Source organism: Papaver somniferum, chromosome 9, assembly GCF_003573695.1.
Source record: "Papaver somniferum cultivar HN1 chromosome 9, ASM357369v1, whole genome shotgun sequence".
NCBI classification, from domain to species: domain Eukaryota; kingdom Viridiplantae; phylum Streptophyta; class Magnoliopsida; order Ranunculales; family Papaveraceae; genus Papaver; species Papaver somniferum.
This window is the reverse complement of record NC_039366.1, coordinates 100,707,157-100,778,676: the sequence shown is the minus strand read 5'-3', so window position 1 is coordinate 100,778,676 and position 71,520 is coordinate 100,707,157. Positions and strand designations below refer to the sequence as shown.

At 36.9% G+C, this 71,520-nt stretch overlaps 4 protein-coding genes across 16 annotated transcripts; 3 read left to right on the top strand and 1 right to left on the bottom strand.

Annotated features, from left to right (window-relative positions):
- Positions 1-38,045: 38,045 nt before the first annotated feature.
- LOC113314108 lies at positions 38,046-40,938 on the top strand. 3 transcript variants are annotated; one of them, XM_026562872.1, is made up of 9 exons: positions 38,046-38,274; positions 38,394-38,503; positions 38,577-38,685; positions 38,786-38,825; positions 38,939-39,028; positions 39,130-39,229; positions 39,548-39,687; positions 39,841-39,943; positions 40,159-40,936. In XM_026562872.1, the coding sequence occupies exons 1-7, from the start codon at positions 38,124-38,126 to the stop codon at positions 39,626-39,628; spliced, it is 681 nt and encodes a 226-aa protein (XP_026418657.1). In that variant the 5' UTR covers positions 38,046-38,123; the 3' UTR covers positions 39,629-39,687; positions 39,841-39,943; positions 40,159-40,936. The 3 variants fall into 3 exon arrangements, with proteins under 3 accessions (XP_026418657.1, XP_026418658.1, XP_026418656.1); XM_026562873.1 differs by having other exon boundaries at positions 40,312-40,934; XM_026562871.1 differs by having other exon boundaries at positions 39,841-40,938.
- A 3,776-nt stretch (positions 40,939-44,714) lies between these two features.
- On the bottom strand, positions 44,715-50,971 carry LOC113308459 (protein Simiate-like). 5 transcript variants are annotated; one of them, XM_026556924.1, is made up of 4 exons: positions 50,813-50,971; positions 49,252-49,314; positions 48,085-48,219; positions 46,422-47,291 (listed from the first exon to the last, which is right to left on the bottom strand). In XM_026556924.1, exons 3-4 carry the CDS (start codon positions 48,085-48,087, stop codon positions 46,623-46,625), a joined length of 672 nt encoding a protein of 223 aa, XP_026412709.1. In that variant the 5' UTR covers positions 48,088-48,219; positions 49,252-49,314; positions 50,813-50,971; the 3' UTR covers positions 46,422-46,622. The 5 variants fall into 5 exon arrangements, with proteins under 5 accessions (XP_026412707.1, XP_026412708.1, XP_026412706.1 ...); XM_026556922.1 differs by lacking the exons at positions 48,085-48,219; positions 49,252-49,314 and adding an exon at positions 44,715-45,004 and having other exon boundaries at positions 46,601-47,291; XM_026556923.1 differs by lacking the exons at positions 48,085-48,219; positions 49,252-49,314 and adding an exon at positions 45,589-45,899 and having other exon boundaries at positions 46,601-47,291.
- LOC113308457 lies at positions 45,000-49,716 on the top strand. Its single transcript, XM_026556916.1, has 10 exons — positions 45,000-45,155; positions 45,242-45,351; positions 45,575-45,683; positions 45,798-45,837; positions 46,064-46,153; positions 46,254-46,353; positions 47,622-47,761; positions 47,917-48,019; positions 48,384-49,072; positions 49,236-49,716. The coding sequence occupies exons 1-10, from the start codon at positions 45,095-45,097 to the stop codon at positions 49,480-49,482; spliced, it is 1,689 nt and encodes a 562-aa protein (XP_026412701.1). The 5' UTR covers positions 45,000-45,094; the 3' UTR covers positions 49,483-49,716.
- A 119-nt stretch (positions 50,972-51,090) lies between the features above and the next one.
- Positions 51,091-57,228, top strand: LOC113308458 (iron-sulfur cluster co-chaperone protein HscB, mitochondrial-like). 7 transcript variants are annotated; one of them, XR_003339804.1, is made up of 9 exons: positions 51,091-51,471; positions 51,555-51,654; positions 51,735-51,824; positions 52,116-52,181; positions 52,394-52,462; positions 52,870-53,012; positions 53,319-53,411; positions 55,535-55,624; positions 55,794-56,085. XR_003339804.1 is itself a non-coding variant. In XM_026556917.1 (7 exons), the coding sequence occupies exons 1-6, from the start codon at positions 51,134-51,136 to the stop codon at positions 53,005-53,007; spliced, it is 801 nt and encodes a 266-aa protein (XP_026412702.1). In that variant the 5' UTR covers positions 51,091-51,133; the 3' UTR covers positions 53,008-53,012; positions 55,794-56,085. The 7 variants fall into 7 exon arrangements, 2 of the variants coding, with proteins under 2 accessions (XP_026412702.1, XP_026412704.1); XR_003339805.1 differs by having other exon boundaries at positions 53,315-53,411; XR_003339802.1 differs by lacking the exons at positions 53,319-53,411; positions 55,535-55,624 and adding an exon at positions 56,670-57,228 and having other exon boundaries at positions 55,794-55,926.
- Positions 57,229-71,520: the final 14,292 nt, after the last annotated feature.

The window sequence follows — 71,520 nt, the reverse complement described above, 5'->3', positions numbered from 1 at the left end:
CATTATATTTTGTTATATAATTGAAATATCACAGGTTGTGCATTAAGATCAATCAATTAGAATATCCAACCTTTGGTTGTTGATTTACATTGATTGACACTTGAACATTGGTCTTTGGTACCGTTCAAATAATTCATCTTATATTCAATCAGGATCGCAGATTTCTATTTGCTGATTGCGGATTGAATTAAGAGTTACAGATATTAAACTCTTTGATATACTTTAATCTAGATTGAGTCTGACTGTCTAGTTGATTCTCTAGAAAGTGTATTGGAGTAAGTCCTCTCAAATTTCCAAACGAGTTGTTAGGTGTGGTTGTTAGACCCTCGCATTTTCAATTGGTATTAGAGAAGGCAAACACATTAAAGACCTCATAAGTCTGTGTTCGTAGCGATCTGAGGATGGACGATATAGTCTCTGATAAACGCATCGCCAGAAATAAAAGTTTTGTTTCCTTAAAGTTTATTAAAGAGAAAGATTTGTCAATCTCGAATATAGAAGAACCTTGTGTTCAAAAGAAACAGACAAACATTGACAAGTGTTTTCCTGACTACCTTATAGATGAGTCTATCTCTGGAGATGAAAGGAATACAGCCAAAGAGAGTGGTGTGATTCTAAAACTTGTTAGAATCCAGGCTGATAAAGTCAACCGGTCGAAACACAAAGTCAATGCTCTAGTTGGTATAATAAGTGAGCGCGACTCTCGTTTAAAGATCCTTCAAGAAGTAAATCTCAAAAATGATGCTTTGAAAATTGAACATCTCTTAAGTAAACTCTCAATTCAAGAGTGTTCAAAAGAGTCCGCCATACCAACTGCTTCTGGTTTAACTGTAAGAAAATCAGGTTCAGCAGCAAAACCGAAAATCCCTTCTGTTGAAAAAGATGTGTCTGTATCTTCTCCTAATCAAGGAAATCCCAAATCACACAGAAGGAAGAATTCTCCCAACAATGGTGTTAAGAATGTTTTATCTAATCACTCAGGTGACCAGAAAGTGTGTCTCTTTTGTGATTCAAAAGGACCAAGTAAACAAAAGAGGAATTCTAGGTTGAATGACAATTCTATTATTCGTCTTCAACACACCTTAGACTTAATTCTCAAAGGTGTAACTGAAATTCGTATGTCTAAACCAATTGGTTTTAGTACTCACCATGTGTACTTCACCAGGAAAGTCAGTTTAATGTGTTTCTCAAATGTTCAAACACATAACAGTCTTCCTAAGATATTTCGACGAAGAAGAACTCATGGATATTCTTCGGTCAAGAGGGGAGATTATGTTATTCCAGAAGAAGAAAGCAAAATTGGAGGAATGAAAGACAACTCAAAAACGATACTTGAAGGATATAAAGAAATTATCAATAGGTTGTCAATTCCCTCTGGCCTAAATTCTTCAGGTAAGAACCAAAATTGTTTGTCATATTTTGATGATAGTAAGTTTTATGATAATTTTTCACGTCATAATGGTTTTCCTCCAAAGATCAGGAAAAAAAGGCTTAACCATAAGCAACAATCATTTAATGAGCTCAAGGCTCATACTTGTGCCAATTAATCACAAGGTTGAAACCTCCTCACTCTTAATAAAATCCTGACTGAGTGAGATGTATTCAGGTATACTTATGGTAAAGTATTTGTTTCTTGATTATCTATGCTGATTTCTTATCGTTCTTAGCTGGATTATCATTCATAAACAAGTCTTGCATAAGTATTTGTTTGTTTCAATAAGTGTTAGGTTCTACAAATTTCTTCTTGAGATTTCTTTTGTGTAAAAATTGCTACACTTTTATGCTCTGAATTTTTCTCATATGAGAATATAAGATTTATTGAGCCTATTTTTGTGAATCGTTTCACGTAGCAAAAATATGTGTGAATAAACGACTTTCTTGGTTGTTTGATCACTTCTCGGGACCTTTTTGGTAAACGGGCAAGTCTGTGTACGTGCGTGTACTTCCTTTCACATTGGCCCTGACCAAACTTGAAAACCCTAATTTCTAGTTTTTGTAAAAACTATAAATACCAAACCTTCTATAGAGTATGCGTACTCTCGTTGTGCTCTTTTAAGGATGGGGTCCACTTCAAGTTCTTGGAATTTACCAGCCGATTCAATTGATGATTCAGTCTATTTGGATTTTGTTTTGAAGAAAAAAGAACCATTGTTAATTCAGACGAACTCGAATCCTGTGCCTCATGATATTATGCGTTTTCTCATCAAGATCGAGAGAATGCTGAGATGGTGTCTCTGCTGAAGTGGTTCATGGTTTTCTCACTGATATTGGGAAGACCCAACTTAAGCTCGAGAACTCTGTAAAAGATCTTAACCTGTTACGAACTGAATTGAAAAAGATTGATACTGATCTTGTTCTCATGAAGTCACAGGTTAAGGATATACTTAATGAGGATATCTTCTCCGAAGATGCAGTTGATACGATTAGTCACAAGTTTGAAGGTCTTGGTACCAGTGAAGCTTCCGTACCAGAACTCTAATTATCACTTGTGATTACTCTTAGAGTTTGTTTTGGTTTGATTTTGTCTAGTAAATCTTCTTTTTTTCTTTTTAGAAGAATAACTAGGGTTTGGAATAGCCATTATTGTGAGTGCACATAGCTATGTCCAACGATTTTCAGCTTCATTGTTTTTAGATTTATTTATTTAAATTCTAAAGTATTTTTTGGAAGATCATTTTTGCAATTTTAATCTTTATGATTTTATATATTGCAAATTGTTATGGGATATGTTGTTTACGTCCGTGAACCTGTGACTGTCTCATACTTGTTCAAAAGTTATCTCTATTATGTCGATATGAATATATTGATGGAAGATAGAATGAAATTTTGTAATGAAGCCCTTTATGTCATGTTTTTGATAAAAAGAAAGGATAAAACTTTTGTTTGCAAGGATTAAGTCTATTATATGTCATTGTGAAAATAGTGATGAAAAATAGAATGAATCCTTGCTTATTCCGCAGTATTTGGTCGACCTCCGATCCACAATCTTTGTGCATATACTGTGTTGTTCCATAAGGTTTCTTATGTTGAGCACAATCGATTGAGTTGATTATTCTCTTATGATTAACTTAGTTGTTGCTCCGTGAGGTTCCCTATGTCGAACATGTTCAACTAAATTAATCATCCTTTTTTGGTTATTTTAGTTGTTGCTCCATAAGTTCGCTTATGTCGAGCATGACCAATTAAATTGATCACTTTTTGTGGTTAATTTGGTTGTGTATTCCAATTGAATTAATCATGGGTTCTCTTGTGATTAATTTGGTTGTTATCTTTCGATTGAACTAACTATGGGTTCTCTTGTGGTTATTTCAATTGAATTTTGTGGATACAAATTCATGTTTTCATGTGATTTGTTTGTCCAAAAGAAATCCTTCTTTTCTTGTGAAAGTAAGGTCACCTTTGTTGTTCCTTCGGGGATGACATTTTATGGGGGAGAGTTCATTTTGAACTTGTGCCTAATTGCCAAATCTTTGTGGGGAGTGCGGCTGTGGAATGTTTAGGGGTTATCTTGTATCTTCATTATCTCCTTGATGAATGCATTTAGCTTCAGCTTTATGATTGCATCTAAATTTGTTGGTATGTTAATACACCTTTGGTCATAATGTATCTCTGTGGAAATTTCATTAGGATCCCACTAATTTTCGTACCTTTGCCAATTTTGTTGAGAAAAAAGGGGAGAATTAGTGTGTAGTTCACACTACAAATACATATGGTTTACGGATCATTATGTAAGGGGGAGTGGTTTTCATGTTGAGATATGTATTGACTAAGGGAGAGTGATGCATATCACCATAGTGTTATTGTCAAAGTTGTGATACAATTGAACTTTGATGTTGTGTAATAATACTATGACACTGTATAACAATGATTGAAAGCATTTGTTTTCTCATTGTTATAGATATGGATCTTCAACAACTGTGATGCTGAACTTACAACCTTTAGGATCATGGAGTACTTGGAAACGACGAAGATTTCGAGTCGCGTTGAAGATGCCAAGGAGATCAAGCATGTGGATAAGAAGCTTTTTTTTATCTTTTTTGTAATCCATATGTATTGATAGTTTTGTCACTAAAATTGACAAAGGGGGAGATTGTTAGAGCATTGCTCGGTCAAACTCGCATGCGTTGCTATCTCAAGCATGTTTGTCAATGTTAGTGATAAAAACTATAAGTCTTGATTTCTAGCCTATTTGTAGATGTCTCAGACTAGGACATAGATAGTGTAGTTGAGCTCAAATCTCTCGACGTTCATCTCTTGAAGACAAAGAACTACTAATGGGAGCTTGTGGAACTTCTTCGACAAAAGGTATGTGGATACTTGAACTTATCTATCACTTGGAAAGTCTATTTCTACTATCTCCTATATTGAGACATAAGTCGTGTTACGATATAATTTTCTCTATACACATTTAAGATTTCGAGCTAAGTATATCTCGCTTACATATTTATCGAAATATGTGTTGGTAAGCTTTCTCTTCAACCAAGTTCATCTTATATCATGAGAAAATTGTCGAGTAACATCTTACATGGTTTGTGTGATACAATCATTTGGTGTAAGACTTGGAAGGTTTCAATAATGATTATTTCAATATCTTGAAAATTGCTTTGATGCTAATAGTGTGTGAACAGGGCTATTGACATTATAGAAGAATGTTTCAATGATTGAAATAAAGAGTTGATGACGTAACCATCTTGGGATATAAGCATATATAGTGTGTTCTCACATTAGTGTATAAGTCCATAAACCGGAAGCCAAGAGTATGCATATGTGTGTATACGGAATTGGTGAAGGAGACAGGTTAAGTATGCGTACCCGTACGCATACTGGCGGAAGTTCTCGAACCGAGAATTTCTGCTGAGTTTGATTTTGGCCAAACTCTTAACTAGTCACCTTAAGTATGCGTACCTGTACGCATACTGGCGGAAGTTTTTGAACCGAATATTTCTGCTGAGTTTGGAAACTTTACAAACTCAAAAACCGGTTGCTTAAGTACGCATACCCGTACGTATACTTAAGCTGGTTACTTTATCAAATCGGTCAAGTCCATGAACTTAAACATTTAAATCATAAGGAATGCAATCTTTGCAACGCGTGGCTATAATGTTCATGATTGATTCAAGTGAATCAAACCGATTTGATTTCAATTGTGTTTTCTAAACAATTGAACAAATCTTTAACTAGTTTCATTTGAGTCATTTGAACTAGTTATCATTGAGATGAATAAGGTTGATATGAGAGTAATCATATGGCTAACCTCGGTTAACTATTTGTGAACCAACATGGTGTACAGTTTAGGTACGGCTACATAAACCTAAATGAGGGTACATTTCATTTGTGTGTAACAAGCTAAGTTCGATCTAACGGTTGAAAGATATTAGCTTGGTTGAATCATGTTTTTCATCTAACGGTGAATATTGAATGCTTTGTTACCAAGGTAACTTGGATTGCAAACCCTGATTTGAAAACTATATAAGGGAGAACTCTAGCAACTAGGAAAACTAATCCCCACACATCGTGTGTGTTACTAGTTGCATAACTAGAGTTGATTCTCCATTAACCTTAGGTTTCTTCTTGAGACCCTATAGGTTAACGACTTGAAGACTTCATTAGGATTGTGAAGCCAGACCCAACTATTATCTTTGTAGTTGCGTGATCTGATCTTGCTGTTTCTATCGTGTTGAGTGCAATTGAAATAATTGGCTCGAGATTTATATCTCCGATAGGCAAGATAGAAAAGTAATCACAAACAAACTTCGTCTCATCGTTTGTGATTCCACAATAACTTGTTTCGCTAGTCGATTAAGTTTATTGTGAGGTGATTGATAATACTAGGTTGTTCTTCGGGAATATAAGTCTGGTTTATCAATTGGTTCATGTTCACCTTGATTTATCAAAAGACGGAACAAAAACTCTTGGGTATTTCTGTGGGAGACAGATTTATTCAATCCTATAGACTTTTCTGTCTGAAACATATTTGTTTATCAAGTCATCGACTTTGGGTCGTAGCAACTCTTAGTTGAGGGTGAGATCATCTAAGGGAATCAAGTGCGTAGTATCCTGCTGGGATCAGATACGTAAGGAGCGCAACTCTACCTTGAATCAGTGTGAGATTGATTAGGGTTCAACTACAGTCCAGTCTGAAGTTAATTAGTAGTAGGCTAGTGTCTGTAGCGGCTTAATACAGTGTGGTGTTCAATCTGGACTAGGTCCCGGGGTTTTTTCTACATTTGCGGTTTCCTCGTTAACAAAATTCTAGTGTATGTGTTATTTCTTTTCCGCATTCTATTTTATTATATAATTGAAATATCACAGGTTGTGTGTTAAGATCAATCAATTAGAATATCCAACCTTGGGGTGTTGATTTACATTGATTGACACTTGAACATTAGTCTTTGGTACCGTTCAAGTACTTCATCTTATGTTCAATCGGGCTAGCAGATTTCTATTTGCTGATTGCGGATTGAATTAAGAGTTAGAGATATTGAACTCTTTGATATACTTTAATCTAGATTGAGTCTGACTGTCTAGTTGATTCTCTAGAAAGTGTATTGGAGTAAGTCCTCTCAGATTTCCAAACGAATTGTTGGGTGTGGTTGTTAGACCACTGCATTTTCACAATGCTTTCGTGAGAAATTTTCCAGTTGATGAAGTCTTCTTTTGTGTTAGTCTTCTAATGTAAGTGTTCTCGAGTCTTCACGCTTCTTTAAGTATATTGAGGACTTGGTTCTTGGATTCCTAGCTTCTCGGAGATGATTTGCAAAAGTAGTTGATGTAGTTTCTTCAACAAAGTGTCAATATGCATTTATAATACCATGGGTGAGTAAAGTTTGTGATCATACCGTATATGGATCAGAATGATATCCAAATTCCTAATGGTTCTTATGTTGATGTGGTCTAACAAAGAAAAATGACCTAGTTAATGGTGGGAATCCACCAAATAACCGTAATTCATACAACTCCCCCTTGGATGACCACCATGTTGAATTAAATTGTCTCAGTAAAACCTTTCCAGGAAAAACTCAACGGGAAAAAAATATGGACGAAGGAAAATGAACACAATATCAACAATTTGAATAAAATTCATCGTCGGCTAGATGTTGCCTCGTTAAAACCTTGTCAAGAAAACCACATGGGACAAAACCTGAAACAAAGGGAAAAGAGTGCAACTTTTGACGTAAATATGGATGCTAATTAACTCAAGTATATGAGTGTTATAGAAAACAAGCACCAAAATCATAACTATAGTCTATCATAGACAAATTCTAAGCAAGCATAATATTTTAACTGCAGAATTAAGAAAAATAATATTTATGCTGCTAAAGTATGGATTTTTGTGTTTTTAAGGACTCCTTTAGAGACCTGTAACGTTGATATCATCAACCAATTAACCCGGATTTTTCGGTTTTGTACCAAATTTCTAAAAACACATAAATGATTGTTAAACCTGACATAGTCGAGTCAAGTGGCTGCCTGAATATAATTTGAATTCTCCGAGGATCACCAATTCGAAAATTTTCTCCGACCACATATGAGTCCTTCAAGGACTACCATGCCAAATGTGTCTAATAAGAAGAACAATTATTGAGCCAATTCTAGGGTCTGAGCAAAAAGAAAAACCCTCAAATCGTTTTTACAACGAATATATTTCTCGTTTAACGCATTATGACTACACCAACCTGTAATTAATAGGCTTGAAAAATTTAAAGGTGTTAGTCTTGGATCCAAAATTGCGTCAATCAATCGAGATTAATCCTACCTAATTTGGATTGTATTCCAACCAATCACATATGTCGATATTCCTCTGCAGAGGGGTTAACAACCACCATCTTTATTATTTCAGTAGATACCATAAATGACTATTCGACAATAGTTTAGCTTACTATAAGCCAACACAATTCTCAAGTGTATGCATATATTGAAAAATTCAATCAATTACTGGTACCAGCGCCCGCAGGCATTATATTCTTCCCATATTCAAGTGAGAAGATATTATAATTGATAATGTGAATTCGGTACACTCAATTGGAGCACTACCTGTAGCCTCTTATAGAACGCTACTTATCTGCTAGATGTGACTGGATTTTCTCTTAAGAGGCAAAAGCTTATATAAAAGCAAAATGAGATATTTTCGCGCCTTATTTGAGATGACAGCCTTTTTCGATTTGATCATGATGGAAGAAAAACGTCTGGTAGCGTATAGTCTCCCCCTGATTATGGAAGAAATATTATCATCCAATATACGAAAACAAGTTTCGTAAAGTATTATCCGAATTATTCGAGGACATACACTTATAGTAATTTATGGGTCTTAATGTACCACTGATACTGACTTTTCAAGAGTCATTATAAATATTTGTCATTAACCATGGATTTGTAAAACCAAAATTTAAACGGTTAAATCCATAAACATTTAAAAATACAATTAATCTCCAATAACTTTCGCCCTATAGGACCGAAAAAAATTCATTTAACTTGGAATGAAAATATAGACACTTTCTTTATCAAAAGAAAATTAAATCAGGATCAATTCAGCCATTACAAGGACTAGTGATATTGGCTAACAAGCCGGGTGCGCACCCATTGATCTTGAGTGTCCAATTATATTCTAATTCCAATTGGAACAATCCCAAAATTTGGAGATAATTATCACGAGGAAAAATAAAATTGCAAAAATATCCAATAAGAATGCAGTATTTCCTCGTTTTATTGATATTTGGTTGATGAAGATTTCTCTGGAGGATTAGAAATCAAAAACCAAAATTGGCTAAAAATACTTAGAATGCCAATTTTACATCTCATTATAGAGAATTTATGAAGAAAATTAATAACGAACGATATACCGAAATTGTATCGACGACTGGAAAAAAAATCATTTGCTATGGTAAAAGAATGGGTTTCTGTAAAGAATAGAAACCAAATACGAATCACATGATCATTGTCCAATGGACAAAGATACCAATATTAACCGGCCGGAGGTTTTTCAACCATGCACGTGATTGGTTACCGTAAAAGTAATTAGATTGGGGTAACACCAATTTTTGGTGATTACAGTTACAGTAAAGGAATAGAAACCGGTGGATTTTTTATTTTCCTTTTTCCATAAAAAGAATATGAGAAAAAAGGTAAATCAATTTATTTAAAAATATAAATAAAATTTGATCACCCGTATCAGTCCCATAAGGAACCACCTAAAAGACCTAATAAGATCAAATAATCCTGATATTATTTTCCTCATTGAGCCAAAAATACCACCAGAAAAATGAAACAATATACCTCCGGTCTTCCTTATCCTAACATGTTCTTTTATGAACCATTTGGCTCATATGGAGGACTTTGCCTCCTTTGGAAAGATGAAATCAATATAAATTTGGTAGAGTCCAAACTTAATATGATACATTGTACTGTTGAAATTGATGCCAGAACCAAAAGTTCCTTAGTGATCTTTCTTTACAGTGCCCTTGATCCCCTCGTCAGGAAAGATCGGTGGTCCTACATGGAGAGCATTTCCAACCAACTTAAGTTACCTTGGATTATAGTTGGTGATTTTAACTTTGTTCTTTCTCAAGATGAAAAAGAAGGTGGAAATCAAATAAGTCAAAATAGTCTAGATGAGAATAAAGATTTGCTTGATAGAAATTGTTTGCATAGTCTTAATTTTATAGGTAATCCTTTTACTGGGACAAATAGAAGAAAATGGCATGTTCTTGTTCTTGAAAGACTAGATAGGTTTTTATCCAATGACTCTTGGTTAAACTATTACCCTACTAGTGTTTTGTACCATTTAATCCCAAATGCTAGTGACCACTGTCCAGTCATGTTGTCTACTTCTAGGATCCAGAATGATACCTATAAACCTTTCAGGCTAAACAAAGCCTGATTTAGAGACAATGGCTGTAAAGCCATTATAGAAAAAAGCTGGAAAATTCACACCAATGGCTCTCATGCTTTTAGAGTTACTAAGTCTCAGTTTAATACAAAGCAGGAACTTAGAAAATGGAATTATGTTAGTTTTGGTAACATTAATACCCAGATTCATAAAATTAAGTGCCAAATAGAAGAGCTAAACAGAGCCAATAATGTAGCTAACATTCCTTTGATTGAAGAACTTAAATGTAAGTTGTGTGGTATGATATAGAGGAAGATTTTTGGAAGAAGGGAAATAAAAATGAGGATCTAAAAAATGGGGAAAGAAATACTGCATATTACCATCAGAAAGTGAACTTTAGAAAGAAAAAAACCAATATAGACACCCTTCAAAATTCAAAAGATGACTGGCTTACTGATAGAACTGAGATTGCAAATACCCTTAAAGAGCATTTCTTCAATATGAACAGGTCTACTTTTCCTTCTAATGCTAATGAGTATTTTAACAATGTTGCTCCATGCATCTCAGATGAAGAGAATGATCTTTTAACTGATATCCTTACTCATGATGAAATAAAAAATGTAGTTTTTAGTATGCAGCCTTGGACAACTTCTGGTCCAAATGGCTTTTCACCAAAAAAATGTGGCAAACTATAGGAGAAGACATAATAAATATGGTTCAGGATTTCTTTCACTCTAAACATCTGTTAAAACAACTTAATCATAATTTCACTGCTTTAATACCAAAAAAGAATTGCCCTGTTTTTGTTGTGGATTTTAGACCTATAAGTCTTTGTTGTGTGAGCTACAAAATCATCTCTAAGCTCCTAGTTACTAGGTTGAAATATATGTTAAACAAATTCATTTCTCCCTTCCAATCTACATTTGTCCCTGGTAGATTGATTTAGGATAACATTGTTATGGCACATGAGTTAATTGATACCATGAAAAAAACTAAGAGTGTGAAGGGGTGGATGGCCCTTAAACTTAATATGACTAAGGCTTTTGATAGATTGAATGGAGCTTTGTCCTAAACAGTCTAAAGAGTTTAGGATTTTCTCAGGGATGGTGTGATCTTATTAGTCAATGTATTACAACTTGAAAATGTGTGGGTCTAACAACCACACTCAACAATTCGTTTGGCAATCTGAGAGGACTTACTCCAATACACTTTCTATAGAATCAACTAGACAGTCAGACTCAATCTAAAATAAAGTATATCAAAGATTTTAATATCTCTAACTCTTAATTCAATCCGCAATCAACAAATAGAAATCTGCTAGCCCGATTGAACATAAGATGAATTACTTGAACGGTACCAAAGACCAATGTACAGGTGTTAATCAATGTAAATCAACACCCCAAGGTTGGATATTCTAATTGATTGATCTTAACGCACAACATATGATATTTCAATTATATAACAAAATATAATGCGTAAAATAAATAAAACAGATACTAGAATTTTGTTAACGAGGAAACCGCAAATGCAGAAAAACCCCGGGACCTAGTCCAGATTGACACCACACTGCATTAAGCCGCTACAGACACTAGCATGCTACTAATTAACTTCGGACTGGACTGTAGTTGAACCCTAATCAATCTCACACTGATTCAAGGTAGAGTTACGCTCCTTACGTCTCTGATCCCAGCAGGATACTACGCACTTGATTCCCTTAGCTGATCTCACCCTCAACTAAGAGTTGCTACGACCCAAAGTCGAAGACTTGATAAACAAATATGTCTCAGACAGAAAAGTCTATAAGATTGAATAAATCTGTCTCCCACAAAAATACCCAAGAGTTTTTGTTCTGTCTTTTGATAAATCAAGGTGAACAAGAACCAATTGATAAACTAAACTTATATTCCCGAAGAACAACCTAGTATTATCAATCACCTCACAATAGACTTAATCGACTAGCGAAACAAGTTATTGTGGAATCACAAACGATGAGACGAAGGTGTTTGTGGTTACTTTTCTATCTTGCCTATCGGAGATATAAATCTCAAGCCAATTTTACAATGCACTCAATCACGATAGAAACATCAAGATCAGATCACGCAACTATAAAGAGAATAGTTGGGTCTGGCTTCACAATCCCAATGAAGTCTTCAAGTCGTTAACCTACAGGGTCTCGAGAAGAAACCTAAGGTTAAAGGAGAATCGACTCTAGTTATGCAACTAGTAACATACATGAGGTGTGGGGATTAGGTTTCCCAGTTGCTAGAGTTCTCCTTTATATAGTTTTCAAATCAGGGTCTGCAATCCAAGTTACCTTGGTAACAAAGCATTCAATATTCACCGTCATATGAAAAACCTGATTCAACCAAGCTAATATCTTTCAACCGTTAGATCGAACTTAACTTGTTACGCACAAATGAAATGTACCCTCATTTAGATTTATGTAACCATACCCAAACGTGTACACCATGTTGGTTCACAAATAGTTAACCGAGGTTAGCCATATGATTACTCTCATATAAACCTTATTCATCTTAACCATAACTAGTTCAAATGACTCAAATGAAACGAGCTAAAGAGTTGTTCAATTGCTATATTATCATGGATTTATACAAGAATACAATTGAAGCAAAATCGGTTTGATTCACTCGAATCGATATATGAACATTATAGCCACGATTTGCATAGATTGCATTCCTTATTGATAAATGTTTTAGGTTCATGTACAACCGATTTTATAAAGTAACCTACTTAAGTAACCAGATTTGAGTTTGTTTTAGTTTTCAAATTCAGCAGAAATTCACGGACGTGAACTTTCCACCAGTATGCTTACGGGTACGCGTACTTTAGGTAACCAGATGAGTTTGGTTTTGGTTTTCAAACTCAGCAGAAATTCACGGACGTGAACTTCCGCCAGTATGCATACGGGTACGCATACTTACCCAGTCTCCTACAACCTTTTTTTATACATACAAGTATGCATACTTTAGGTTCCCGGTTTTGGACTTATACACTAATGTGCGAACACACTATGCTTATATCCAAAGATGGTTACAGGATTCTAACTCTTTGTTTCAATCATTGAAACATTCTTCCATAATGATAATAGTCGTTTTCACACACTATTAGCATCAAAGCAATTTTCAAGATATTGAAATAATCATTATCGAAACATTCCAAGTCTTACACCAAATGATTGTATCACACAAACCATGTAAGATGTTACTCGGCAATTTTCTCATGATATAAGATGTACTTGGTCGAAGCAAAAGCTTACCAACACATATTTCAAGAAATATGTAAGCGAGATATACTCAGCTCGAAATCTCAAATGTGTATAAAGAAAACTATATCGTAACACGACTTATGTCTCAATATAGGAGATAGAGTAGAAATAGACTTTCCAAGTGATTGATGAGTTTAAGTCTCCACATACATTTTTTCGATGAAGTTCCATAAGATCTGATTAGCAGTTCTTCGTCTTCAAGTGATAAACGCCGTGAAGTCTAAGCTCAACTACACAAACATGTCCTAGTCCGAGACATCTATAAATAGGCTAGAAATCAACACTTACAGTTTTTCTCACTAACATTGACAAACATGCTTGAGATAGCAACGCATGCGAGTTCGACCGAGCAGTGCTCTAACACAACTATGTCTACCTCTATCTTACTGAATGGCTCCACAGGAGAGATGTACAATCCTCAAAGAGGCTTGAGACAAGGAGACCCCTTGTCTCCTTACCTCTTTATTTTGTGCATGGAGTCATTTTATAGAAGTCTTTTTACTGCTGAGAAAAATAATCTTATCCATGGATGCACTGTTACTAAATCTTGTCCTTTTGTGAGCCATTTATTTTTTGCATATAATTGCATTCTCTTTGCTAGAGCTAACCCTGAAGAAGCTACTAATATTGCTGCTATCATTGAGCAATTTAGTAAATACTCAGATCAATCTATGAACTTTGAAAAATCTAGCCTAGCTTTCAGTCCTAAGGTGCCAAATAATATAAAGTGTGAAATTTCTAACATATTACATAATCAGAAATTGGCTTTGCAGGATAAGTACTTAGGAGTTCATTTACTGCTTCAGAAGAACAAGGTAGAATCCTTTAACCCTCTTATGGATAGATTCAGCAACAAACTAGCTCCATGGAAATCCAAGTACATTGCTCAACTAGGTAAGACCACCCTCATTTTTTTCCACAAGATAAACAATAGATCAATAAATTGAACTCGGTCCTAGTCGTGCTCTGCAACTCGGCGATTGAAACAGAGACTTTTTTCTCAATTTCTTTTCGTTTTCTTTGATTCATCGTCATCAATTCAGGTGAAAATCTTGATTCAGTTCTTAGTTAGAGTAATGTTTAAACGTTTGTTTCAGGTGTTTATCATTAAATATGTCTAAAAACTGAAATCGATGGAGGAATCTTCAAATTCTCGATCGGAATCTGAGATTTCAAATTTTTTTAGATCAGATAATACTTGTGTTCCTCTAAATCTTAGTCCATTAGTTTTCATACCTGATGAGATTATTGATGAGAGTGTTAATGAATGAAGTTTAGTTTGATTGGAAGACTTGATTTCGTGAAATTGAAGATATCAGTTGCAGAAACTATTTTAAGGAAACAATGGACTCTTACTGGTAAATGTCAATTTATTCCTAATGGTAAAGGATTCTTTATTATTGTGGATGGGGAAAAACGATTTGCTGGTTTTTAAGGAATTGAGGAGACAACCGTACGGAGGAGACTCCTCGAACCGAGCGAAATGTTAAACCTCACACAGATGCACCGCTGCAAAGGGGGTGCTTTAGATTCGAGAGATCAATCTGTAGTACTCCGGCCTAAATCAAGACAATGACCGTTCCAGAGTAAATTCGGTCACAAGAGAGGATGGGTTGATCTGTAGGAGGGAAGCTGAGAAATGTGTGGAATCAATGGTAATCAAAGATTGTGGGTGTGTGAATTCTGAATACGATAAGCTCTGAGTGATTGAAATTGCTCAATTCAGAGTAGTTGCTCAATTGATGAGTTGATGATCTCGTGTTGTCAGTTTGACGTGAGATTGATGATACTGATGATGCCGATAATTCAATCATGATTCAGAGACTTATTTATATTGCTGGAATTTTAGACACCATGATTCCATGAAGTGTGACAGTTGATGGAATCAAGGAGTGGGGAAGTGGAGATCGTGTTTGAAACCAGTTGCTCAACGTGTGGAGACTTGGTCGATTTTCCACCCACTACCTCGTGAATTCCTTCAAATGATTGCACGACTTGCTCACATTCCATCGTGTATTTGAACACACGTGCCGTAGACCGCCATACCAAAACCCTAAGTGATATCCCCCCCAAGTGGCATGATTGACGTCTCGTGGTTTGTTAGTCAATTGATGACTTCGTGGTTTGATGGGACGATGAGTCCATGTAGTTGCTGAGTTGAACATGATGTTCTGAAAATCATAAATTGAACATGTCATGAGACAGAGGTATAATTCTTACGATGAAGTGAGCAAGTATTGCTCATTCGATGGACCGTTGAACCAATATCCCTTGGTTTGAGAAAATATTTATCATCTGAGAAAGTGTTGCTCATGTGATGAATTGTTGAATATTTGATCGTCTGAGCATGTGTTGCTCATCTGATGGATTATTGGCAGCGTACCAAAAATATTAATTAGAAGACTGGTCGTTGAACCGAGCATAATTAATAAAATTAATGACCATGAGGTCGTCGTAAAATTATTAAGGTTGGAATCTGGAATGGTGATCCTTGGATTCACAAACCCTAATTTGATCAATTGATGATCAATTCATGGTTCGTCAGAATTTCAACCATGGGACGAAGGAGGGAGCGACTACATGGGACCGTGGATAAACCATGTAGTTTCCATATGCTCACGTGAGCAAATACGAAGAACTCCTTAAAAGTTGACGATTTGTTGGTAGAAGAATGATTAAATGCTGGCTTAATCATTTATTCAAAATGCTCGTCTGAGCATTAGGCGAGAAAATCTAATTAATTATGATGAGGCGAGGGACCGACCATGGAGTCATGAAACCGGCCCTGGGTTGTCACGTGACCGCCTGACGATCACTTCATGAAAATCCAAAGTGTTTGGAAGAGTTTTGGACCTAATACGAGCAATTGTGCAAATTAGGTCAAAACTGTGAAAATTGATGGGACCGGCTTCCGTGATCCAAAGAGCCAATATTGGTCGATCAAGATAGCGTGCTCATGTCCCCAAGGCGTCCGCGTCTCAGTCCTGAGAATTTTGATATTTCCTGGCGTGCAATTGAGCATCCATTCGAGAAAATATGCCAAAATTAGAGTTTCGACGAAACTGAGGAAAACACCATGAGATGATGAAAAATAATTATAAAATAAGGAATGAGGAGGCGTGGGACCGCCATGGTCAAGGAATGGTCGTCCGGTCGTGACCACGGTCCCGTGGTGCCTTTTCCTTAATTTTATAATATTTTGATGATTTTATGAAAAATTCATGAATTTTGAGAATTTTGATGAATTTAGGGAGTTTCCATGAATTGAAGGAGTTTTCATGAGTTCAGGGAAGCAAAAAATATTAAAATAATAAAAACAATGGCGTGTGGGACCGTGGAGGCATGGCCGGCCGTCTATGGACCGGTCCCACGAGTTTTCATAATTTTTTAATATTTTTTTAGGTATTTTTGATTATTTGAGGGAATTTTTCCTAATTTGAGAGAAATACCATGAAATCAAGGAATTTGATGAATTCAAGGAAAACTAATAATAAAATAATAAGACAAAAGGGCGTGTGGGACCGGCTAGGGCATGGACGGCCAGTCAAGGCCCGGTCCCACAAGTTTTCATAATTTGTTTTATTTTATTATTATTTGATGATTTGTGCAAAATACCACGAAATCAAGGAGTTTTTTCATGAAATTAGAGAAATAATAATAATAATAAAATAATAAGAAACCGTGAGGTGTGGGGCTAGTTGGGACCAAGGCATGGACGGTTGTCCAATGGTCATGCCCCACACTCCTTTTCTTAATTTTATATTATTTTTTATGGATTTATGGAAGTACCATGAAACCGAGGAGTTTCCTCGAGACGAAGGAGATTTGATAAAATGAGAGAATTTTCATCAAATCATGGAAAATAATAAAAATGCATTAAAAATATAAAACTGGCGTGGGATTGACCACGACACGGTCGGTCGGTCGTGTGTCCGTGCTCCCAGCACCCTGGTCAATATTTTTAATTATTTATTATTTTCTTCTCTATTTTGCATAGGCTCATCGTTTCGTTGTATTTTTGAAATACTCGTTCGTGTGGTGACTGTTAGTGTATCGTCGTTGAATACACCTTCACCATTTGAATCGGGGCTTACTTAGAGGTAGCTCAGACGCCCGGTTGTTGATTATTTATTACTAATTGTGGAATTCGGTAGAGAATAATTCACAAAACTGAGCAATAAGATGTTTATTATGAATTGTAAGATTAACTGAGGATTCGACTACGAATTCAGAATAATAAAGTGAGAATTACCATTCCATGGGATCGTATATCCGACCATAGAATTGGAGTAATTAAGATTTATCTATTACCATTTATGAGACCAGTTGTGGATTCGATCATGAAATCAGAGTAATGAGATAATATAATTATTGTTATTCTATGAGATCAAGCCGTGGATTCGATCATAGAATCAGAACAATTGTTATTGGCATTCCATGGGACCAGTCGTGGATTCGACCATGGAATATGAGCAATTGTAGATTATTCTGGGAATTTAGTAGTGAATGTCACGGCAGAATTAATCTTAATTAGGAATAATTAACTTTGTGGCTTTACACTAGCAGAGCAAGCTGTCTAGGAGCATTAATTATCCCGATATGAGCTTTTCGGTAAGTCATATCCTTTATATAGTCAGGGTAAACTTGTTTTTTGTTCCTGAAGACGTTATCGCTCTATACTAGCAGAGCAAGCTGTCTAGGATCCGTCCATCTCGTGATACTATATAGAAATAATCACTGAAAGTATTCAGTATTCATGAGATATGCCGTTGTCCAGTCGTGAGACTACATATCTACATGTACTCTGAGAGAAGGTACTCTCCGTTGGGAATTCGATGAGAGACCCGTGTCTCGATACTCACGTCTGATTGCTGAATCAGAGCTTCGTATAATTATGAGTTTACGATTTTAGCCTTTGTCGAAAATCCTTCATCTACATTAAGTCCCCTGCTTACTGAGGAAAGCTGTGTTCCTCAGTCAGCATTAAATGGTGATTTTCCGGCCATAAATAATAATACCAGTAATTGAACTTAGTCGTAGGTTGAGACGTTACCGGATTTAGAGAGTATGAGTAAACCACGACTTGATGAAGGATTCAATGTCATGATTGGATCGTCGTTTGATGAGCATAAATTGGTGTTGAACCGCTGGTTTGGACGACGAGTCCGTGGTCGGTTAGGATTCGAGGGTCGGGCCCAATAAGGAAATCCTTAGAAAATTAGGTTTTGGAAATAAAATTGATATAAAAGGGATTAATCCTTTTTTTTTTTATTTTTTCTCACACACGACCAGCACCTTCATCACCTTAGGTAAATTTTTTTTTGTTTGCTGATGTTTATGATCCTCATGAGTTGTCCATGCTTTGATCATGATGAAGTTATATACATGTGTGTATATTAGTGTGAGTTTTATGAAAAACCCTCGTTTTTGAAAACGTATGTTCTTTCGATCGTTAGTTTTGCAAACTAACTATAATCCCTGATTTAGGAGAGATTTTTTTTTAGTATATGAACCTAGGTTCAGTGATAAAACTTAGTTTATGAGCTTTCATGTGTACCAAGGTTCTATCATAAAAGAAGTGAATTTTCATGAAATCGGAATAATCTTTCGTTTTAAAGACAAATAACGATAACACGAAGGAGAATATGTATGATGAACTTGTGTCCAGTGATAAAAATTTGCTTATGAGCTTTCATGTAAATACAAAACTTTATCATATGTATGAGATGTGAGCTTTCACAATATTTTTTGAAATAAACCTTCGTTTTAAAGACAAATAATGACGATACGAAGGAAAAATAGTTATATATATATATATATATATATGCAGCCGTGACATATATTGTGCAAAATATGATGATATATTTTATTTGCATGAGTTTGTTTTCGTTAGATAAAATCCTTGAGAATTTATGTATGCAAGTTGCATTAATTGTTGTTATTTTCGAAAAATCAAAACGTGGGTTTTGAGGATTCTTCAAAGATAGACAATATATTTATGATAGAATGTTGTATTGTTATGAACTTCATAGGTCAGTTGTGTGAATGTTCACATTATGAAAATTGTATCCGTGATTTCATGAAAATCAGTTTCGGAAATTAAATAAAGTTTCGTTCGTTTTTTGCAGTTTTCGAAGAGACGAACGATTTTGAGGTGTTAACTCTAGCATTACTATCACTATTGTTAGTGGAAGTACAAAAGGTAAGAGTTCAGAGATACCATTTTTTCCGTATTTCCTTGATTCGTGTATGGACATCATACTGAAGTAGAATGTAATGTGGACTTTGCAGTTGTTTTTAGCAAAATGACCAATTCCCCAGCCAACGATACTTCAAGGGACGAATCGCATACTGATGATGACATCTCCAGGGATGATGCATGCATGGACGAGACCTCCATTGGTGAAGAGGAGGAGGATGCCACTGGCGTGAAGAACATTCCGAATATAGACGACGCATTCTTTGAGGAGGATCCGAAAGGAGCAGAAGCATATCTCAAATCCCCAGTATATCGTCTTCTGATCAACCCTAGGACTGTGACTCAGAATAAATTGGTGACCCCGAAGACGGTAATACGGCTTTGTCTCGAACAAGGGCTTTTCCTTGCATCGACCATAGAGTTTAAGCTTTCTCTACGCCCTTCGGAAAAAAATTCTGGATGGGCAAGGCATATGTTGGACTTCCCTCATGTCAGGGCTATGCTCAACCAGGCACAAGTGACGAGAGCTATTCAAGCTTCTGGAGACTTTTCTATTAATCATGATGTGAAAAGTATCGTGGCTTTGCTGGCTCGTTGGTGTGTTCCCACTCACACCTTCATATGTAGATTTACTGTTACCTTAGAAGATGTGGCTGCTTTGATTCACCTCCCGATTACAGGTAATTTCTCTGGAGGTATTTCGGATGAGGAAAAAGTGGTTTCTGACACTCTGACATCTGCGATGGAAGAAGTGAACAAGGCGTCTGGTAGTAAAGGTTGTTATGCCCATTAGTTGACACGTTGGTGGCCAAGAGATGAAGTTTCTGATAGTCCCATCACCGATATGTTACCTATTGCCGCTTTCTTATGCTTATGGTTATCCAGAGACATATTCGAAGACAGTGGACATTTGTTGAAGCCTTTCGTAACCCTTTTGCTATTAAGATGGCTCAAGGTGAGCGACTCCCAATAGGTAGCTTATTCCTGGGTTCCTTGTATTCTAACTTAGACTCCTTGGTGTTAGATTCGAGCTTGTCGAATGGCTTCATGAAGATTGAGTGTTATGTTAACACGATGTTTATTCAAGCTTTGATGTGGGAGCACTTCAAGAATTATGCGCCCATCCCACGTAATATCTTGCAAGGACCAAATACTGATGCCCGTCACATCTTCACCGAGAAAGATAATCCCTGAATCATGCGTTGGTCTACAAAGCAGCCTCGGTCTAAAGCACGCCTCATTGATGTGTTGGATGAAGAATCGGAGTTCGACTTTCGTCCGTGGGTGTCGGTTCCTGATTATGTTTCTCAACCAACGACTTTCAATACTGGAGAGAGCACGGCTCTGAAATCTGGTGCTAACCCGAATGATGGTGAGAGATCATTCATGTTGAGTTGTACTCCTGGTCACTTGTTATCCGTTATGCATGGAGAGTGGGCCGTAGAAGAATATAACATTGATAGGGCGGCTTGACAAATGGGTATGGATCAATGTGTTCCAACTACCCGGAGAAGGAAACCATCAGTTGATCAGCTTGCGTCTCGTTTAGATCACACTCACGTGGAAGGGAGTAATTACTGGTTTCTTGGTTCTGATAGATTTGCATATGTAACCCCAGGTTATATAGAATTCTGCCATCAACAATTTGAGAGGTTGCATGAATTCGTGACAGTTAGTCAGCCTCCAGTGAATATTCCTCCGTCTGCTGAGATGATCTCTGGTCGACCAAGACTGAAGTACCTTTCTGGTGATAAACGAAAATTATATCTAGGATGTTCTCAAGTAAGATTCTCCACATGTCTTTTATGAAACCATGGTAACTGTATTCTGATCATGTTATTGAATTCTTTACAGGACGGTCGTAGCGTAAGACCTCGAATCCATGCAGATTTTTCAGATATTGGAGAAGTTGTTCACGGTGGAGAAGGAAGGAACAAAAGTTATAAGTTGTTACCTAATACCGTGAAGTCCCCAGTTCGTTCTTTGGTGAGTTCCCAATATTTCTCACCGTGACTTTCATTGATATTAACATTAGAATCATGAAGCCAATGTTGTTAATTTTGTTGCAGAATTTTACTCCATCAAGTCTTGAAGGTCTTCAATTTTCTGCTATTGAACAAGCAATCGCTTATTTGAGTGACGAAGAGACTGTAAGTATTTCTTCACATGTTCAAATGTGGTGCTTCATAGATGAAAATATTGATTGTAAAGGACGTGTACAGGAGGATGTCGTCATGGAGATGGAGAATTCTGGAACTCAATCATCCTCTGGGAATGGGAATGGAGGTAATTCCCAAGATTCGGAGCCGGATGGAAGTGATGTTCCTCTTGTCGTTGATGTGGACGATTCCAACCCCTTAGACACTTTGGAGACTCCTCAAGTAAGTATATATCCTGTATATTATTCATAGAAGTATAAAAGTGTTGACTTATGAATGAATGAATGAGAACCCATGTGAATATATGAAAACTTAGTCGAATTTCGTCGTCAGAAAATTCAGAACCCAGCTTTTAGTAAAAACGCTGTAGAATCTTCGTCCGGAGTCGGATTTTGATCATCTGCATGTGCAAATTCAAGCCCGGAAAATTTCCAAGCTTTAGCACAGAATATTTTTAAGTTTTGAGCACGTTCAGAGCCTGAAAAAGGCGAAATAGTAAACTTCCAGGAGACTTCAGAACTTTTTCAGATTGCGCATCACTTGATATTTTGGCCACATCTACTCGCTCGTTCATCGGATTGTCATGAAATTTTGAAATGTCATAGAGGACATCCATACGAAGAGAATGGCATATGACCCATCCTAGGATTCCTTGTAGATTGCTCCCAGTTCGTCTCTTAGTACGGGGCAAAGTTCAGTTTCTTCAGACGGACTCATCGTAAAATGTATTTTTCATGGATTTCATGTTATTTGCTCATGCCTTGAATGTAGTATGATGAACTTTGATGATATTGCCTTGCGGGTAAACTGTATTGCATAATCTCCTTTGGCTTCGTGACTCTAACCTCATGTAATCTTCGTGTTAGGTGCTAAATACCGAAGTTGAGGATACTGGAGCCAATGATGATAACTCTAACCCTTCCGAAGTTATTGATGAAGAGGCATCCATCCCTGCACTACTAGGCCATGAGAAGGTCGCTGCTGATGTTATGGAAAACCATATGGTTGTTGCCTCAGTGATAGAAGAAACCGAGATAGCAGCGGAGAATACCGAAGGAACTGTTGATTTGGTCGTGGAAGCCGCTCTAGTGACTGAGAACCGTATAATAGTGTATGAATATCCAACTGCAGGGGTTGCTTTCGATCCTCCCTTTAACACTTCACTCCCGTATCATGAACTGGTCGGTGGATTCCGCGTTCCCATTGGATATGCACGCTTATACGAGGAGATATGGAAGAAGTTTGGCCACATGATCGTTGACAGGAACCCTGGGCGTGCTTATGCTTTAACCATGCAAGTAGGCGTTATCTTGCGTGTCGTGAGTGATATGCATACGAGACCCAGGAATACCGTGACTCCAGATATACTCTTTGATTGGGAGTTTAACTTGGAGAATTCAGAAAGACTTGGCCTCAACGCGAAATGGCTTCGTAAGCAAATAAACGTTATTAAGGATTCATGTGAGAAGAACATACCATTTCCCAATGATGCTGTGAAGGAGAAGGAGGACAAGATTGCCAAGCTGACCGAGGAGTTGAACAAGGAGAGGGCGGATTTGTAAATCTTGGAGGATGCTGATGAGCGAAAGCCTTTTCTTGCTGATCTCTTGAACTTCTGAACTTCTGAGAGATGTGAGGTTTATACTTGGGTTTTGATATTTAGATGGTTTTGGATTGACTGGTGGTTAAGGATTTTCTTGTAGATTTGATAGAGATTTTCTTTTACGAAATATGAACTGAATTTTGATAAATTGCTGAACTCAAATACTGATTGCAAGTATTGCAAATGTTTTGGAGGAATTGAAATACAAATAAAAGAAAATCCTAAACATTAAATCCAAACGTCATGAATGATTCGAACGTCCAATACCTTAAATGTCCAATAATTTCAGATAAACGCCTTGAGCCAATTTTCGTGAATTACTGGTAGGGTTTTTCCATCTGTGTTGATCAATTTGTAGTATCCTCCGGCCACGGACTTAGCGACCATGAGTGGTCTTTCCCAATTGGAGTTCCTTGTAAAATGAAGACCGCGCTGAACTGCTTTAGAACCAGGTCCCCTTCATGAAACTTGTTAGGCTTGGTCGATCGTGCCTTGAATATCTTCCGTTGATTCGGAATTCCCTGTTTGACGGAATTCCACGACCGTGGCACATATGGACACTCGAGCGGAAGAGAGTATCCAGCATAGTGTTGATCATGCTTAGCCAGGTCTTCAGCAATAAACCTCTCGATGGAGTGACCGATTTGAAGAAGTTCTGAACCCAACCATTGAGTGTAATATTGCTGAGGTGGAGTTACCCACTCATAGCTTTTGATGACTGTTAAATTGTTCATAGGGAGAAGTCCCTGGACCATAGTAACGTATTTGAACATTGGTAATATTGGAGCAAGAGGAGGAATAAGACTTGCCTGAGCTCGAAACCTTCTGACAAAGGTGTGCGGATTTTCTCCAAGTTCCTGCGTAAGCCCCATCAGAGTTTTTACTTCTTACAGATGCTCAAATAGTGGTGTGTCCTCTGCTTCGTCTTCCGACTCGGAATCCTTGTCGATGACAGGATGTGTTGAAGGCATCGTTATCCTTCCGGCATGAATCCAAGTTCTTCCAAGGATCATGTCGTACCCAGGGTCTTCCCGGATTATGAAAAACTTGGCCTCAGTGCAGATCAATCTTTCCGTAACTTTGAGAGTGATGAAGCCGTATGCGTCTCTGGAGATTCCTTCGTGGTCCCTAATTGCTATGGGAGCGTGGGTGGCTTCCTGTCGAGTAATACCGGCAGCTCTGAGAGTTTTCAAAGGGATGATGTTGACAGCGGTACCAACATCGACGAACGCCCTTTTGAACTCATTTCCTTTAATGTGCACTGTGGTGAGCAGTCCCCAGTCATACATTTCTTTGTCGGTGGCTGAAGGTTCGGTGGTGGTTTCTTGGATCAGCAGACGTTTTCCGGACACGATGTGGTTCAGTGCAGCAAACATGTCTTTCCTTTGAGCTTTCGAAAGATACAACAACTCGCAGACATGTTCGATCAGAGATTGGACCGCTTCCTTGACAGGAGGTTCAGAGATGGTAAAAGTTCTGACTGGGAGGGGTTTTTTGTGCACTCCCTCAGTCCCCAGGTTGAGCTCTCCTGATTCGACCTTTTCTTGAATATGCGCTTCAAAATTTTGCAATCACTTGTGGGATGGCTGACGTATCTATGGAAGGCAATACCGAGGATTTTCCATGGCCTCTTCAGTTGGTTCCTTCTTGACATAAGGTAATTTGATTGCACCATCTTGAATCCAGGCATCGAGTAGTTCATTAACTTCTTCATTGAACAGGAAAATCAGGTGCTTCTGGATCTTCCGTATGCTGAGGAGGGATTTTCGAATTCTCCTTCTTGTGTGCCTTTGAAGGGGTGGAGGAAGTCTGCTTGTGTGTGGTTCTGCTTTTCGCTTACTCCCTTCCGCGACAGCATTTTTGAAGGTTGCAGGTTGTACTGCTTGTTGATCAAACGCCTGCTTCCTCGAGTGTCTTTTGAATCCTCAGTCTTTGTAGACTTTTCTCTTTCCAAAAGAGCGGGTGCAGTGGTTGCCGACCTCTTCGCAGCTTCGTGAAGCTCTGAGAAACTGGAATCGAAGGTTTTCTAGCAAGGCCCTGTAGACCGGGAGCATGCCATTGATGCACAAGACCACCAGTTGTTGCTCCGTGACGTTTGGGTCATGACAATACAGGGCTTGGACTCTGAACCTTTTCACATAATCATTGGGATTTTCACTGACCCTCTGAAACATCCTTCTAAGGTCGGAGAGGGTGACCTGTTCTGACACGAAGAAGTATTTCCTGTAGAATGCGTTGACCATTTCTCCCCAATTGTTGATAGTCCTTGGTGCGATGTTGTTATACCAGGTGTATGCTCTGTCTTTCAGAGATTTCGAGAATTCCTTGAGACGAACGACATGATTATGTTCATGTTCTCCCAGGGATTCGAGAAAACGAGAGACATGTTCCCTAGCATTGCCAGTTCCATCATATAAGGTGAAGGTTGGAGAAACATAACCTTTGGGGAGTGGAATCCTCTGCATAGCGGCAAGATAAGGAGGTTGATGACGATGGACATGCGATGTTTTGTTTTTTCCATGGTTCTCCAAAAGGTGTTTCAGATCCTCGCGAGTGATGAAATTCGATGATCCCTTCGCTGATGAGTTGTCTGCAACAGTTTTATGGACTTCGTCGTCCTCTACTGTATGGATTGGAATTACTTCAGGATCGTCGTCTGAGGATTTCTCCTTCTCCTTTCCCTTCTCTCGAGTCTTCTCTGACATCTTGTCAGTAAGAGTTTTGAGATAATTACACAGTTCCTTCTGTGTAGCAGCTATGTCAGTATGATTTTTTGCAAGAGTCTCCTGCGCCTTGATAAGATCAGCAATGGTAGGTGGTGGATCTCCTCTGACTTCTTCAGGGTATCGTCCAGACAGTGGATGACCTTCGGCGTGAGGAGGAGTAATGTCACCACCATCAGTGTTGGAGGTCGGAATTGTCTCCGGGATATTCTGGTTGTTGTTGTTGCTAGTGCTAACACGGTTTGTGTTAGGATTCATAAATGAACCTGACCTGAGATCAACCATCTTGTGAAATTGTGAGATTGCAACCGAGAGAATGATCTCCCACTGTGGTCGCCAATCTGTGGATGGGGAAAAACGATTTGCTGGTTTTTAAGGAATTGAGGAGACGACCGTACGAAGGAGACTCCTCGAACCGAGCGAAATGTTAAACCTCTCACATATGCACCGCTCCAAAGGGGGTGCTTTAGATTCGAGAGATAAATCTGTAGTACTCCGGCCTAAATCAAGACAATTACCGTTCCAGAGTAAATTCGGTCACAAGAGAGGATGGGTTGATCTGTAGGAGGGAAGCTGAGAAATGTGTGGAACCAATGGTAATCAAAGATTGTGGGTGTGTGAATTCTGAATACGATAAGCTCTAAGTGATTGAAATTGCTCAATTCAGAGTAGTTGCTCAATTGATGAGTTGATGATCTCGTGTTGTCAGTTTGACGTGAGATTGATGATACTGATGATGCCGATAATTCAATCATGATTTAGAGACTTATTTATATTGCTGGAATTTTAGACACCATGATTCCATGAAGTGTGACAGTTGATGGAATCAAGGAGTGGGGAAGTGGAGATCGTGTTTGAAACTAGTTGCTCAACGTGTGGAGACTTGGTCGATTTTCCACCCACTACCTCGTGAATTCCTTCAACTGATTGCATGACTTGCTCACATTCCATCGTGTGTTTGAACACACGTGCCGTAGACCGCCAGACCAAAACCCTAAGTGATATCCCCCCAAGTGACACGATTGACGTCTCGTGGTTTGTTAGTCAATTGATGACTTCGTGGTTTGATGGGACGATGAGTCCATGTAGTTGCTGAGTTGAACATGATGTTCTGAAACTCATTAATTGAACATGTCATGAGACAGAGGTATAGTTCTTACGATGAAGTGATCAAGTATTGCTCATTCGATGGATCGTTGAATATTGATTGTTGAACCAATATCCCTTGGTTTGAGAAAATATTTATCATCTGAGCAAGTGTTGCTCATGTGATGAATTGTTGAATATTTGATCGTCTGAGCATGTGTTGCTCATCTGATGGATTATTGGCAGCGTACCAAAAATATTAATTAGAAGGTCGTTGAACCGAGGATAATTAATAAAATTAATGACCATGAGGTCGTCGTAAAATTATTAAGGTTGGAATCTGGAATGGTGATCCTTGGATTCACAAACCCTAATTTGATCAATTGATGATCAATTCATGGTTCGTCAGAATTTCAACCATGGGACGAAGGAGGGAGCGACTACATGGGACCGTGGATCAACTATGTAGTGTCCATATGCTCACGTGAGAAAATACGAAGAACTCCTGAAGAGTTGACGATTTGTTGGTGGAAGAATGATTAAATGCTGGCTTAATCATTTATTCAAAATGCTCGTCTGAGCATTAGGCGAGAAAATCTAATTAATTATGATGAGGCGAGGGACCGACCATGGAGTCATGAAACCGGCCCTGGGTTGTCACGTGACCTCCTGACGATCACTTCATGAAAATCCAAAGTGTTTGGAAGAGTTTTGGACCTAATACGAGCAATTGTGCAAATTAGGTCAAAACTGTGAAAATTGATAGGACCGGATTCCGTGAGCCAAAGAGCCAATCTTGGTTGGTCAAGATAGCGTGCTCATGTCCCCAAGGCATCCGCATCTCAGTCCTGAGAATTTTGATATTTTCTGGCGTGCAATTGAGCATCCATTCGAGAAAATATGCCAAAATTAGGGTTTCGACGAAACTGAGGAAAACACCATGAGATGAAGAAAAAAAATTATAAAATAAGGAATGAGGAGGCGTGGGACCTCCGTGGTCAAGGCATGGTCGTCTGGTCGTGACCAAGGTCCCGTGGTGCCTTTTCTTTAATTTTATAATATTTTGATGATTTTATGAAAAATTCATGAATTTTGAGAAATTTGATGAATTTAGGGAGTTTCCATGAATTGAAGGAGTTTTCATGAGTTCAGGGAAGCAAAAAATATTAAAATAATAAAAACAAGGGTGTGTGGGACCTTGGAGGCATGTTCGGCCGGCTATGGACCGGTCCCACGAGTTTTCATAATTTTTTTAATATTTTTTTAGGTATTTTTGATGATTTGAGGGAATTTTTCCTAATTTGAGAGAAATATCATGAAATCAAGGAATTTGATGAATTCAAGGAAAACTAATAATAAAATAATAAAACAAAGGGGCGTGTGGGACCGGCTAGGGCATGGCCGGGCGGCCAAGGCCCGGTCCCACAAGTTTTCATAATTTATTTTATTTTATTATTATTTGATGATTTGTGCAAAATACCATGAAATCAAGGAGTTTTTTCATGAAATTAGAGAAATAATAATAATAATAAGAAACCGTGAAGTGTGGGGCCGGTTGGGACCAAGGCATGGCCGGTTGGCCAATGGTCACGCCCCACACTCCTTTTCTTAATTTTATATTATTTTTTATGGATTTATGGAAGTACCATGAAACCGAGGAGTTTCCTCGAGACGAAGGAGATTTGATAAAATGAGAGAATTTTCATCAAATCATGGAAAATAATAAAAATGCATTAAAAATATAAAACTGGCGTGGGATTGACCACGACACGGTCGGTCGGTCGTGTGTCTGTGCTCCCAGCACCCTGGTCAATATTTTTAATTATTTATTATTTTCTTCTCTATTTTGCATAGGCTCATCGTTTCGTTGTATTTTTGAAATACTCGTTCGTGTGGTGACTGTTAGTGTATCGTCGTTGAATACACCTTCACCATTTGAATCGGGGCTTACTTAGAGGTAGCTCAGACGCCCGGTTGTTGATTATTTATTACTAATTGTGGAATTCGGTAGAGAATATTTCACAAAACTGAGCAATAAGATGTTTATTATTAATTCGTAAGATCAGCTGAGGATTCGACTACGAATTCAGAATAATAAAGTGAGCATTACCATTCTATGGGATCGTAGATCCGACCATAGAATTAGAGTAATTAAGATTTATCTATTACCATTTATGAGACCAGTTGTGGATTCGATCATGAAATTGGAGTAATGAGATAATATAGTTATTGCTATTCTATGAGATCAAGACGTGGATTCGATCATAGAATCAGAACAATTGTTATTGCCATTCCATGGGACCAGTCGTGGATTCGACCATGGAATAGGAGCAATTGTATATTATTCTGGGAATTCAATAGTGAATATCACGGCAGAATTAATCTTAATTAGGAATAATTAACTTTGTTACTCTACACTAGCAGAGCAAGCTGTCTAGGAGCATTAATTATCCCGATATGAGCTTGTCGGTAAGTCATATCCTTTATATAGTCAGGGTAAACTTGTTGTTTGTACCTGAAGACGTTATCGCTTTATACTAGCAGAGCAAGCTGTCTAGGAGCCGTCCATCTCGTGATACTATATAGAAATAATCACTGAAAGTATTAAGTATTCATGAGATATGTCGTTGTCCAGTCGTGAGGCTACATATCTACATGTACTCTGAGAGAAGGTACTCCCCGTTGAGAATTCGATGAGAGACCCGTGTCTCGATACTCACGTCTGATTGCTGAATCAGAGCTTCGTATAATTATGAGTTTATGATTTTAGCCTTTGTCGAAAATCCACCATCTACAATTATCAAACTAGCGAATAAATTTGATACGAAATTTGTGTATGAGGGTTTTTGGGAGGTTGAATCTCAATTTCTGAAGCTTCGATACTGGGAACGGGATTTCAAGCCTGAACAACAGAAATCTTCAAGTGCTTTTGTATGGATGTTATTTCCTGGTCTTAGTATTGAGTATTGGAAAGAAGATATTCTTATGTCCATGGGTAGAGCAATTGGTAGATCAATTCAGATTGATACTACAACATTGAAAAGAGAAATTGGATATTATGCTAGTATTTTAGTGGAAGTTGATCTCTCAATTGAAATTCCAAATAAAGTTGTGGTGGAATCAATGTATTGTAAATTTGAGCAAGAAATTAGAGTATCCAATCTACTTAAATTTTGTAGTAAATGCAAGATTGTGGGTCATTTGGTAACTGAATGCAGAGTAGCAAGAAAAGAACAAAATCAAGGTGCTAAACTGAATAAACCAAATGGAGGTACACTCCCAAAAAAGTTACAATGCAAAACTCAGGTGGCTTTGATATATGTTTTCCTTCTGGTAATGAAAATTTGGAGTCAAATTGTGATGTAGAAGTAGTGGATGCAATAGTTCCTCCTATTATGAATGTTACTCCACCAATTGATAAGGGGAAAGGATTTACTGGTCTTCTGGAATCACCTAAGGAGTTTCCTTCTTTATCTGTGGGTAAAATTATTGATATGGGTGCAAGTGTGCAGGCATTACATTCAGTTGTTGAAATTCCTTCTAGTGTAACAGTTGTAGAGCTAATAGCAGAACCAGTGCCCAACAATGTCTCAACTGAGATACTAACTGCTCAAGTTTTATCAACAATAAACACTGAAGCAACAAATACAGATATCTGGAAGGAGGTAACTGGTACCAATACAAATTTCAGAAAAGTGAATACTTCAAATTCAGGTAAAGGTTTTGTCTCTCCAAGTAAATTTCAAGCACTAATTGAGGTAGCTGAAAAACAAGATCATATTTTTTCTAAAGTGATCAGTAAACCTGTTAAAGGGAAAAATGCTAAAGGTGTTCCTAATGTCATAACTAGAAAGCAAGCTAGTACTTTAGTTAAATCAAATGTTAGTATGGGAGGTACAAGTACTTCTTAAATAACTCAATCTCAATGAAAGTACTTTACTGGAATATCATAGGCTTGAAAAGAATTCAAGCCAAAGATAAACTGAGAAAATTAGTTAAAAATTTTAGTCCTTCTTTATTGTGGGTAGCTGAACCTAAAATAAAAGTATCTGGTGGTGGAATTAAGAGTTTGAATTTAGTTGGGATGAGTAAAATGATCATACATAATTCTAGTGATACTGCAAAGAGTAATATATGGCTTTTTTGGAATTCTTCTTTATCTAAACCAGTAGTGATTTCATCTTCAAGTCAAGATATTACTGTTAAAGTGGGTGATGTTATGGTTACTGAGATTCATGCAACAAGCATTACTGTGGACAAAAGAGACTTATGGGAAGAGCTGATAGAAATTAGTCAAATGAACTATCCATGGATGATAATTGGGGATTTTAATGTTGTGATGAGTTATGATGAAAAATTTGGAGGTAGAAGACCACTCAGAGTATCAATGCAGGATTTTAGAGACTGTATAGAGTCTTGCAATTTAATTCAATCCACAAGAACTGGAATCAAATTTTCTTGGTGCAATAATAGAGTTGGTAAAAAGATAATTTTATGTGATCTTGATAAAGCATTCTATAACCTTAAATGGTTGGAAAAATATGATGGTTGGTCATACAAAGTAGGTGTAAGAGGAACATCTAATCATGGTCCCCTATTTGGTTCTGTTGTGAATACTTGTAAGCCCGTGAATGCCCCTTTTAGGTATCAACATATTCGGACTTCTCATCCTGGATTTCTTGAAGTGATCAACAATGCATGGAATGAAGTAAGTTCAGGTAATCCAGCTTTTTGTTTTATGAATAAACTAAAGAGATTAAAAAAAATATTGAAAAAGTGGAATTGGGAGGTTTTTTGAGATCTCAGAGTCAAAGTAAAGAATACAGAAGATGAGGTACTTGCAGCTTCTCTGTTATCAGATGCAGATCCTGAAAATGTTGAGCTATTAAACAAACTGGTAACAGCAAGGGGGAGACATGAAATTGCTTCTCAGCAATATAATGAATTAATGAGGGCTAAGTCAAGAGTGAAATGGATAAAGGAGGGTGGTGCTAATACAACATTCTTTCATGCAACTATTAAATTAAAGCAGGTAAGACCACCCTTACTCAATCTGTACTAGGAACCATAGCTAGCCATCATATGTTTGTTTTCCCCATGCCTAAAACTGTCACAAACAAGATGGATGCAGTGCAGAGAAATATTTTTTGGAACAAAAGAAATGGTGAAAGAGGTATAAACATCAAAAAATGGAATCATATTGCCTATCCCAAAGAACTAGGTGGCCTTAACATTAGGCAGTCTGCTATCCTAAATCAAGCTCTTCTTGCTAAATTATCCTGGAGAGTGATAGAAAACCCTGATGCTCCTTGGGTCATTCTTCTAAGTCATAAATACTTCAATGGTTTTAATCCCATAACCTGTGAACTTTCTAGGCATGGCTCTTGGGTGTGGAAAGGCATTTGTGATGACTTAGACATCCTAAAGAAATTTTATTGCTGGCAGATTGGTGATGGGAATGACATCTCTATATGGAAGGACAAGTGGATTCCTAGCATGAATGTCCCCCTAAATCCAACTTTGTTTCTTCTAACAATAGAAAAATCTCCCATCTGATTAATCATGAAACACAAAGTTGGAGGAAAGACATTTTAGAAGCTCTTTTTGATAATGACACTATCAGGGCTATACAAGATATAAGAATACCAATCTCTGGTAATGATATCATAAGATGGAAACCAGAAGCCAATGGGGAATTCACCGTGAAAAGTGATTATAGGGCCATTTTAGATAATGCTCAGCCTAGACCCCAAGACAGTGAGGAAATTGTGTGGAAAGATCTGTGGAAAACCAATCTCCCCATTAAGGTGCAACACTTTCTTTGGAAAATGCTTCACAGGTGTCTACCTACTAGGGACAAACTTTCTAGACATACTAATCACCTTGCTACCCATTGTCCCCTTTGTAGAAATCATGATGAGAATCTTCAACATTTGTTCTTAGATTGCACTGTCTTCACTTCTATCTTAGGAATTATTGATGCTAATTGTTTACAGGTGCTTCAAGGTAAAGATGTTCATCAATGGCTAAAGTTTTGGTTTGACAAAGAAACCCAAAACAGACCCACTAATGTAATTCAGTTCAAAACTATTTGCTTTACAATGTGGCAGATTTGGAAAACACGATGTTGTGTTGTGTTTGATAATCTGCAGGTGAATATAAATGATGTTGTTATGGGTATACAGACTCATCTAGATGATTGGAAAATAATTCAAGGGGTCTCTACCGTGGTTAGGAATGTTCATACTCCTGTGATCAATTCAAAAGTCTTGAAAAGACCAGAATTACATGAAACTAAAATCAACTTTGATGCTGCTTTCTGTAAGTTTAATAAACACACAAGAATATGCCTGATCCATCGAGATTTTGCAGGTGCAAGCAATGGAGATAGGGGATGTTGTACGAGAGCCTTAGACCCAGAGCAAGCTGAAGCTTTGTCAGCCTTTGAAGCTATTCGGTGGGCGAAAGATAAGGATGTTACAAAGCTTTACCTAGAGGGAGATATCCAGAGAGTGGTGAAAGCAATTAATGGATACAAAGGAGTAGTGAATTGGACAAATGCAGGTATAATAAGAGATTCGATTTTTCTTCTAAACAGTTTTAGCTCATGGACATGTACTTTTGTTCATCGTAAGGGAAATAATGTCGCAGACACTATTGCGAAAAAAACATTATCTTTTTCTAGTTCTCAAGATTGGCAACATAATCTGCCAGCTTGGTTAAATACAACTATTGCAGCTGGTGAGGCTTTGTTGGTTTCAAACTCTTAACTTTAAATAAAATGTTCTTTCTTTCGTATTAAAAAAAAAAGTATCAGTCCCATAAACATAGACCATATCTTTTTAGGATTGCCAATGGATTTAAGTCGGCCCAAAAAATAACTTGGAGAATAATTTCATATTCTCATAATTGGTGTTGCGGAGATAAGTAAAATCTATCGCCAATAAAAAATACACCATGATGCGTGTAGGAAAGAAAAAGCATCATCTCTCGTAATCGTTGGTAAACGAAGAAAGAAATAAAATTAATGCGTGATCAAGTGATTAATATAACAATATAAGAAAATATAGCTTCAGAAAAAACAAAACATAAGAAACGGAAAGGAAAAGAAACACTTAACTTTACTGTGTTATAGTGACAAGTTCCCTTCCATGGTCTCTCATGCGCAACGTTTGAGACAAGGGTGATCGTGTGATTCAATTAAATCTACAAAAGAACAAAATACGAGTTAGCAATGTAGTATGAATCAAACGGAACCATTATCTCTATTAAATCAATATAATAACAAAGGTTAACAGGGTGTTAGTCCTCAAGGAAGTTAGGGGAGTTGGGTGTAGTTGTGTTTTTTCCCGTTAGTCGTGAGGGAGTTCGAGGGAGTCTCTCAAAATCCCCGTTAATCGTGGGAGAGTTTAGAAGAGTCTCCCAAACTCCCTAAAAAACCCCGTTAGTCGTGGGGGAGTTTGAAAGAAACTCTTAAACTCCCTGTTAGTGGTAAAAATTAGAATGATAGGGAGTTTGTTTTATTTGGGGAGTTCTAGGAAGTTTATAGTGTATTTTTGCCTCACTCCAAATCTCTCAAAAAAGTAGAGATTTTGGGAGAGTCTCTCAAACTCCCTACACTCAATACACCAAATTCTCTCAAACTCCCCATACTCTCTTACACTCCCTCAAAATCCCCAAGATTCAAAATATATTAAAAAACTCCCTCCAACTCACTCGTGGACTAACCCCCTGTAAGAAATTCTCCATAGGGTTCGTATCCTTTATGAGAAAAAAATAAAACTTCTCTGACCGTAAGATTTTCTTTTTTTTAACTTTGAGATGATCAACGTAGATCGGTGTAGAGCGTACTGATAACGTCTTGTGAAATAGAAGACAGAGAACAAGAGACACAAAGTAGAGAAGAAGAATGAGAGATAAATCTTAATAATGTGTGTAGAATACAAAAGTTTAAGACTCTATTTATAGAGTTTAGATACTTGGTTCCCAAGTAATATGGTTCCACTAAAGTGGGCATCTATACGTAAACTTCCGTTTATAACATGAACATCTATGCGAGAATCATATTTCGAGAGTTTTAACAATACAAGCTTAACTTGAAATTTCTTATTTTTAAATCTATTAGAAGTCATACGACATAGTCTCAATAGATATAATGGTAAGATAATGAGTAAATAGAATGGTTCAGTCTTCACATACCCGATACAGAAGTTCTTCAAATGTCTTCGTCGATCTTCAATCTTCGAGCGTGATGTCTGATACTCAATTACTAAATTCTAACCTAGTCGGAGACTTGACCTAGTAGACTGGAAATCAAGAAATAGTTTTGATCATCTAACAGTGAAAACAAGCTTAAGATAAAAAAAAACTTGTGGGTTCAACCGAGGATTTCTCTAACAGTTTGAAACTTCTTTATATATTTCGTCTTCCCCACGACCTTAATGAATGAGTACGGAAAGAAATATTAAAGCAGTATAAAATATATTTTTCTCATTTTTCTCCCTTTTCATTTTTTAAAACTAATGTGGTCGTAGAAGAAGAATTTTATCATTTAATTCTCCACAACTTGTATTGTCTCGATATCATAAACTTCAAAAATTTACATCTTTTGATTTTCTTCGCTTTTGTACTCAGTCTTCAACTTGGATATAGAATTATGTTCTTCCTCTTGTTGCTTGTAACCTTGAACGTCTTTAACTTTCTTCAAATTTGCGATGCTCCACTTGTTGATCATGATGGTGTTATATGCACTGTTGTTTTTGAAAGAGATAAAATGGTGCTAACTGCAAATCAAACTACAAAAACGAGTTTTTTTCGCAATTCTGATGTCACCCTCATGATTGATAGAATTAACACTCAAGAAATCACAAAGCGCTGAAGGGTGCGAGGTTGAGTAGCTCATCATTCTTCCGGAATTAGCTTAGATGTAATATTCAGAATGGAAAATATGTTGAAGGTTTGTTGCCTCACTCTTATTTTTAAGAGTAATCTTCGCTAATGATTGATCAACATCTCTAATATCGTCTTCCTTATGCATCTAGTTTGCCACTGGCATGGTTTAGGTCCAATTTTCCGATTACTCGCTCAACAAATAAGAATCCAAAATGTCGTTCTATAGTACGTCTAAGTACAATTATTTCGGTAAAAACCATGTATATAAACTTAGCTAAAAGTATACCACCTAATCCCAAAATATATAAAATTGGAAATTCATGCAAATATGAAAATTTTCACCTAAAAAATGAATAATTAAGACCTTCATATGCTTAACCAATTCCTCGCATTTACAATGTTCTCGATGTAAATTGTATCATCCTATGTAAAATCAAGGTGTAAGATTCCTAAAATGATATGAAAACAAATATAATAAGATCAAAGATACTAAACCACTGTGTTGCCTCTTATGCAATGCTTAATGTCATCATCCCAACTCTTTACTTATAAGATTCACTCCTTATATACCAACAATTTGAAAATTTGGGGATCCACTCATAGATTTATCTGCACTAAAAATACCACATTCAAACAGATATTAGTATAAGAAGTAGAAATGAAGCTATCACCCAATAGAAGGTGTGAAATGACATATGAATTTAAAATTTAAAATTTATACAAATCAGGAGATTTCTTATTGAGTTCTCAAAGGTGCGGGAAATTTATATGATCTCCTAAATTCATATCATTTCCGCAATCAAGCATACTACTAATAAATTATTTTGTATACATAACTGATCAATTTCATGCCTCAAAAAAATAAATAAAAGTTTCTCTTGAAGGGCTAAGAAGAAGGTTATTATTGGGTCCCATTCCAATAGAAGGGCGTCACCTAATAGGACAAAGTCGGGTCACCCATAAGTAATTTGAAAAACCCCTTATCTAAAATATTTTGTAATGACTAAACAATCCTTATTTAGTTAATTTTAATTTAATTAGATAAAAATTAAATTAATGAATTTTGTTGTGTACTTGGTGAATTCTGGGACAGTTTTTGTGGGAAGAAAAACTGGTGGTAAAATAAACTTCTACGGTTGGAAATAATCCAAACCTGAACGTAAAATCACTTCTACGGTTGGAAATAATCCAAACCTGGACGTAAAATCACTTCTACGGTTGGAATTAAAAGAAAACTATACATAAAATCAGTTACTACAGTTGGAATTAAAAGGAACCTAGACGTAAAAGGAGCTTCTACTGTTGGAATTAATTCAAACCTGGACGTAAAACTATATGCAAATAAAATTCTACGGTTGGAATTAATCCAAACCTGGACGTAAAATCATTTTTACGGTTGGAAGTAATTCAAACCTGGACGTAAAATCATTTTTACGGTTGGAATTTAAAGAAAACTGGACGTAAAATCGGATTCTACAGTTGGAATTAAAAGAAACCTGGACGTAAAATGAGCTTCTACGGTTGGAACTAATCCAAACCTGGACGTAAAACTACATGCAAATAAAATTCTACGGTTGGAATTAATCCAAACCTGGACGTGAAATCACTTCTACGGTTTTTAAGTTTGTATTTTAGTTAAAGGGTAATCTAAACATTTTGTATATGTGTTAGGATATCCCATAACCACTTTTTTTGGACATTGAGAATCCAAATGAAACCCCTCTGTTGGAGTGTGACGTCCCAATAATAGCCTTCAAGAAGAATAAGAGACATGGCAAGAAGTAAATCTACTTCTTGTTGAAATATGATAATTGCATTATAGGGTAGTGTACTCTTCCTAGTCGTGTACCTGAATAAGCTTTACACTTATGACTCAACCATAGGATCCACGCCCACGGTCACAATTTTCTTCTCTTTGTTCTCTCCTCATAAAGCAAAATAGGAGAGGCCTAGATCTTCAAAGACATGCAATAATGGGATAGAAAAGGGTCCGGGCCTCACACCAGTACCAATCTTGGTGAAGAAAGTAGTTAGGCGTGGGTTAAATTCTGCGGGTTCCACAAACTCATTCTCAATGTATAAAGTGTTACTACCTAGATTTAATGTGAGTCGTCATCAATTTATACATCCATTTCTACCTGTAGCGTTGAAAAGTTAAATCTTGTTTGACAGTTTGTTATAGAGTACAGTTAGTAGTTTTTGCTTCAGTACTATTAGTACTTAGTAATAATATTTTCTCCATAGTCTTCCTTCATTCGTTCTTCAGGAAATTTCATACATTTTTCTTGATCTGCCAGAAAGTTCCATACGTTTGTAGTTTGCTGCATATACTTACAATCTAAAGGCAGAATGGAGATGAAGAAGCAAAGCATCTCAGAGTTTCGAGAAAGAATGGACAAAACATTAGCATGTAACGATCTTGTAAACGAAGAGTCTATCAAAAAGCTAGTTGTAAAACAGTTCTCTCATTCACCATCAAAATCTGCCGAGAAAATTCATGGTTAGTTGATAACATAACCGGATTGATCTGTTCTGTTATCGTTTTTTTGGTTGGTGAATGTAAATCTTAATTACACGTCGTAAATTTCTAACTGTGTAATGATGATATTTTCTATACAGATGGTAACAATGAATACGTAATCGAAAAGAGGTCTAAACAAGTAATGAACTTTCTTGACCAACTGAGGAGTGCTTCGGGAGATCATCATAATAAGCCTGGGGGTTGGAAGGTTTGTCAGATGATACCAATACTAAAAGCTCAAACTATCTTGGTCTAGAATATCTGATTTTTTTTCTTAATAGGTTAAGGAAGATCATGATGAGTATCGAATCATGTATCGAGGAGAACCCAAAGGATCTCCCTTTCATACATTACTTGCGGAAGGATATGCAGATGCACCTATGGATGTCTGTAAGTTAGAGAACTCAAAAATGTGCCACATAATTGCAGCATATAACTCTGTAATTCATGGATAGTGAAGTGGTTTTTAATCTAGCTTATGTCTTTGTAGGTTTATGTGCTGCATGGGAGGCAGCTCTCTATGAGAAATGGTAAGATACAAATTTGGCGCATGCATAGATGTGCACCTATTCTTTACCTACAAACAATCCAGAACTTGAATGTCAGAGTCGTATGACTTATGTCAATCCCCTAAAACATGCAGGTGGCCTAAAGTCGCAGTTCCAAAATTCAGAATCATGGAAACTAGAGCGCTGCAAAAGATTCGAATTGGAGAACATCTTTCCCTCGTCAGGTTCGTCTTAATAACATGAGTATACAAATTTGAAACCTTAATTTTTCCCTTGAATTTTCATTCGAAAATGTTAATTTTGCTACTCAATGTCCGTAAAAAAGGATGAAGGTTACATGGCCATTAGCAGCTAGAGAAGTTATTGTTCACTATATGGAAATTGAATATCTTGAAGGTGATCTGATTATTGGACTCCTAAACACTGTAAGTACACTATACCCATGTCGGCCAGGAATTGCAGTAACTTTCTGAAGATAGGATATATTTTGTTCTTAGTTATTCTAGTAGGATAAATGCCCACAAATGTATCAGTTACAACTAAAGGAAGCATGCATCTGGAAAGTCATACATGGTGTTTTCACCTTAAAAAGAACATTACAGAATTTACTGTCTATAATACAATTGTTATTTTCTGCAAAAAAAAAAAGAAAAAGAAAAGGAAGAACAACAACAACTCAGTTGACAGACCGAGACTCATACTAGAACTGGTAAATGAGATTTGGTTGGGAACTTCAATTTCAGGTGCCTGACATAGATAAAGCTACCAAAGAAACTCATGGATTCAGCAGCGAAGGGGTACCAGAAGCAAAGGATATTGTTTGAATGGATTTCGTTGGCGGCACTGTAATGAAGAAATTGTCCACAAATAAAACCTACTTTCGGTGAGTTTACGAGACTCTTTATCTGTGGGAAAACTCACAAGAATTAAGGTTTGAAAAGCTTGCAAAATGAACACATCTACAACTTTAACAATGCAAAATTTTAGCTCTATATACGTACGTATTAACTGGTTGTTTTGGTGGAGGAATTGTTAGGACAATAGTGAAAATGGATTTAAAGCTAGACTTGGTTCCTGCGTGGCTTATAAATTTCATTGCAAGGCAACTTCTTGGCGGTTCTTGCAAGCTCTATCAAAAGGTTCCATTTTTGACACCAACATTTCATTTATATTCATTCAATCAATCCAGTATGTTAGATTGTTAATTAGCATCTAACTTGGAGGAAATTCAACAGACACACCTGATTTTGCAACTGCTTTTTAAAAGAGGACAAAATAAAGCCTACACCCCACCTTGTTATTATAGTGACAGACATTTTGATCGTTACCCAGTGTATCCTTCAATCTTTTCCAGGAACCAGAATAAGAACTGGGAAGACCGGAACTGGCAAATTAGTGCCATTTGATGCCAAAAACCTACTTTACTAAACAAGGACACTTCAGTGTGATTCATGTCTTTCAGCTATGTGGCTTATATAATCTATTATGAAAACCCTTGATATTTCAGACAGTTGCCTCTGTGGCCAAAGGAGACAGAGACTTCGAAGAAGCCCTGAAGGGTTCATTATATGTTCGAATACGTGAAGGTCTTTCAGGCAAAAAGTCGAAGAACATTTCAGAAAATAGAAATGGAGAATCAACAGTGGCCCTATCAGCAGAGCTACATGAAATTGAGGAAGAAAAGATTGAACAGAATTCCACAGAAGACAAAGTAGGTGCTCCAGAACCAGTTACGCCGGGCTTCAAAGGGAAAGAAGAACAAGAGAATGAACCATATTCAGAAGGGAACAAGAAAGATGCAACTGTGCCAGATAATCTAGGCTTGCAAGGAAATGGAGAAGTACACACTGAATGAGAACCATTTAAGAATGTGAAAAATGGCTCTGGTGGGATGCAGAATTCTGAAATTAAGTTGCACTGACTAAGGCAGTAGAGGATCAGTTGAATAAGGCACACTCCGTTACTCAGGTACAAGAGTGTCTAACATCTGAAAGTGTTTTCTGAAATGGTAATTTTCAAGAAATTTGATTAGTTATTGACATTTGGGGAAATACAAAAAAAAAAAAGAACTTCTACATATGTTGGTTGCGTATCATAATATGTACTCCGTCTTGTTAATGAATTATCTTTCTTATTATCCAGAAAATAAACTAAAAAGAGGCTTGTGTTACAAATTTTCTCTCTTTATTGTGACTTCTGAACGTCCTGACTTAAAAAAAAACAAAACTAGACATAAAAACCCAAGGTGGCCAAACTTGTGGTACAAAAAATCCAACCATATTATTTTTAATAAATAAAAACCATTTGATTAAAAAGTGGCACAAAAACCCCATGTCAAATAATAATGAGTAAATTTAGTTTTTATTATTTTTAAAAAATCCAAACATACCCTCTTTATCTTCATTTCTTCTTCTTCTTCTCTCTTTTCTTTTTTCTTTTTTCTTCCGCCTCATTCTCCCCACCACCGCCAGCAACAAATAGCTCCGTGAAAACCAGAAGCAACACCTCCGTTACCACCATGAGCAACACCTTTGTCTCCTCCGTCTCCTCCACGAACAGATCCGTCTCTTTTTCTTTTATTTTTATGTTCATATCTATCACCTCCTCTTCGTTCCGCACCACCACCAAATCGACGACCATTTCCAAGACCACCATCACCTCCTCCTTAACTTCTTTAGGGTTTATTTATTCCTCCGTCAACATCATATGACTGTACAACTTAGGGTTCCAAATCACTTGAAATAGAAGAAGAAAAAGAGGAATTGGATGTCAGTAAAATAACAACAAATCAACATATTGTTTGGAGAATTGGGAATCTGGTGCTCATCTCTTCGTCCATTGATTCACTTCTTCAATAGTGGTTGTACAACCACAAACCATGACTTCAATCTGGTACTAATTTCCCACTTGATTTCATACGAGTTGTTGTTGAATTATAATTTTATATGAGTTTCTGTTGAATCCATTTGATTTTTTATTTTGAAATTGAGATGAAATTTAGGTTATCTTTGTTTAATCTGTCATTGGGTTTATATTTTTATGATGGTTTGGACCCGATTTTGGTTTTTTTTGGGTTGAATTGATTTTACATTCCAATGAATTTTAGATCTGAATTTGAAGTCATGATTGTTTCAGTTTGATTGATTTGTTGTGTTTAATGATAATTTTGGCTCAAGCACTTACAAGAGATGATGTTTGGGATGTAAATATATACGCCAAAACAATAGTTCTCTGAAAGTGTTGGAAAAGGCAAATTAAAACACTCATGAGTAAATTTTTGATGAAACCAATTTCGGTTTCATCTAATTTTGGTGAAAGCGATTTTGGTTTCATGTAATTTTATTTTAACTTTTATCGGTGAAACTAACTTTGTTTCATTTTTTTCATCTGCATCAAAAATATATTCCTTTGTCATTGTCGTGTGTAGCTTAATCAAAAGACTCATAAGTGATTTAGGTATAAATGAGAATCTGTTTACATGACGTTTTTTCCCTTCTAATTCGCGATCTTGGTTGTACAAAATTTATCTTTTTACATGTAATGGTTGAATACGTTGTATGAGGAAGCAAGTCAAGTTGCTAACGACGTTGTCCGAAATATAAGAACAGTGGCTTCCTTTAGGTGATGGCTTTGGATAAAAAGAAATGTGAAAGTCCAGTTTAAGCTGGTATAAGGCTTGGAATAATTTGTGGGATTGTATTTGATTAATGAGAGCTCGATTTGTGGAGCTTGGAAGAATGTAATTTTTTTAAGGGTTCCCTATATAAATCTCAAAACCGTTCACTGAGATATTATTTATCATATAATGTTCTTGGAACTATTAAGAATGGTACACATTTATTTAGTTATTCATTTCCACAATTTGTGTTTCACATGAGAAGTTTATAATTGAAGTGGACCTAATATTTTCACATTCTTTCTGTTTGGATTGTTGAGTACTTACATATCAAGTGGTACTACAGGACCGCAGGTTTCCTTCCACAAACAACAATGAATTTCCCAAGAAGCTTAATTGTTATACAACGTTTTCATAGAAACCTGGAAAAAAAGGTATCATCTGGACTACCTTTGAATTCTTCATAATATATTTAATATCTTTCTTTTTCTTATTTATTTTTGGTACAACCTATTTCGTCGATGAAACCAGTATTGTTGGCAAATTTATGGGATTGTTCTCATTGAAACTCAATTGTTTGTTGCTTTCATTTCGTCAATTTTGTGTCAAGCAATACTGGTCGGTTTACTTTTTGTAGACAAAACCAATTATTGGTGGTACTATGATTTATGATGAAACAAGTTTTGGTGAAACCGTTTTTGGTTTCGTCTAATGTTCTTTTATATTTTTGGTGGGCGGTGGTGGTGGTGGTGGTAGTTTCATTTGATGCTGCTAGTAAGCTCCGGTTGCAGCTGAAGTTAATATTATAGAGAAGGTGGTACTGGTGTTGGCTTTGAGTTGGTTCTCTATGAAGAATGGTTTGAGTTGATGCTTGAGAATGGTTTTTAAGTACAGTTGCAGGTTGAGAGTGTAGAGAAGAACTGAGATGCCTATGTTGGTGGTGATTATGAACTGCAGCTGGTGATAATCAGAATCCATGGAGGAACTGGTGTTGCTCTGGTTGAATTAATATGGATATTGCAGGTCCAGTTGAAGATCAAACTGAGCCTGAGATGGAGCATTTGTGGTGTTCAGGTATGAGCTTGAACTGAAATGGAAGGCAGTAATGCAGTGGGTATGGGATTTGAAGTGAATTTGTAGTTGCAGGTGCAATGAAGTGCTGCAATACAATGAGGAATTGCCTGTAAACCTAGATGGAAAGATATACCAGGTGAAGCTGAGTAATGGGTCTTGAGACATAACTGGTGGTATTGATGTTGAAGAGCAGAAACCAATTATGGTTTCATCTTTATTTATGATGAAACCAAAATCGGTTTCATCGTATTTCAACAATGTATTTCTATCCATGAAGATGTATAATACCTCTTAAAAAATTTCTTGCAGGTGATTTCTCACAAACCAAGATGAAACCAAAATCGGTTTCATCGTATTTATGATGAAACCAAAATTTATGATGAAACCAAAATTGGTTTCATCGTATTTTTGGGAGGTGGTGGTGGTGGGCGGTCGTGGTGATGGTTTTGGTCGGCGGTGGTCGACAGTGGTGGTGTTGGATGGTAGGGTGGCTGGTATTGATGGTGCAATTACGTTGTATCGGTGGTGGTGGTGGTGGTCGGAGGTGGTGGCGATGGTGGTCGACAATGGTGGTGCTGGATGGTAGGGTGACTGGCAGTGGTGGTGTAATTGCGCAGTATCGGTGGCGGCGGCGGCGGAGCGGTGGTGGTCGGTGGCGGTGGTGGTGGTCGGTGGTGGCGGCAGTGGTCAATGGTGGCGGCGGCGGTCAGCGGTGGTGGTCGGTGGTGGTGGCGGTGGTCGGTGGTGGCGGCGGCGGGCGGCGTGGCGGAGCGGTGGTGGTCGGTGGCGGCGGCGGTAGTGGTCAGTGGCGGCGGCGGAGGCGTTGGCGGTGGTCGGTGGTGGCGGTGGCGGCGGTGGTCGGAAGTGGTGGCGGTGGTTATCGATGGCGGCGGTGCTTATTGGTGGTTGTTTATTTCTTGTTGGAGGTGACAATATAATAAGAATTAAAGTGTGGTTGATTTTTGTTTTTGTTGGGATGATTTAAACTAGAAGGATAATATAGACAATTTATATTAAATGAGGTTTTTGTGAACAATTTGTTTTGTTGGAGTTTTTGTATATGAATAGTGACACCTTTGGAATTATAACTCGCGGACCGTAAAAAAAAAGAAAACATCAACAATAGAATGAAAAGAAAACCTTTGTTCTCTCTTCCACATAAGGCAAAAATAATAGGAGAGAGCTGATTCAACAAGGAGATGTAGACGTGCAATAATGGGACAGAAATGATCCGATCCTCACAACAGTACACCCAATTATGGTAAAGAAAGTAGTTAGGTTGGTTTAACTTCTGCGGGTTCCACAAACGTATCGTCGTTATATAGAGTAGGCTGCCTACACTTGCCAGCTCGTGCCAATTTAAGTATACGCCCCCATTTTTAGAGCGTTGGGAAGTCCAATCAAGTTCTTATCCTACTACTACATTAAGTAGTACTGTTCCGGTGTTTCCTCCAGAGTGTTGCTTCATTGGTTCTTCAAGAAATTTCGATAAGTTGTCTGCGTATATGATCTAAACACCAGATGGAGATGATGAGTAAGCAAAAAATGGCGGAGTTTCGTGAAAAATTGGACAGAACATTAGCATGCAACGATCTTGTAGATGAAGAGTATCAGAAAGCTAGTTGTAAGACAGTTCTCTCTTTCACCATCAAATCAATCTGGTGAGAAAACTCATGGTTCGTCAAATTCGTTTTATTAAATACGCACTTAGTAATCATCTAACTGTGTTATGGTGTTTCCTACACAGAAAATAATAACGAATACGTAATCGAGAGGAGGTCTAAAGAGGTAAAGAACTTTCTTGATCTACAGAGGAGTGCTTCTGGAGATCATCATAATAAGCCTGGTGACTGGAAGGTTTGTACGATGATACTACTGTTAGAGCTTATAATATAAAAAAATGTTAGAGCTTATAAGAATTTTATCTCCAGTTACATCAGTGAAACACTTGTTTAAGCTGAGTAGATGCCTAAATGAAAATAGTTAGCTCAATTTGTGTGTAGAATAGTTAGTTCATTTAGTTTAAAGGAGGAAATAGTTTAGTTTTGGTTTTCCTGTTTTGACTTTCTTGTTTTGATAGGTGAAGGAAGCCAATGACGAGTATCGTGTTATGTATCGCGAAGGGCTACAAGGATCTCCCTTCCATACATTACTTGTGGAAGGGTATGCAGATGCACCTGTAGATGTCTGTAAGTTGGAGATTCAAAGTTTACCAAATGTTACAACACATTTACGACACTGTTCTATTCTAGGTACAACTTTTTTTTGGTTTTTTTAAATTCATCTAAATTGAGTATTTGTAGGTATATGTGCTGCATGGGAGACATCTCTCTATAAGAAATGGTAAGAAACAATTTGAGTTGCCCCTCTTCAAGTAGTTGAAAATTTCAGAAACATTTCATTACCTAAAAGCAATCCAATACCTGGATGTCAGAGTTCTGCTGCTAAGTGCTAATGCTCGAATGAACAGAACAGATTGTGGATTCAATAATACCAATATTTTAAAGAAATCAAAAGTTTCAGAAAATCAATATATAGGTAATTTGTTTAAAAATCTGTTAACATGCAGGTGGCCCCAAATCACAGTTCCAACATTCAGAGTCACGGAAGCTAGATTGTTGCAAAAGATTCGAATCGGAGAGCATCTTTCTCTAACCAGGTTCGTCTAATAGCAAAAATATATGAAAGCTGATACCTTAATTTTTCATTTGAATTTTCCTCGGAAATGTTGATTTTGCTACTCATTGTCTGGAAGAAAGAATGAAGGTTACATGGCCGTTATCAGCTAGAGAAGTCATTGTTCACTATTTGGAAATTGAATACTTTGAAGGTGATTTGGTCATTGGACTCCTAAACAGTGTAAGTACTCTTAAACTTCATGTGTCAAAACAAAATCCTAAACAGTGTAAGTACTCTTAAACTTCATGTGTCAAAACAAACATATTCTATGGTTTCTACCTTGTTTTGCTGTAAATTATCTCCATATATATCATAAAACAAGTATGAGTTTGGGCATAATAAAATTTGAGATAAAATAAAAGAAAAAGAACAAGAGAAACTGCAAGAACTTAAATCTATAAAGTTGAAGCCAAAGGCCAGTCGTTACCTTGATATTGGATCCAAGGGTTTCAGCAGAGACCTCTTAGTTTCTTGAACTCCTCAAGACTCAATAACTGATTCTTGGCTTTGATCCAATCCGTTGGGGTGGGCATGATAATTGCAATGTATCCTTCTCGGTCTGCCGATGAGTTAAGCAAATCATCTTGTTTAATTAGCCTTTCATTCACCTCAAGCAAAGACCCTTTCACACAACACCTCACTATATAAGAAGTATCATCGTTACTCGTCGACACTTTACATAAAGCTGTGTTAGGTTCAAAACGTTGTGCATTTCTTTTGCGCTTTCCGGACACCTTAATCTCACTCCGATTAGACTTTCCTACATTGAAATCAACGGTCTTAACTCTGTTATCTTTTAAAGCAACATGAGTCGAAGCCAATCCAATTACGCACAACCCATTTGGATGGCGATAAACATACTGATCATGGTCTGGCTTCATAAAATCAGGAGCAAAGTAGCAAGTGAAGTTGCAATCTACTGCAGTTGGAGGAGTGAGTGGGAGACTGCAAAGATCAGGAACAAGAAGCTCATGTGGTTCTTCTTCTTTGCGTTGTTCATTTGAAGAAGGACGATGACATGGAACTGAGAGCTCAATCATCCCAGCATCTTTTAATGTTTGGGTTTTGTCAAAGTGGCCTTCATCCTTTTGTTCCTTCTCCATTGGACAGTTTGGAGCCTATACAAGACCACAGCAATGATTTAATTAATACAGAGGAAATAATAGAGATGCAGCAATAATATATGTTGCCATAGTAAGGCCCACATGGATATGATTTAACAGCTGAAAACCTAAATTCATGTCGGCCATGCACAGCAGTAATATGTTTTGCACATAGTTATTATATGATAATACAGATCCCACATATGTATCGGTTACAACCACAGAAACATACATCCAGAAAACATGATTTTTGACCTTAAAAAACACATATAATCGACTTTAATGTATATATTAGTATAATATAGTTGCTGTCTTCTGCTTAAGATAATACAATTTCAATTTCAGGTACCAGACACAGATGAAGTTACCAATGAAACTCATGGATTCAGCAACAAAGGGATACCAGAAGCAAAAGATATTGTTCGAATGGATATCATAGGCGGCACTGTAATGAAGAAATTGTCTACAAATAAAACCTACTTTAGGTGAGTTTGTGAGACTTCTTTATTTGTGGCGATTAAAGTTTTGAAAACCATGCAAAATGAACACACAAGCAACTTTAACGATGCAATGTTTTAACACTATATTAGTATTATGATAGCAAAATAATGACTGGTTGTTTTATTCGAGGAATCGTTAGGACAATGGCAAAAATGGATTTAAAGCTAGACTTTGTTCCTGTGCGGCTTATAAATTTCATTGCAAGGCAAATTCTTGGCGGTACTTGCAAGCTCTATCAAAAGGTTTCATTTTTCACACCAACATTTCATTCATCTTCGTTTATCCTAAGTGGTAAATTGTTACTTACCATCTAAGTTAGAAGTAATTCAACAGCCACCTGATTCTGCAACTTTTTTAAGTAGAAGACAAAATCGGATCATTTCCGCCACATTACCATAGTGACTGAAGGACGCTTTGATCGTTATGCACTCTTTTGTTCAATCTGTTCCAAGGACCATTATAAGAACCGAAAAGACCGGAATTGCCAAATAGATGCTAGCAAAATACTAAACTAAGAACACTTCAGTTTTTTAAGTCTGTTGAACTATTTCAGCTAGTATAGCAGGCTATGGTTTATATCTACTATGAAAATCTTTGATATTACAGACAGTTGCCTCTGTGGCCAAAGGGGACGAAGATTTTGAAGAGGCCTTAAAGGATCCATTATATGTTCGAATACGTGAAGGTCTATATTCCGGCGAAAAGTTGAAGAACATTTCTGAAAATAAAACTGGAGAATCTATACTGGCCCTCTCAGAACTACATGAAACTGCAGAAGAAAAGATTGAACCAGATTCAATTGAAATTGAAGAAGATGCACTTGAGCCGGTTCAGTCAGGCTTGAAAGAGGTTGAAGAGCAACAGAATGAACCCTATTCAAAAGGGAAAAAAGAAGATGCAATTGTGCCAGATCAATCAGGCTTAGAAGGAAATGGTATAGTAGACACTGAACTAGATCAGTCAGACTTGAACGGAAATGAAGAAGTGACGCATCACCGTACAACAATCCAAGCTGTTGAACAAAACAATGGTGGCAGCGAAAAGAAGATTCCCATAAGCCTGCAGGTGCAAGAGGCTCTGGGGATGTTGGACAATCTCATGGGCATGGTTCAAAAAGGTGAATTTGGAGCGCTAAGTAGCTATGATGTTGAATGTGATAATCCAGAGCATGTAAACTCAGAATCAGTCAACACAAAGGTAGGATTGACTTCTTCGATAAATGATAAACAAGAAATGGACGATATAAGTAAGGGTATGGAGGAAGCTAACAAAGATGGTGATGCTCATAATTCAAGGTAATCAGATCAACTAATTGAGTTAGTGTGTGCTATATACTTTACTTTATATATATTTTACAAATTGTTCACTAAAGGAACCCTTGACCATATGTCTACAATATGAAAACCTAAGTACTCTTCTTTCTCTTATTTGTTAACTTCCCTAATTACTTGCATGCAGATCAAAACCAACTTACACATCAAGAGAACTGGAAAATAACCGCACAGCTCCAGCATCACCTTTAGGAAATAATGTTCCCCTGACATACAATGAAAATGAAGCTGTAAAACCTTCACATGATAATGAAGAAGTTGGTGTCAAGGTGAACGCCACCGATGAAGGTAGTCCTGGTCACGGAAGAGAGAAATCAGGCCAGAAAAAGAGGTGGAGGTATTCTTGCGTACACTTCACCGCCAGCCTCATTTGAAACTACAGAGGACCCTGTAAACCTAATAGTAACTATAGTCACTGGCATTTGATACTTATCTCTGACTCTATTTACTTTGCAAAATATTATTGCCGGTTGAAACAAACAGTAAGAAGCCTGATTTGGCATCTCACATGTGAAACAATTTGAGATTGAGCCTAAGCCTGTATCGAATTCATTCTAGAATGCTAAATACAAAAGCGAAACCATGCCTAGAAATGGTAGTTTTTTTTCTGTTGTTCGGCTGTTCCTCTTCTGCTTAATATGTTCACCTAATCTGTTCAATTCCTTTGTAAGTTGAATAGAGGCAACCCTGACACCTTCATCGAGCGAACAAACTAATACTTGACTAAATTCCACCATCGGTCATGTCATCTTGCTTAACCTCTCCCCTAGTTAACCTAGTTCTGCTTTGATCATGAACTATGATTATCTTCAATGTTCCAAGAGTTGACAAACTAACGTAAACATGTATAGGATGCGTAAGGGTGGCAAAGACGCAGTCAACTGTGGCATGCGTACTATCCTTAACTAGAATACTACATACCTTTTCTACATGCTGATCCAGCAATCGAGTTTTTCAATATCCACAATAACTACGAAAAAACTAACAAGATTGAATAATAGCTTCCACCAATTAAGAAACTATAAAAAGAAATCCATATAGCTAAATCATCAGAATTCTAAAAACAAATCCAAAACACTGGAGAAGTAGGTTTTACTTATTGACTGCACAGGTTTGTACTCTAATTATACTGCTGGATTGGGTGAGCAACGTGTTTGTTGTGTGAAGCTCTTTCATTCATGATTGCATAAACAAGGGTTGCAAATTCCTAATTGTCATAATACATGCCAAACACTTGCAGTTCTTACACAACTCAATAGAGCATCAAAACAAACTTACAGGCTCTCTCAGTTGCCAAAACATGCTCAAGAAAATCCCCAAACGAGGAAACACATTTCCAGTTGATAGACGGCCAAAATGCAGGTGGTTTAGATCACAATAATTTCTACCAACCACTGATGAATGTTTTATAAATGGTTGCTTCAACTCATCTCATCAGAATCTAGCTTTTGTAGATAGTTTTGGAGTATGTTTTTTTCGAATTTGAAGTCTAATTCATGGCTCAGGCTTCTAAACCTAAACCAACTACGAAAGTGCTATAATATGTATAGACTCCAGATTATAACAATGTTACTCAAAAGAAAACACTCTAAACTGAATAAAATAAAGAAAGAATCAACTGAAAATAACGCCGTAATTTGAGAAGGTATATAAACCCTAGACAGCAAATTAAACAATAGATGTAAACAAGAGAAAGAAGAGAACCTGTGAAAGTATCTTTGAGTCCTCTGCATCCATGGCTAATTAATCCTTCTCAAAGTTACTCTACTCGATGCACCATAAGTCTGTGAATCGAGGAGCATAAAGTCACTAAACCCTAGACAGTGAGAATGAAGAGAACCAGAAGTTTGAAGTTAGAAAAAAGAGCTGCAAAAAAGGGCTAAAAGTTCTTAGGGCAACCAATATGGCCAAGAGTCGGAGTAACTAATTACTAAAGGCACCCAAGTAGGCCCGTAGTATTTATTACTAGTTTATTTACTACAGGTATGAAATTGATTCGGTGAAGACTGGAGAGAAAGTAAAAAAATGCAGAAAAGAAATCTCTGGGTCTCTGCCACCAAAATCCTAAGCAGAAAATCACGTCCAAATTCTCGATTTTCAACTAGTTTGGATCCCAAATTACAACCTACTAGTGTTATTTCTTGTTCGTTTCACCATGCTGGAGAATCTAGGGTTTCTAAGAGCTCTTGTGGCAACAGTTTTATAGCGAATTACAGGAAGAATTTCTATTCATTAGATGAAAATTCTGGGAGATGCTGGAATTGTGGAGTTGTTGCTGTGTCTAAACCATTTCTCTCTTGTGACTCTTGTAAAAGCGTTCAACCAGTTCATGCTTCCGTGGATTATTTCCAGATTTTCGGATTGTGAGTATGTTGATTATTTTTTGTTCGGATTGTTGTAGACGGAAACTGTTTGTCAAGATGCCCTAATTGGATTTGTAACATAGCAGGGAGAAAGCGTTTGCGATAGAGGATACCAATCTGGAGAAAACATATAAAAATTGGCAAAAGAAACTTCATCCTGATTTGGTACATATGAAATCCGAGGTTTGTTTCACCATTATCACACAATTTTACTTATTTTTACAGTTTATGATTTATATTGATTCTTGTGTATGTTTTTTTAGAAAGAAAAGGAGTTTGCTGCTGAACAGTCATCTCGGGTAATTGATGCTTATCGTACACTAAGGAAGCCGTTGTCTAGGGCAATCTACCTTGTAAGATTTTTAGTTTATTTGTTTGTTCTCTTGGACATTGTCATTTATAGGACCTTGATTATGCAAAATATGAAGTAGAACTAATAGAAAGTGCTAAGGGCTACGTCTTGCTAATTGTGGTTAAGAGCACGTATTTCAGTATTTGGAATTTGCAATAAAACCCCACTGGAAGCAACAATGTCGCAGATCCTTATGTAATTCGATATTGTTTCTGTTTTTCGTACCATTGGAAGATTTCTTTTCCCTACATCTATAATTATGTATTCTGACATACCTCTTGGTTTCTGAAAGTTGGGCCTTGAAGGTATACATGTGGATGAAGAAAGAACAGTATCGGATCCTGAATTGCTAGCTGAGGTAACTTTTGTGGAGTCTAATTTATTTTCCACGAGGATGGGGGGATAGCATGACTTGTTAATCGTATACTGTTGAACCTAGGGATAACAAGGCTCATTACTATACATATGATTGCACCAACTTACAAATTTTCTGAAGCCTATTTAAGTAACGGATGTTAAGCTATTTGAATCTTTTTTGAACTTCGCTTGAATTTGCTGATCTTGTTACAGATCTTGGATATCAGGGAAGCAGTTGACGAGGCCTCTAATTCACAGTCTTTAAAACAAATCCAGGGTCAGGTAACGTGGGACACTTTGTGTAATTATAAATTGGATAATGACTGCTCTTTACAGCTGAACATAGTCCTCCCAACTTGGACACAAGTCCCAACCTGCGGCATCACTTAGGCTGTTTCTCCGGTAAGACTTGATTAATTGCCTACTTACTGAAAGATGATAGTCCCATGGGAGGGACCTGCTGGGGAATCAGTTTATTCTGGTCCCTTCATCTAGTCACTGCTTCTCTACTTCTGCCCACGTTGATGTCCTTGGTTTGTGAATCTGTGATCACTTGCACCCTACAAGATCTTAGCAGTTTAGCACCCCTGGTCTTTCTCACTTTCTTGACCGATTTAATTTCAGTCAGTAAAATCATCTATTTATTTGTATGTGATTTCATTGTGTAACTCTTTCTGTCTCTAATTCAGGTACAAGAGAAACTAGAAATCTGGTCCAAGTCCTTTGAGAGTGCTTTTAAGAAAAAGAAGTTTGAAGACGCTGTAACCTCAATTCAAAGAATGACTTACTATGATCGAATAAATGACGAAATTGTAAAGAAGCTTTGATCTAGGTAAGCCTTCTGTGAATCTTGATTATCTCAACTAAGTTAACTTGTAGAAGGTAGACCAATTGTTTTAATATTCATTCGTACATGACCTGTTAGATTGTTTCTCATAATTTTATTCGAAGAATTTCCATATTGAGAGAATCCATATTTGCATGTGTGCATTAGAGGGAGCAAAAGAGTTTTATCCGTATATACCTTTGTTCTGTTGGTCCATGTTAGCTTGGATTTTGCCGAATCAGTGTTTAAGAAGTTAAGAACGAATATTAGATGTAAAACTGATTGTAGGTCATAATTTTTCCTGAAAGGAAGACGATGGAAAAAGATTAATAAAATCAGGAGAAGTCATCGAAGGAGTATTCTATTATCAAATGAAGTTATCCAATGAGGACATTGGACTTTCTGGTAATGAAATTCTCAGCCTTTGTGCTGTTTGAATGAAACCATCTCTAGACTGATAGATTTACAACTCAGAATAGGCAATCTAGCAATCAACAATCCAACTTGGAAAACATTTCTGTTCTTTCCTAGAAATATTCAGTCCTAGCCTTCAGATCCTGAACCTTCGCCAGTGCTTTCTCTTCCTCCAGGATGGCATTCGAAGATGGAATTATTTTAGCAACAATAGCCTCACGGTCCACCTTGATGATGTCAAGTCATTGACGAAGCCAGCTCACGTTGAATCTAAGGTTCTCACAGTTTTTTAACATCTCATCCCACTGCTGCACTTCACGGTTCGTGACATTATGCAGAGACGTGTTGTCCATCTCTTCAATCATAGGAAATAAACTTTTTACTAGTCCCGTGGTAGCGATCTAGCCGTATCTCTTCCATATTTTAGTATAAAGGGCCATGTAACATCTGGGTACGACAAAACATTCCACAATTTGGTTTGGGATAAGATGTCAACCGACTGTGAGAGCCTCAAATTTAAGGTGAGCTGGTTTTGTCAACGACTTGACGTAATCAAGGAGAACTGTGTGGCTATTGCTGCTAACATAGTTCCATCTTTGAATGCCATCCTGAAGGAAGAGAAAGTAGTAAGAGTCGAGAAGATGATTCAGGATCTGAAGGCTAGAACTGGAAAATCCCATGAAAGAATGAAAACTCTTTACGAGATGGATATCGGTTGTTGGATGGCCTGTTCTGAGATATGAATCTTGATTCAGATGTTTTTCTCTATTTTTTTTTATTTTTTTAAATAAGTAGGTAGTTTTGATGAACAAATGGTAGTGCTAGCATTGGAATTCATTTTTAGACGTAATACATCCAAGTGAGCTGCTCGAGTCCTGGACTTGACAACCACGTCGTTGACATAATCTTCTACCTGCTTGTGCGTCATGTCATGGAAGATTGCAGTTATAGCGTGTTAATGAGTAGCACCCGCATTTTTTGAACCAAAAGGCATCACATGTAATGAATATTTCCGATTCAAGTTCGTAATGCAGTTCTACTAGCATCATGCTCATACATTTTTATTTGGTTGTAGCTGCTGTAGCCATCCATAAATGAGAACATATCATGGCCATTTGTGGCTTCTACTAATATGTCAGCGATAGGAAGTGGGAAATCATCCTTGGAACAGTACTTTTTCAGATGTCTAAAATCTGCACAACATCTAATTTGGCCATTTTTCTTCTTTATGTAAAACCAACTCATGGCTATGGCTTATCGAGTCAGACCTTCAGACTCAAATATTTCGACTGAGTACCTTTTTCTTCAAACGTCCGACTCAACCATTAGGTAGAAAATATTTTACTGTTTAAAACAAGTCATACTCAACCCACTTAAGTTAGATTCAAACAAGTGAGTCAGATATAGATGCATAAAAGAGACACTGATGGTGTCTAAATCTGACTTGTGTGAATTTCACTTGTTTGGATCTGGCTGATTGAATTTTTTGAATGTCCTTATTCCTTTGTTGGGCCGTGATTTGTAGTTCAAATAAATTCTTACTCTGGTGGAGATATAAATGTCTAACACTCTGACTTGATGTGCAAAGCATTTCATTACTAGAATTCCTAAGCTTGAAACCTGGTGCAGGTTAGCATTATATAACAATAAATCATATTCAGATTCATAGAAACACAGAGACCCCTTAGACCTTAGTCTTTTGTTATTCGGGTGTACGATGAATCATATTCAGATTCATAAAAACACAGAGACCCCTTAGACCTTAGTCTTTTGTTATTCGGGTGTTTGGATCTCTGTCTTCTCTTTATACATGCTTTACAATACTTTTGCTGGTTTTCTTATTAGATAATGTATGATAATCAAATTGACCTGTGTGAATTTTACTTGTTTCAGTCTGCTTGAATTGTTTGAATGTTTTTATTCCTTTGTTGCCTCAGAATCTAAGTGCCAGTAAAATTTGTCATCATGTTTGAGATATGAATTCCTTAAAACTCTGACATTACTGTACAACAAAGTTTATTAAATCTCATGCAATTTAGTATTATATACCCATGAATCATTTTCAGATTCCTAATAACACCAACACCCCTAATTTATTGTTATTTGTTACCCAGGTTTCAATCTCATACTTTTCTTTTGGACACAGTTTGGCTTTATATATAGTACTTTTGTGAGAAGATTTCTAGAATTGGTTGTCTTATTAGGTAACATACCCTCCGTGCTAAAATGAAATAGTGACAGTATCTCTTTTGCAGAACCGGAGGGAGTATATGATACTCGATTGAGTCAATGAAATTTCATATTCAAATAAAATTTCTGTTGTTGAGAAATATTAAGAACGTGATAAATTGTTTATTTATTGGCTGAAAGCAGTTTTTTGCGTGGATATGGTGAGACTGCGATAAGAATAATTAGATGCACTTGAACCTGGTTGAGAATTCTCATGTGAAGACTGGACAGACAAGTTTTCCAATTTATATTTTGGATTCATTCTCAGATGCAACTGGTTAGTCACAACTACCATCTCGCTGGCTTATTCATTTGGAACTTTATTGTGTGTATATTATTTTATATCCCAACTTGTTAGCTGTTTTTTTAAAAGTGGCTTCAAGTGAAAGATTTCCTTCGTATCATCCAAGGTTATATAGAGATGGTTTGTTTTGGTAATGTAGAATAAGAGACTCTAGAATAGGCATGTCCCAAGTAACACGTCTTATGAATATATGATCATCATGTTAAATAACAAAAGCTTCAGTAGTCCTTCCTTTTTAGGAGGTTATCAAGCAGCCGCCGGGCACATAGACGAATATATTATTGTAAACACAGAATGCCCACATTACAGTGGGGTTTGCCTGATGAAGTACCAAAATTGATGTTGACTGAGAATGATCATGTTGACTAGAAGAACATATGCGAGACATGGCATGTTAAAAAATTCATTAAAAAGGCTGTGTATCTAACAAAGGGTCAATTCTAAGGCTTGATTTGATATTTTAGAATTTTTCAGAACAAGTTACTAATCTAGGTATAATTATCTAGCTGATGATGCGTCACCTAAAATTAGCTGTGCTTTCTGAATCAAGTGGGACTCAGAAGAATGTTGGGCTTCCTTTGGATATTCATAAGTCGGGAGCACTGTGGTTTATGAGGTTTTTCATATATTATTCTTGTCATGTGAATCCATGTTCTGTACCTTAATGCAAACGGCAGAATTGGGAAACTAAAATACAGAGTATCTCTTCTCTCCAGATTTCAAGTGGCAATTGCATTGAATGAATTCAAAACATGATTGTAAATGTTGAATTGCACGTGGTTCTTGTCGTCCTGTTCTACCACTATTCCAAATTGGGATGTTTGTTTTGTTTGTAAACTAAACAGACCAAGAAGAAGAGAAAGATTGATGCTTGCTGTAGAGCAAAACCCCACCAAAGTTTGGAATAAAACCGCTGCCCACATGATGTGGCCTGACAAATGCTGGACCTAGTTGATCAATCATTTCTCTTCCACATCAACTGCCACTGTGCTCATGGTCAGACAAATGTTTGAGACTATTAACTATGGCTCCATTAACTATCAATAGTTTTTCTGGAACATGGTGTACTGTTTACATCTCAGAGAGATGAGAAGAGAGAATAGGGGACTTGTTAACATCATCTGCTTCTTGATCTGACAATGGAAGCTTCTAGTAGTGGGTTCCATTTAACCGAAGAGATAACACACCGTGAAATGAACAAATATAGTGACATGGTCGGGTCCCCAAAGAAACTGATGAATTTTCATTTCCCCAACTACTGCCGTTTTGTTCTGGGGAATTATCTGTAATCCCAAAGTTCCAATCTAAACCCCATAGCTATTATGCATTCCACAAAAAATCAAAGTTATAGAAGGTGTTGAATTTTCTGATACTGACTAGTGACTACTACTATGTTTCTGATTGTTGACCCTTTTGATTTGACTCCATGCTGTGAAACTATATCTTCAAATTACACTTATCTTATTTCTCAAATAATGGCATTGAGCATCCGTGCTCCTCTTATAAGACCAGTGATGTGCGTCTGTTCTCGAGGACTGAAGGTAGATTTAAAACCGGCAAGGAGGCACCAAACGATAGATATAATACCACCAGTCTTTCTAGATTGACCTTTTGTCCAGAGACTCAGTGAAAGTTGGAGATATTTACAGCCGTCTAAAACAAAAAAAAATACATGATTGAGATAATTCTTGAACTCAAATCAGTAGGTAAGATAGTCCAGCTCCACAATGATCGTATGCATGTGCATTCCAGGGAGTTCTTTTTTTCCTTTCTTTTTGCTAAAGTACTCCAGGGAGTTCTAAGAACTACTTTATTGACCGCATGATATGTGCTATTATCATGTAAATGCAGTCGATGGCATATCCCACAGTTTAGCTCACCTTGGCGACACCTTCGGACCTACAAAATGGAATATGTGGTATGTTTGGTCCCATTTATGAAATATTCCAATGAAAGAAATAAACCCACCGACAAGTTTACGATTTACCCAATCAGACTGTGGGGATTGCAGTTCTTCTGTTCTTGCAATCTTAGCTCACCGAAAGAGTGGGTCCAAGATCTTACATAATTTAGATGAGATTACATAGAAATGGACATTAGAGTGGTTGTTGATAAGAAAGAAACATGTTTTGAGGGCATACTCAAATGTTTCAGAACATACTGCATACATAATCATTTTCCTATCTAGGATGGGTTTATAAATCTGGTCAGATTGGGTATACCCAGATTAATTGGGGTAATACCTAATGAGATAAAATTTAGGTTATTTTGAAGTAAAACAAGCCACCCCTTAACCATGTATTTTTTAAATGGCTAAATTATCCCTACAATGATTAACACTAATTTAATTGATATGATTAGATTAGTTAAATTAGTTAGTTGATTTATATGAGTAGATTTGAAAATAATTGAGAGTAAGAAAGAGTATGAAGTAGTAGAGGAAGGGGGGAAGTTAGGGTTTTGGAGAAATTTGTGATATGAGTGATTCTAATCCTGATTTTGAAGTGGGGGAGTCTTCTAATTTTCCTTCTACAGATGAGTACTTGTATGATGATCTACAAAATCATGACCAAATGGATTATATGCATGATCCTCACTTTTATTTTCCTCAAACTCAAGATGGATATGGAAGTGGTGAATGCCTTGAGCCAAACGAAGAATCCAATGACCCAGAAGAAGAGAAGGGAGTTGCAAGTAATCAGGTAGACAACTTACGTGGTGGAGATTGTGATTTTTCCATGCAAATGATCTATTTATTTATTTTCACTTTTGCTGCCTAGTATCGGCAAGGTCGACGATTATCGCCCCTGCCGACTAAAAGCGTCGGCAAGTTTTTTATTACCAAATGCCACGACTTTTCATGAGCAGTATTTAGTCGGCAAGGTCGAAAATATGAACCCTGTCGACTATAAGATTTTTGTACCTCAGGAGACATGATTTGAAACATGCTTAAGCCAGCATTGTTGTGGTTACATCGACGTTGTCGACTATAGTTCAGTCTGCACTGTTTTATTCTTCGACATTGCCGGTTGTGCTTTGGTCATTGGTGTTTTATATATCGACCTTGTCGACTATTGTAGTACATATCAACTAAACTTGTGATGTTTTGTAGATTGCATTGGTACCGATGACGGATCAGCCTCAAGCTCACAGTGTTAGGGGTCCTGATATTTCCGCACATTATGCTTGATTTGGAATGGAAGGAAAAAGATGACGCGGTCAAGTGGGATATTGAGAAAGCAAAAGAGAAGATGTGCGTTCTAATGAAAACACCCATCAAAAAGATTCGCGGTTTTGAAATGGTATGCGAGTGTAGTGGATCGCCGGACGCAAGTCACAAGAGAAAGGGTTATGTGTATGATAAGAAGACAACTTGGGTGTACAAGACGAAGTCAAAGAAGTGTGAGTGCCCATTCAAGATTATTTTTTGGTGGAACAAGGACACCGATAACATGTGGAGAATGAATAGAGTTGATGTTGGTTGGCATAACCATAAAGATCCGGAAAGTCTTGTTGGACACTCCCAAGTTGCTTAGTTGAAACAGCACGAGTTCGAACAAGTAAGAACAAGTTGGGGGATTAAACTAAGCAAGCTCCTTAGTAAGTTCAAGAGGGATGACAAGAATAACCTTTCTTCATTGTCTACAATTTATTCGGCCAAGACAACTATCAAAAGAATTGAATGGGATGGAAGAAAGGTAATGGAAGAATCAAAATGGTTGGCACACAAATAAAACTACACCGTGAGACACCATGAGTCACCGGAGGGGAAGGTGAATCGTATTTTTCTTGCGCATCCCGATATGATTCAGTTGGGCCAGTGCTTTTACCAAGTTTTGTTCATGAATTGTACGTATAAGACGAACTAGGTATCACCCCGGCCTACGGCCGGGGCTCAACCTTTTCGATTTTTTTTTTGTTGTTTGGTCGGTTAATCAGTATTTTCCCATAATTTTAGTCATTAACAAAACTGATTAGATTAGAACTGTCAAACATCGAGTTTATAAATTAGTCGAGGCATGTGACCCTAGTGTTTTATTGGTCGGGTCAAATAGGCCCCGGCTGTAGCCCCCTAAGGATGTCCTAGTTTTTTGTTGGTCGGGTCAAATTAGTCGGGACCACTTAAACAGTTCCCACTGTTTTGTTAGTCGGGGCAAATTAGACGGGACTGTGACCACTGAAGAAATTCCCAACGTTTTGTTACTCAGGTCAAATCAGCCGGGGTCATTTAAGCAGTTCCCAGTGTTCTGTTAGTCGGGTCAAATTAGCCGGGCCTACAACCCCGGCCGTGGCCACTAAAGTAGTTCCCAATGTTTTGTTACTCGGTCAAATTGGTCGGGGCCTACAGCCCCAGCCATGGCCTCTTAACCAATTCCCAGTGTTTTGTTAGTCGGGTCAAATTAGCCTGGCCTACAGTCTCGATCGTGGGCACTTAAGCAGTTCCTAATGTTTTGTTACTCGGATCAAATTAGCCCTGGCCACTTAAGCAATTCCCAATGTTTTGTAGTCGGGTCAAATTAGTCGTGGCAGTGACTATTCAAACAGTTCCTAGTGTTTCGTTGGGAGGGTTAAATTAGTATTTGTATTTTGTTACTCGAGTTAAATTGACGTAGGTATAAACGGAGAGCGGGATAGAAATTGGCCACAAATTTAGTCGTAGGTCCACAGCACAAAGATACTTTCCAACCTCCAAACAGAGCCAACGTACCTTACCTATGAATTATTTGGACACAAAGTTAAACACTATCCGTAGTAGCAGTTGTGCACCTACAGTTATTTTCGGTTTTGTTTGTGTGGACCCTATACCCCAATTACTTTCGGGCGAGCGTAGGTTATAGTAATACTTGGCCACTATAATCGACCAGACCCAAGATTATGCCGTGTTTAGGTTAAGATTAGTTGGGTTAATATGTGTGCAGTTCAATATTATTAGTTAATTTAGAACTGTATTTGGTTTTGGAAAGTGATGTGTTTCCTAAAACAGGAATGATCGAAGTGGTCTGTACGCATCTTATTATGGTAGAGAAGCAAAACCAGGAAACCAAACGGATGTGGGTTGGCCAAAGATACTTTTATGAACCGACGGACGTAAGCATCTCTCAAAATTATATGTCAAAGATGGACGGATGGATGGACGGAAATGTCGCCGACTATCTATCTCAGTCGTCGGATGGCCGAAATCAATGGTTGTCCATTACCCAAGACATACAACACTTCTTTTTATAATATAGACAGGTACAACATGCCTTTGTTGAACATTGTAGGACAAACCTCGGATAAGCAATCGCTCACAGTGGCATGGTGTTTTGTGGATCATGAGAAGGATGATAGTTATATTTGGGCATTGGAAACTTTGAAGCTTCTCTACCACAAAGACGAGACTCCCGGGGTTGTAGTGACCGACAATGATCAAGCAATAATGAACGCCGTGAGGATAGTTTTTCCCAAGGCATAAAATTTGCTTTGCACTTGGCATATACAATGCAATATTAGAAAGAATTGTAGGAATCATATCCAAAAGCTAAAATCAAAGAAAGGTACTAAACGTGAAAAGGAGGAAGATGAACGTTGTTAGAGCATGGCTCGGTTGAACCCACCAAGCGTTGGTATGTCAAGTTTGGTTGTCATATTTTAGTGAATCAAAACTCATGTTAAGAGTCGCTTGATTATGTACTAGAGTTAAACTTCGTGTAGGTTAGATTGAAAGCATTAGGATATGAGACATTACAAGTATTGCGAAGACTTGAAGATGTGAAGAATCAAGGAGCTACAACGACAACAATCATCCTTCCACTTGAGGTTAGTGATATTTGACTTGAACTGTTTCATTCCCTAACGTATCTTTCAAGTCGTGCATATTGAAAACATAACTGTGAAGCATATTTGAACTCTAGATAGACATAGTATTAAGGGATACAATACGAGGTTTATTGCTTAACCATTAAACTTTGTAGATAAGACATCGTCATAATCATTTGAATGCTATTGTGATTATGTATGGGTATGAGGTGAGGATTTCATCCTAGGGAACAATGTTTACATGTGTTCTAAGGAAGTAAGTTCATAAACTTGTTTTGTGAACTGAAAAGGAAATTGCCAGGTGTTATTGGTTTTGTTATTCATTGCATATCTTATGAACAACCAATATGTGTGATAAAGTAGAACCACTTACAACTTGTTGTGTTTTTGGTAGAACTATTCACAAAGGCCTCACTTTTGTATTGGTATAACTTTTATTAGTAAAACCAATCTTAAGTAATCACCTTGGTATGATCGGATTATGTCTTCCTTGGGGAAAGGGAACCGATCCTTGTAAGGGAAAGGGAACCGATCCTTGTAAGGAAAAAGGGAACCGATACTAGTATGGGAAAGGGGGAACCGATCCTTGTAAGGGGTGCAGTACATCAAGGGGAACCGATCCTTGTATGGGGTGCAGGAAGGTTTACAGCGGAAAGGGGAATCGATCCTGTGAACATGTGCAACACATATAAGTTAGATACCATATATATGTGGGAAATCGATCCTAGGACCTAGTCAACCTAATCTTTTGGGAAGCTAGTGTGACTATGCGTAGTACTCACATGGAGGTAGAACCGAAACTTGTTTTGGTAGAACCGTAAACCCATGATTGTGATTGAATGTTGGTTTGATCAATCGTATAGTTCTTGAAAGTCATATGAACCAATTATAAATTTTTGTGGAAGTGTGGCAAATCGGTTTCAAGTTTGTAATTTTGGAAGAGAACTTACAAAGTAAAGATGTCGACAAACTTTGAACACGTGCTGAGAATGTTTATTTCTATAATTGTTCAAAGATATTCCTTAACGGCTAAGGGAAGAGAATCCCAGGATCGAAACACAAATAAGTTAAGAATCTTTTAATTAAGGTTATTAATTTCATATGTATGGAAATTACAGAATTGGTAATGTGCATTTACTAATTATATTTTCCAAGAGATTTCGATTGTTATTTTTGGACAGAGCATTTCCAGGAATTATGAAAACCGAATCTGTACATTTATGAATATCTTGAGAATATTTTCGGTTTTGGAAATTCCTTGGTGTCCAAATTTCCTTGTCTATAAATACACGAAGTTTGCCTTTCTAGCAAACTAATCCTTCGTAACAACAGACTTCCTCTTTTGTCTTTGTAACTGGTGTGGACGCCTATCGGAAAGGAGAGTAATCTAATTAGGTGAAATCTCTTACGGTCGCTCGTTTTAAAGTCTTCTTTGGGATTGAGAAGCTCTAGCGCGACCCGTTGGGTGGGAAACAAGATAATTGTGGTTTATCTTTGTTTTCGATTGATTTGATTGACTAACGGTGGTTGAAATATGATTGCACCTAGTTTGTTTAATCTTGAGAATCTTCTCTTCTGATATAAGATTCACTCAAACTAGTTCAGAGTTTCGACAAGAATCTTTAGACTGTTGTTAGTTCTAAAGACGATCTTGTGATAATCCTTTTTTAACAGACTCCATTCTGTGCGTGATTGATCACAAGAGATTCAAGTGATTGTGTGCAGGTTTTTATTGAAGATTTTAAGAAGATTTGAATACAAAGAAGATATTGAAGATCTGACTTGGGTTTTATAATCTTTGGTGTGCACAATACTTGTTTCGATAAAAGAGGATCCAATTAATAATCGGTTTATCCTTGTGATAGATTGGATTGATTAATTGAGTAGATCGACATCAACACGGTTCTTCGGATTAAAGGTGTTGTTGGCTTAATCTTAAACGATTACCTTAGGGTCATTAAACATAAGATAGATCTAAAACCGACGAAGGAGTTTATATTAAGATAAACGGAAGATCCTTTGTCCGACTCATATCACTTGGTTGAATAGAGTTGATACCAAACAGATTTCTTGTTCCTTTACTGTTTAGAATACGAACCAAAGGGATTATTCCAAGTACGTGACTTATTCATAGGTCGGAGGCGTGGGGAATACAGACGGAACTAAGTGAACTATAGGGTTAGTTACTTGGTCTCAACTATACGAAGTTAGATGTAATTTTGTGTAGCGGCTTAATCCTGAGAGTATTCAATTCTATACTAGGTCCCGGGGTTTTTCTGCATTTGCGGTTTCCTCGTTAACAAAATCTTGTTGTGTCATTTACTTTTATTTTCCGCATTATAATTGTTTTATTATAATTAAAGTAAATTACACAAACGTTAATTCCTATTTACTTGATAAGGAATTCTATTGAGTTTGGTTAAGTCCGAACCTTTGTATCAAGTAAACATACTTCGTTGTTGTATTGTCTCGATCTCGTATCCATAGACGATCACACGAAGTGTGAAACGATTAGTTGTATTGTCTCGACTCAGTCCACAGACAATCACTTTCGGAGAAAGGACTTATAGGTAGGAAAAGTTTTAGCTTGAGGTATATTTGGGCACCCTCGCCTTTTCAATTGGTATCAGAGCAGGAAAACACGAAATGATCTAACAATCTGTGTTTGATGCGATCCAACCTATAAGATATGGGACAAAGCAAAGCTAAGCTAAAGCGAAGACTTAAGAAAAGCTCATTTAACGTATCGCAAGACGTTGAAAGTTTTGACTTTAAGAAATGCTTAAAAGGAGTTTCTTCATCAAGTTCTACTTACTCTTCTGAGAATAAGTCTGAATGTTCTCTAGACGAGACTAAGTTAAGCCCTGTATTCGAAATCAATGATTCAGACTTTGAAAAATATCTTTTTGATAACAAGATATCTTTGAGTTCTATATTGGAGATTTCTGATGAAAGATCAAGTATAAAAACATCTGAACTAAAGGAATTGAGCAAACAATTTGTTATTTGTTCTAATGATCTTCTTTCAACACTTGAAAGAGAACGAGAGTTAACTTTAAAGTTTGAAAATCTCAATGAAGAGCATAACTTGCTCAAAGAAGAATACTCACAAGAAATGCTTATTTACAAGAAGGTATTTGGGAAAAATCAGGATGTTTTTAAAGCAGTTAAAATTGAAAGTGAAAGGGTGAATCAAAATCATAAGAAGTTTAGGGAGGATACTTCTCAACAAATACAGGGTCTTGAAGAAAAACTTGTTGAATCTGATGCAAGGATTAACTCTCAACAAAAGAGTTTCGAAGAGAAAGAAGGTGTATATCTCTCACGAGAAAATTGCCTTGAGGCTGATCTAGCTAGTACTCTTGATAAAGTCAAGATGTTGGAAGAAGAAAATTTGGACCTTAAAAAGTTCAATGCTAGCTCAAACAATTTAACCTCAATGTTAGAAGCAAGTAGAAATCATCGTGGTACACGAGGATTGGGCTATAAGAGAATAGATGCTTCAAATATTAGCAAAGAGGTAAAAAAATTTAAAGCTACAAATTATTCTCAATAAGAGGCTTCCACTGATGACAAAGATACTCATATTTCTTGTAAAGAAGAGAAGTCTGTCAAGAAGGCAACAACGTTGAAAAAGGATAAGAAGAAGAAGAAGAAGAAGAAAACTCGTCAAGCTCCAATGCAAGAGGATCCACAAAAAGGTAACACTAAAACTCATACTTCGTATATTTATACTAAGCATTGTTATTATTGTGGTAATAAAGGACACTTGCAATGGGGATGCAAAGTTCGTAAGATGCAAGATGCATTTTCTTGTGTATCAAATGAATTGGCTAAGTTTTCTCCTCATAAGAACTCATATAAGTATTGTCCTAAGTTTAGGCAAAAGAATTATTATAATGATAGTTCGAATTTTGCATATTACTCGACAAGGTCATCTCATAAAAGACCCGAATATACAAAGAGATATAACTTTGTAAATGCAAAGACAAGATCTGATGTTCCAAATTGGAGAAAGGGTGTATCGCATGATATTAAAAAGGACAATCATCCTAATGGTATAAAGGAGAAAGCTTCTCCTGCGAAACCCAATTCTAAATGGGTCTCGAAGTCCTCTATTGCCAGGAAGGGACCAAAAGTTAGTCACAAGAATGACTCTCGGTTGTTAATTGTTGGTGACAATAATTAGAAGAGTCTTCCTGAAAGGCTAAAGAAAAACATTATGTCTGAAATCTCTTGTACTAGTAAAGGTTGTGATAATGACACTCTACATCACAAGTCAAAGAAGAAAAACAAGAGATGGAACAAGAGAAAACAAACCAAGCAAGGGGTCAAGAATGATGATTCCGTCTTAGTCACTCGTGACGAACAAGACAAGGATCAACTCAACACAACCTAGTTGTGTTAGAATGTGCATGCTCACCATTAGTGCTCAATATTTTTAAAAGGTTAGGAAGCACATGAAAAACTGAGCACATGATCTCTCTGTTATTATATGACTAATTAACATCTTTAGGAGATTTCTTTTCTTCTATACTCGTACTCTCTCTATCTCTATTTGAGGTTTTGATAGAATCAGTAATTGTGAGTTTATGATGTTGATATCTACTGATCATATATGTGTATCTCTTGTTTTTACTGTTCAAACGGGCTAAAAATCACTGAATTCGGACATCGTATGCAAAAGTTATATCGAAAACAGTTTAATATTGTGATCTGTCACAAGTAACACATGGGAAGCGATCCTAGTACCCCCTAGGGAACCGATCCTAGTACCATGTCATGGTAAGGGAACCAATCCTAGTGAGAGGTCCCCTTACGAAGAAGTGTAAAAACTGTTTTGCACATAATTTCTTCGTCCGAACTCGGAAAGACCTCATTCTTTTTGCGTTGTTTTGATAATTCAATTTCCTACAAGATTGAGGTAATTGCAATACTTGTTTTATCTTGAATATTTATGGTGTATTGCAAATTGGTTTATGGGATGTTTGATTTCGGTTTTACTACCTTAATATTCGATCTCATATATTGTGAACCCTCATGGTTTGGGTGACTTTTTGATTTAGCGGGATTAAGTTATAGCCCTAGTAGGTAAGCTTTATCAAAGGATTATGAGGGGTTCTAATAGAAACAATATGTGAAAAGTCACAATATGTTGAATCGGTTTTGGTTTAGCATAAAAGCATATGTGTTTCGAAGGTTTTCAACTTTTGCTTGCAATTGTTAAAACCGGTTTTCAACCTTTCTCTGGTAAAGGTTGAGGTATGTTGTTATTCTTTTGTTCACGCATAAGGATGACAACGTGGTGATATTTCGATATCAATTCTCCCTGGACGAAGATGCAATCATATTGGAGAAGTGGATGCGAAATTTGAGGTAACAATCTTGTTATTTAATTGTTTTCCTGTTTAAGAAAAGCCTGAGTTTATATTATATATATTGTTGCTTTTGCTTAACGAAATTTAGGTTCAATTGATATTTATTCCATGATGTGTGTGTGGATGTGTGTTTCAATTGGTTCCTGTTAAGAAAAACTATTGTTATCTTGCTTTATTGTGTGATATCAATCGTTTAGGCTTACAAAATTTCGGTAAAATTGATGTGTGTGTGATTCAATTGGTTCCGGTTAAAAAAAACTATTGTTATCTTGCTTTTGTATGGTATCAATCGTTTAGGCTTACAAAATTACGGTGCAATTGCGGTGCTTATAATGTTTATTATTGTTTCAATTGCTTCCGGTTGAGGTGAATAATTATGCAAGTTGATTTATTTTGGTTTGTATGAATTATTTATGGCTTAACGAAATAATATGTGTACGGGATGAGTTGTTTAGTCCAATTCGATTCCGGATAAGAAACTAAGTTAATTCTGATCTTAGTTTGTCTTATCAAAGTGAGGTTTCGGTTATTCAAGTCTAATCGAATGCCTAAACAAAGAAATGCTAGTTAACTAACCTAGTATTTGGTTTGTTTAAAATTGAAAGGTCTAAGTTTATGGATAATTATAACCTGATGAGAAAAATGGAGTTTATTCTTTATTTTGGTCTTATCGAATTAAACGGTTGTTTTTGAACAATCGGTTTAGCAAAGGAACTAATGTGATTAGTCGTTTTTGGTTTGCTAAACTAAATGGGAAAAATTGTTTCGGGCAATTGTTTCCTTGGTAACATATCAAAATAAGACTACTTGTAGTTTCGGTTTTGATATTGGTTATCAGAACATGATGTGTGGAACCCTCGTGCCTAACTCTACAGGTTTGCAAGTCTATTATGAGATTTGTAAGATTCTTTTCGTGTTGTCCTTTATTTTTCGTTTCTTTGTCATTTCTGTGACAAAAAGGGGGAGAAATATATGGAGTAAACAAGTGATACTGGCATTGATTTTATACTAATTGGTATCACTAAGGAAAAGAACATTGGTACTTGAATGTTTTATCTAACTAAGAGTCAAAGCACAGACTAAGAGGGAGTAACATGTCATATAGATTGGTATAACAAAGACGTGCGGATTGAATATCTACCTATCTTCCTTAGGGGGGGTATTTTCTTTGTTATTATAATGTCAACAGCGACATTTTCAAGGATTGAATGTAAGCAGTTTCACTGTGCTGTTGAATCGGGAATCAAGCAGATTGTAATGAATTATTATAATTTGTTTATCCATATGATGTAAGAGTTTTGTCACTAAAATTGACAAAGGGGGAGATTGTTAGAGCATGGCTCGGTTGCACCCACCAAGCTTTGGTATGTCAAGTTTGGTTGTCATATTTTAGGGAATCAAAACTCATGTTAAGAGTCGCTTGATTATGTACTAGAGTTAAACTTCGTGTAGGTTAGATTGAAAGCATTAGGATATGAGACATTACAAGTATTGCGAAGACTTGAAGATGTGAAGAATCAAGGAGCTACAACGACAACAATCATCCTTCCACTTGAGGTTAGTGATATTTGACTTGAACTGTTTCATTCCCTAACGTATCTTTCAAGTCGTGCATATTGAAAACATAACTGTGAAGCATATTTGTACTCTAGATAGACATAGTATTAAGGGATACAATACGAGGTTTATTGCTTAACCATTAAACTTTGTAGATAAGACATCGTCATAATCATTTGAATGCTATTGTGATTATGTATGGGTATGAGGTGAGGATTTCATCCTAGGGAACAATGTTTACATGTGTTCTAAGGAAGTAAGTTCATAAACTTGTTTTGTGAACTGAAAAGGAAATTGCCAGGTGTTATTGGTTTTGTTATTCATTGCATATCTTATGAACAACCAATATGTGTGATAAAGTAGAACCACTTACAACTTGTTGTGTTTTTGGTAGAACTATTCACAAAGGCCTGACTTTTGTATTGGTATAACTTTTATTAGTAAAACCAATCTTAAGTAATCACCTCGGTATGATCGGATTATGTCTGCCTCGGGGAAAGGGAACTAATACTTGTAAGGAAAAGGGAACCGATCCTTGTAAGGGAAAGGGGAATCGATCCTAGTATGGGAAAGGGGGAACCGATCCTTGTAAGGGGTGTAGTACATCAAGGGGAACCGATCCTTGTATGGGGTGCAACAAGGTTTACAACAGAAAGGGGAACCGATCCTGTGAACATGTGCAACACATATAAGTTAGATACCATATATATGTGGGAAACCGATTCTAGTACCTAGTCAACCTAATCTTTTGGGAAGCTAGTGTGACTATGCGTAGTACTCACATGAAGGTAGAACCGAAACTTGTTTTGGTAGAACCGTAAACCCATGATTGTGATTTGAATGTTGGTTTGATCAATCACATAGTTCTTGAAAGTCAGATGAACCAATTCTAAACTTGTTTGGAAGTGTGGAAAATCGGTTTCAAGGTTGTAAGTGTGGAAGAGAACTTACAAGGTAAAGATGTCGACAAACTTTGAACACGTGCTGAGAATGTTTATTTCTATAATTGTTCAAAGATATTCCTTAACGGATAAGGGAAGAGAATCCCAGGATTGAAACACAAATAAGTTAAGAATCTTTTAATTAAGGTTATTGATTTCATTTGTATGGAAATTACAGAATTGATAATGTGCATTTACTAATTATATTTTCCAAGAGATTTCGATTGTTATTTTTGGACAGAGCATTTCCAGGAATTATGAAAACCAAATCTGTACATTTATGAATATCTTGAGAATATTTTCGTTTTTGGAAATTCCTTGGTGTCCAAACTTCCTTGTCTATAAATACACGAAGTTTGCCTTTCTAGCAAACTAATCCTTCGTAACAACAGACTTCCTCTTTTGTCTTTGTTACTAGTGTAGCCGCCTATCAGAGAGGAGAGTAATCTAATAAGGTGAAATCTCTTACGGACGCTCGTTTTAAAGTCTTCTTTGGGATTGAGAACCTCTAGCGCGACCCGTTGGTGGGAAACTAGATAATTGCGGTTTATCATTGTTTTCGATTGATTTGATTGACTAACGGTGGTTGAAATCTGATTGCACCTAGTTTGTTTATTCTTGAGAATCTTCTCTTCTGATATAAGATTCACTCAAACTAGTTCAGAGTTTCGACAAGAATCTTTAGACTATTGTTAGTTCTAAAGACGATCTTGTGATAATCCATTATAACGGACTCCGTTCTGTGCGTGATTGATCACAAGAGATTTAAGTGATTGTGTGCAGGTTTTTATTGAAGATTTAAGAAGATTTGAAGACAAAGAAGATATTGAAGATCTGACTTGGGTTTTATAATCTTTGGTGTGCACAATACTTGTTTCGGTAAAAGAGGATCCAATTAATAATCGGTTTATCCTTGTGGTAGATTGGAGTGATTAATTGAGTAGATCAGCATCAACACGGTTCTTCAGATTAAAGGTGTTTTTGGCTTAATCTTAAACGATTACCTTAGGGTCATTAAACATAAGATAGATCTAGACCCGACGAAAGAGTTTATGTTAAGATAAACGGAAGAGCCTTTGTGAATCTGTCATCTTGTGCTCTATAAATATTCGTTGAGCTAAGAATAAGATTAATCGTATTATTAAAATTGATAATTTTATCGATTCCTGAATTGACTCGGAAATCAAAAACTTGGTATGATTGTATCTCCTAATGGATTTTTTTTTAAATGCTTCTTTTTGAAGTTCTTCACCCGAACCCGGCCAATCCCATTAATAAGGCTTTATTAAAAAGTACGCGTACTCCCCTATTCCTTCTTCTTCTATGAGTTCACGAACGGGATTAGAATTTGAGGTTAGGGTTTCCGAACCGGTGTGATGCCTTCATAATTTGAGTTGTAGATTCACAATTTTTGTTCATGTCTCTTAGTTACAAGGAAGTCTATCAAGAAGGAGCAAAACAAACAATCATTTTCAAAATGAGCTATTTAAGCAAGATCAAAACTATTCTCTTTGTATTTACTATAATTGGGAAATATGAGAAGAACTAGAGGTGTTAGTAAGAAACCAAAGGCTAAAGAAATCCTTGAACCCAATTTTAAGGAAGAACCTAGGGTCCTTTTTGTTAACAAGGATTGTTATAAAACTTATGAGAAAATTTCAACTAGAGAAATTATTATAGAAAAGAAATTAGAAGAAGGGTATATTAGAACGGAAGATCGAGCTTGTTTTGATAAATATTAACTAGGAAATATCTTTAGCGGTGTTGGTAAAGGATTTGACCTTCTTATAGAGTATTTTATGCAAACATTTATGATGTTGATCTTAGTAAGTTGAGATTTAAGACAATGATTGGAAGAGGAAAGATTGTTGTTAATCGAGAGTTAATTTTGG

What these genes read in the sequence shown, in the direction of transcription:
- LOC113308457 (XM_026556916.1), top strand. Translation starts at nt 45,095, where the DNA reads ATGAAGAGTATCAGAAAGCTAGTTGTAAGACAGTTCTCTCTTTCACCA. An exon ending in ATAAGCCTGGTGACTGGAAG is followed by an intron (nt 45,352 to 45,574) that starts GTTTGTACGATG and finishes TTGTTTTGATAG; the next exon opens with GTGAAGGAAGCCAATGACGA. An exon ending in ACATCTCTCTATAAGAAATG is followed by an intron (nt 45,838 to 46,063) that starts GTAAGAAACAAT and finishes GTTAACATGCAG; the next exon opens with GTGGCCCCAAATCACAGTTC.
- LOC113314108 (XM_026562871.1), top strand. Translation starts at nt 38,124, where the DNA reads ATGGAGATGAAGAAGCAAAGCATCTCAGAGTTTCGAGAAAGAATGGAC. An exon ending in AGATGCACCTATGGATGTCT is followed by an intron (nt 38,686 to 38,785) that starts GTAAGTTAGAGA and finishes ATGTCTTTGTAG; the next exon opens with GTTTATGTGCTGCATGGGAG. An exon ending in GCAGCTCTCTATGAGAAATG is followed by an intron (nt 38,826 to 38,938) that starts GTAAGATACAAA and finishes TAAAACATGCAG; the next exon opens with GTGGCCTAAAGTCGCAGTTC.
- LOC113308458 (XM_026556917.1), top strand. Translation starts at nt 51,134, where the DNA reads ATGCAGAAAAGAAATCTCTGGGTCTCTGCCACCAAAATCCTAAGCAGA. An exon ending in TATTTCCAGATTTTCGGATT is followed by an intron (nt 51,472 to 51,554) that starts GTGAGTATGTTG and finishes TTTGTAACATAG; the next exon opens with CAGGGAGAAAGCGTTTGCGA. An exon ending in TGGTACATATGAAATCCGAG is followed by an intron (nt 51,655 to 51,734) that starts GTTTGTTTCACC and finishes ATGTTTTTTTAG; the next exon opens with AAAGAAAAGGAGTTTGCTGC.
- LOC113308459 (XM_026556922.1), bottom strand. Translation starts at nt 50,845, where the DNA reads ATGGATGCAGAGGACTCAAAGATACTTTCACAG. An exon ending in ACTCAAAGATACTTTCACAG is followed by an intron (nt 47,292 to 50,812) that starts GTTCTCTTCTTT and finishes GGTCTTGTATAG; the next exon opens with GCTCCAAACTGTCCAATGGA.